The sequence below is a fragment of the Crinia signifera genome, chromosome 1 (genome assembly GCF_055691185.1).
Source record: "Crinia signifera chromosome 1, ASM5569118v1, whole genome shotgun sequence".
Taxonomy (NCBI): domain Eukaryota; kingdom Metazoa; phylum Chordata; class Amphibia; order Anura; family Myobatrachidae; genus Crinia; species Crinia signifera.
In genome coordinates, this window is record NC_139217.1 from 351,381,799 (window position 1) to 351,447,248 (window position 65,450).

A 65,450-nucleotide genomic window follows, 5' to 3' on the forward strand; every position below is an offset into this window, starting at 1 on the left:
AGCAAAATTTATAGTTACGCCACTGATTAGGCTGATGCATTGTGGTGCTGGTAGGGATTGGGTAATGGAATTCTAGGATCTACCCCAAATAAAAGATAACCCTTTAAATTGTTAATTTGGTATCAGCTATTCACTAATTATTCCAATGCACTGATCAAACATGAAGCAAATAGAGGACGATAATGGTGAGATGACAATGGATATATTGCATAGTTTACCATTGCTCATCAATGCATGTTGTATAGCAATTGACTAAATGGTCTTGTTGCTACATTACAAAATTAGAATATATCAGAAGCACACTTAAGACCATTCCAAATAGACTATGTAGCTGCTGAATTTTTCCATCAGCAGTCCCATTTATTATTCTGAGTAAAACTGCCTACACCTCAAACTAGTCAGGACATCAAGGTAGATGTTTTATTACTTAAAATAAATGTGAAAATAAATATTAGAGAGTTTATCTAGACAAAATCAGTTTTCCAGAGACCCTGTTTCTCGTACCATAAATGCCTTTTTCCAACTGTCCAATTCAGCACAAGAGCAGCAGCTACCCTTCCCCAGAATGGAGAGTCTCTTACACCAGACTCACCTGCCATATATGGCAATGTGGCAGCAGAGTCACAGGAAATGAACAGTAAGAGGCAAAACATACAGCACCATATTTGGAGGTTTTTGTTTAGTTTGTTCCCCACAGATGGGGTGGTCACATGAGAGGTTCAGAAATACAGCAGATAAATGAAAATACTAATACAAAAAAAATAGAAAAAGAAAATATGTATTTACAGGAAGGTAACATTATTAAGATGGAGGGAGCAATGAGCGCAGCAAATTTGACATGCAAGAGTCCGAAGGTACCGCTAAAAAGGCTGCGCAAAAAGTGAAAACGAAAAAGGTTTGGGAACATTTCATCTGCCCTAAAGTCACTACATTGATCAGAACCAAATACAGTCACTAAAACAGCCCATGAGTACGTCAGAACGAGCACACAATACACTGGATTGGAACAGAGGCTTCACTTTGCTGGGATGGATTAGTCCTATAAAGCCAAAGATGAAAGTGCAGGACATGCGACAGAATACGGCAGACCTGACCTGATCCGGCCTTATTCTGTGAATATTTAAACTATCCATAGAAAATATATATCTCAGACTTGCCCTCTGCAACGTGAAACGGGTGAAATGGAATTAAATACGACAGACTATGTATATACTGCGAGTAACTCACACACTGGCTGAGATCTAAAAAGTCACTTCACACCACAGAAGATAACTAAAAAACAAGAAGGAGGAGAGCTATGTACTCCCCGTTGGGTCTGGTCCCGCAGGTTTCCTGAAGCGGTAATAGTCTTTAGCTCCAAGCCTTTAAGAGTCATGTGGTATACAGAGCTTCAAGCAGGCCAGACCTTGAAAGATTGCAAGATTTACACTCCGAATGACCCCACCAACTCTCAGTTGATTATATTTTGTCCATAGTACAACTGGAATGGAGTTCACTGCTGAGATCATGTTCCAATGTTTAGGATCTCGAGCGGAGAGCTCACTATAAATGTTCTTATATTTTACACAAAATCAGTTCATATGAGGTCCTTCAGTTGTAGCTGTATCCGTAACACCATGTTTATCCAGAATACAGAAAGCCAAAAGAAGAATTCTGTCAGGTTTGGCCTTGTTTTTTCTGTTCCCATCATACCTCAAGGAAGCGGGAGCTGCTGGCCTTGGTGTGGAATGGTTCAGACCACATTCGGCGAAGGTCACCCTGAGAAAGAGAGAGAGTGTGAATACAGTCAGCGCTGTGTAGTGTCTGCTTTATTAGGATAGAGGAGAAGTCCTTCATGTTTGTTGAAAAGTCATAAAGCAATGTGACGTATAGCCACAAATTTGGTTTATTCATAGGACAGTTTTTGGTTTTATTGCTAGAATGTTAAATGTTATTGTGCACATTGGAGGATAAATGTACCGTATTTATCGGCGTATAACACGCACAGGCGTATAACACGCACCTTCATTTTAAGAGGGAAATTCCAGGAAAAAAATAAGAATAACTCAGATAAAGCAGAAGCCAGAGAAATTCACTCATCATTTCCCCCCCCCCCCGCCCCCCCAGCCCCCAGGTTTATTACAGTGTTATTACACTGTTTATTAGCATACAGCATTAATTTAAATACCGTACTGGATTTTACTTGCAGGGCAGCACAGTTATCCTTCTCCTCCTCCAGGCTACAGCCAGCGCTTGGAAAGGCTGATGACGCTGCTGTAGCCAGGGAGGAAGGAGTCACTGTGCAGGGAGGAGCTTTAACCCCTTGGGTGGTGGGTTGTGCTGGGGCAGGACAAACCTACCAGGGCAGGTTTATCCTGCCCCAGCAAAACCCACCACAGAAGGTTAAAAGCAGCCCGCCCCCCCCTCGCCTTCGCTCCGGCGTTAGTACGCCGGAGCTTCCCTGCTGCCTCTCTCCCCCTTCCTAGCCGCCTGTCACATTTAGCAGTGACGTCGGCGGCAGGCTGGGGGATGTTCGCGGCTCGGGAGGACTCGGGTGCCTGAGCGCTTCCGAGTCCCCCCGAGCCTGGCCGACATTACCCGAGCCTGCCGCCGACGTCACTGTAAAGTGACAGGCGCGCCGGGGTGGTCTGGGGAAGCTACGATCGCCGGAGGACAGGGGGACTGGGCCTGATCGGAGGTATGGGGTAGAGGTGCTGCGCCAGTGGTGCACACCTGGACACCACTGGCGCGCACCTATTATATACCAATACAGGTATATTTACCGCAATTTACCGCCGTATAGCACGCATATCGGCGTATAACACGCAGCCATCTTTTCCCCCTGTTTTCAGGGGGAAAAAAGTGCGTGTTATACGCCGATAAATACGGTATATATTTTTTTAACTCTGTATGCAGATTTCAGTAATAACAGGGGGTGATACAATTAGCCTCACAGAGAAGCCGCACCTGGGTTAAGTGCCCCGGACGGTACTTGTTTCCTAGCACGGTGTCAGTGATAAAAACTGTATCCATCGGGACCCCAAATATCGCATTGCATGCAACCAAATCGCATGCGATGGACGCGATTTTTACATTGGAATCAATGTAAAATGGTCCCTGAGACCCGATTTTACATTGGCCCCAATGTTAAATGACCCCCCCCCCCCCCCCCGATTAACGCCAACCCAAAGCGTGGCGAGCGCAGCGAGCCCGGGAGGGGCGGCGGTACGCGTCCTCCGAGCTTTTCATTCCCCCACTATCCACGTCGGCGTGGAGTTGATCTTATACAGTGTGGCGAGCGCAGCGAGCCACCGAGCCCGAAGCGTGGCAAGCGCAGCGAGCCCCGCGAGGGGCCGCACATTAATTCAGATATTACGCGTCCCCCTCTTGGGGCTCGCTGCGCTCGCCACGCTTCGTGCTCAGTTGCTCGCCACACTATATAAAAACAACTCCACGCCGACGTGGATAGTGGGGGTATGAAACGGTCCGAGGACGCGTACACGCTTCGGGTTGACGTTCATCGTGGGGTGGTGTTAATGGGGGGGGGGGGCGCTCATTTGTCATGTAAAATACCCATAAGGGTGGGTATACCATGAAAAAATCGTGTCCATTGGCCCATTTAACATTATTCCCTATGTAAAAACGGGTCCATAGCATCGGTCGCATCACATGCCTTAACTTAAGGCATGTGACGGACGCGATTTTTTCATTGTTGGGGAAAAGGCTAAAAATAGCCCTAAAATCGCGTCGGTCGCGTCCATCGCATACCTTAAGTTAAGGTATGCGATCACCTACGATGGGCGCCGTGCTAGTACCCCCCCGGACTATTCAACTGCATCACGTCCTGCACTTAATCCAGGAGGGGCACCCTATGGAGACTGCCCTAGGCATTAGTTGAGGTAACCTGCATCTCCCGGGGTAAATGCTGGGCTCAATGCAGTTACTACATGCATTACTTGCTAATCATGGGCTTAATGGATTAGCTCTGTGCATGTAAACTTTGAGCTACATTGTGCTACCAAAATTACATAAAGTACATATGCTCCATTGTGAAGTTAGCTAAACCAAAATCTGTTAAGATAAAGATGTGGGGGTGGAAAAAGGAGCACTATATTAAAAAAAACAGGAACATAGCATACCTTTAAGTAGGCCATAGTGAGAAGTGGTAATAAAGTGAAGGGAACCAAATACAGCAAAGCAGGCTGGGCAGCTCTGTGAATGCGTGAGGCCACTGTCGCTGTTAACAGTCCTGTTATATAATAAAAGTAATGTTAAAATACAATTTGTAGATAGCCCTCAAGGTGCCCATACACGTTACAATTATTGTATACAATATCGCATCTCATTGCATATCGGATTTGTGATGAGATCAGATGAGATAAAATCTAGTACAAAAAGTATGTGCTGCACATACTTTTTGTACTACATCTCATCTGATCTTATCGTAAAACCGAGATGCGATGAGATTCGATATTGTACACAATAATTGTAACATGTATGGGCACCTTCAGGCATAATTCAAGATGGACCAACAGAAAGAACACAACAATATTCAATATACAGAAAACAAACCTTCAGGATGTTGTTTATACAGAAAACAAACCTTCATAATATTGTTTAAAGGCAATATTTGTTACCAGATGATAGTTACTACATGGCCAAATGTTCTCAATCATGTCACACTTCCATATTCCTGCACTGTCCTCCAATGGATGTAAAATAGTTTTTCCAATTTAGTAATTATTTTAACCACCACCATTAAGGGTTGGGTTTCCATCCTCCCCTTCTTCTACGTCATGGATCCCATTTCACTCTGTCCCCCTTTTCTGCTCTGCCCCACTGTACCTACTGTCTGTTCTTCACCATCCCCTCACCAGGTCCCACACCTGCTTACCGACTTGGGCTTCTTAGTAACGTCCTTCTCGAGTCTCCACTATGGCAATAGCTCCCCTAAGGAGAGAGTTCAGGGTTGTGGCAGAGGACGGATTTGCTGATATGTCAATCACTGAATGTCAGGACTCACTGCGCACGTCGTAGACACACAGTTTTAAACAATTATATCGTAGATACAAACATACTTATGCCATTTTTAATTGGAGTAGTATCTCATTTGCATTAAGACTAATTTGTGTATCACACTTATGAGTGACAAGATCCTGTATGGTCACCAGAATTGCGAAAGTGCTGTATTTCATTACATACTAGCAATTAGCCTGTGCTGGTATATTACATGGACATGTGACATGATGCAGCATGGACATTACAAGTGTGCCACACTTTCTATTTATGCCTGCATCTAGTATGTTTGATAAAGGAAATGAATGTGGCTGTGGCTGCTGCCTGTGTTAATCTGAGTGACAATATGTTCATTATCTTTTGCTACACACACTTAAAGACTATTGGCCCCATACATTAACTCAATTGGGGCCAATTTCACCCGTTCAGAAATCGTCCCGAATCGGGTCATTGTGATGTCGCCTCAGGTCCGGTGCACATCAGACCAGAGTCGGAGGTAGGACCTGCATACAGGTCTGACCTCCCTCGCAGCTGAGGGCCGGGCAGGGAACATAGGTCGCATGCAAATTATCACAAGTATAAAGGACCATGGGGCAGATGTATTAAGCCTGGCGAAGAGATAAACTTGAGATAAAGTGGAGATAAATTGGAAGGAGATAACGCACCAGCCAATCAGCTGTGTTTGAAATATGACAGTTGGAAGTTGATTGGCTGGTGCGTTATCTCTTTCCAATTTATCTCCACTTTATCTCAAGTTTATCTCTTCGCAAAGCTTAATACATCTGCCCCCATATGTGATGGATCACATGCGACCTTGCCGCCCAGGAAGGTCCCGGGCGACTCGCAGGTGATCGGCTGTGCATACAATGCTGCAAGAGATTGCACTAGTGTATGCCCAACTCATATCCTGGTCTTCACAATCCTTTTTATTTCAAGTCATTTCCTACATATTCTTCTGATCTTTCACCACGATATAGATCACTTTCCTGGAGACATTTTACACATATAGAGGTTGAATCACTTTTGTGTGACCTCTGTTCATTGACATTTTAAATTGCCATAATTACATTTTCTAAAAAATGTAATTTAATTCACTTCAATTGTCTGTATAAACACATTTACAAACCGTATATTGAGATAAAGCACAATACTATAGTCTTATGTTCAAATTATTTTAGCTTCCCTCCTAATCCAACTTGGGCCAGGTGAGTACTGAAGACACGGGTTATCTAACTTGGTGCTCATAGAACAAACTCTGCGTATTTTTAAAGGTATCCTCCGGAACACTTCCTACCACCTGTAGATCTCTCGTTTTAGGACACCTGTGCTCCAGATAGATGATCTGGAAAAAAATGCACTCTTAGGTCTCAATACCTGGATTGATTCTTTACGGTTCCAAAATAACTGGGTTTGAGAAACACTGTTTGTGAGTACTTGCTTTTAAAAAAGAGTGGGCAGGTAAATGCAGTGAATAGCACAGAAATGTATTTGTAATCCATCTTAAAATTACCATGTTACTAAAAATGTGTGCTTCATTTTAAAAACAGCCACAGTAGCTTGCGGCCAATGACCTGCGGTAAGTAGGTTATAGTTCATAGGGAGCACTTCCAGGACAAATGGGGATTAAGTTTAAGTCTGTGCATCTGTTTAACTGTAGCTTGTATTTGGTTTTTTAAAGTGTTTAATTTGATTACATTGTTTTGTGATATAACAAATATTGTGCCCTGTGTGTGTAGACACTAGTGTGGAAAAAGCCCAGTTCTTCATATGCAATTTAATTTCTGTGTAAATCCAAATAGTTCATTTGATTGTGGCAAGTATTGAGGATAAACTCAATTGACACATTACCGTCCGTTGCTAAATTGTAAAGACCATATTTGCGAACTTAAGTTAATTGGTACCCTGCTATTAAGTGGGCTTGTGCATTACTACAGCAAATAAGCATCTTCATGCTTTAAAGATGCCTACATATCCTTATATCCAATTGTAATAGGCTCATCAATTCTCAGTTGGCCTCAAGGTCAAACCCAGAGATTAGAACAGATAGAATAGTGTATGTTGAAATTAAAACTATTTTCTTGGACCCATGTTTGTGCAGAAACATTTGCGGGGTCAATGTGTAGACACTGGAACCCTCCCACATGGTACAATCACATCCTGGAATAGCACACTGTGGTACGCAGATCCATGGGGCCATGAACAAATATCTGCGACTAGACCTACTGAAAGACAAAGCTGCACTTAAACTCACTGAATAAGCTGCTTACAGTACAGTGGAATACATGACAATACATTTCACGGTTTAAAAAAAAAAAAACACACCTGAACAAACCAAACTCTATACACAAAAAAACAAACATACTGCAAACCAAGAATAGCACATGTTTGCATACTCACCCACAAAGTACCCAATAAGTGTACAATGAAAGTAGGAGACCTTCTGCATTCGTCCAGAAATATTGGCAGCCCCTTGTGCGCCACATGAATCCGTGGTCGCTTGCTTTTTGTAATTATCATAACGTAGGACGAAGCACAGCAGCAGACCCGGCATCACAATATCCCCTATGCCAAGCATGGAGAAATGACTGCCTGTAGAACTGCATATAAGCCAGAATTAACTCAATTTGCAGACCATAAAACATATACATATACACATACTCTATCAAACACAGATTAGCTATCACGCACCTATGATGTCTACATAATGTATGAGTACCCACTTTCCCCAGGATCATCTGAGGATTGGCTCTCAGTCTAGAAGGGTTTTTTCATCTGTAGTGGTGAATACCGGATCTCTGGAATCTAATTCCTAACTATATGTGTATATCGTCAGTCTCTCTACCTCAAAGTCCTGGAGGTAAGCGTGGTTGTAGTAGGGACGTGTAGGTAAATTCAATGGGACAGGATTTCTATATTTGACTGAGTGAATGTGAATGCAATTAACATTTGTTCCCATATCAGTAGCGTAACTAACAAAAGGTACTGTGTATTATCAGGGCGCCCAATTTGACTACGTACACCGGCGTAGAGATCGCATCGTATGCAATCACAAGCGATGCGTTGGTACTTGTTAAATTCGCAGCACCCCCTGGCCGTGGACTGTATCGTATGCGATATCGCGTGTGATGCCATGCGATTTAGCAGACCCGCACTATCACATCAACCCTAGGCGTGGTGAGCGGAACAGAACGCGTCCACACAGACTTGGATAGTGGGGGTATGAAAAGGTCGGGAGGACGCGTTCCGCGTCTGCTCGTCACGCTCCGGGGTGACGTGGATAGAGGGGGTGTGCTAAAATCGCATTGCATAGACCTGGATAGAGGGGGTGTCCTAAATCGCATGCGATTTGTGTGCGATGCGATCCGTGGCCAGGGGTACAGTGAAAATTAACTAGTACCATTGCATTGCATGCAAATTGCATGCGATCTCACTATGCAGAATAGGGCACTAAGCTATTTGCTTAGTGGGCACCCTAGATAATACACAAGTACCCTAACAAATTACAGCTAACACTTTAATCCACCTCCTGGTTGTGCATTATTTATGAGAAACGTAAGCTCTGTGCTACAGATGACACTTGCACACAGTGCCTGCAGAAACCAATTTTGATCACCATGAAATAATTGCAAATAGAAGAAAATTTAATTCTGCAACATAATGGGAGAAAAAATTTATTTGGTAAGTGGGTTGCATACGGTCAGAGAATCAAGACACTGCTTACCTGGGGAACACTAACTTCCCTGGCAGTGACAGCCTTGGCACATCTCTACCAACATTCGGCCCAAGGTGAAGCTTCCTAGATAAAACGTCCAGAGGATTGTCAGCAGGCTGCGTTGCCACTTTCACCATAACGTTACTATTAAATATGTAGGCAGAAAAGAAGACCTGGAGAAAGAGCAGAAGTCTGAGCAGAAAAACAAAGCATTGGGACCACTTGTTTTATATGATTGTCATACTTAATTCAGCCACAGGAATTAGTTTAATAGTTGAAAGTTTTCCTATAAATTTACATACATCATATCTACGTTATCCGTGTATATCAGTCTCCCTTATTATCTATGGTTGTCTCAAAGTTTTTCCTTTCTTGCAGGGGGGAACTTACAATCAGGAAAATTAAATCCATCCATCCATCTAGTTAGTTAGATTCTACACAATTTGTGTGTTGCACAGTAACCTGAATGAGTTGTAGTTTTTAAAATGCTCCATTTCTATGCATAACATTGCACTTTAGGGCTCATTACCCATTATTAAGCTACACAATAGGCAAAAGGAGCATTTCTGAAATGACCAAGTTCTAAGTCCACAGAACACCATGTGATGAGGCTACTGAGCTTACTGAAAGCTAATGTTCCACTTCAGTTGTTGAATATGCTGACAGTCCCTTTGTTAAGGTAAGTCCTCTTAACCCTTTGAGTGCCAACAGTGCTGTGAGCGATCTTCAAAATAATCTAAAAATGCCAGCACCACTCACAGGGACTTTTCTTTTAGTATAAATAAATACAAATACAGCTAAGACCATTAAAGTTTAATTAAATATTGCATCCAAAAAAAAGAACAGTCACTGAGATTTTGAATGGATATTTTGAGGATCTTTTAAAGCAATGTTGCCACTCAAAGGGTTAATAAAAAATAAATTTAAAAAAAAAAGTGGTTTGCTTGGCAATTTTCACACCTATTTTGACAAAATCCCTTGGCACTCATTGGGTTAACAGATGCATAAGAAGCCTACACAAATGCCCGTTACACGGCTACTTACCCAGAATACATCATATATAAGCAGACCTGAAAGCAGGAGACAGGATACCTTCAGGCTAGGTAGACGCACAAAGGCAATCATCGCTACACAGAGTCCCATGGCAAGTGCTGGAAAAGAACAAACCATGCTTAAATCAAGTTTTGTCTCCCCGTACTGTAATATTGTTTGACCTTTGTACGGCGATGTGAAACACTAATAGCGCCATATAAATAAAAAAAATATAATAATAATAATAATACCCCAAATCTACAAAACTGTCACCACTAAGATCAAATGGACTGCTTAAATATAAAACATACGTATCACACCTTAAACAAAACCGCAATTATCATGTTACTATGTGCAGTACATAATAGATATATAAGCTTATGTATTATATAAGGAATAGGAGAACTCCATTTACATTGTACAAAACACCTGGGAGTTCTTTGACCCGTACATATTTGCTGGATTACTCTTAATGCCACAATACTCCTTGCTGACTTGTAATTTCTGTTAACAGGCAAGGCTCTAAATGCTAACTCACCATCCATTAGCAGCCAATGGCCAGTGAGCACCCAGATTAGGACTAGCATTAGAGAGAGAGAAAAAGACAGCAGCTCTGCAAGTGTAAAACGACCACAGCATCCAAAGGAGATCCTGCCAAACAGCAAATAACAGCATTAACAAAATCACCAGGCCACCTCTGACACTATTCGCTGTGTACATCAGAATTTATTTGAGGGAAAGAGTCATACAGGGGGAAAAAAAAAGTCTCTCTAAACAAGCAAATCTAAATCAGAACAACAACAATGTGATACATACAGGCATGGGCAGAAAATGACAGAAGTGCAATAAAATAAGACTTCTGCTTGTTTGTATTTCACACCTTAATGTCTTGCGTAGAATAGACATTGACAAGGCATATGAGTTATTGCTTTTTGTATTAAAAAAAAAAAAAAAAAGGAAAAAAACCACGTTTTACGGTGGCCATACACTGTGCGATGAACTCCGTGCTTTTAGTACTAGATTGCATTGTATTTAGTACAAAAAGCATACAATGTGCTACAGCCCTGTGCTTTTTGTACCAGATATGATGCAATCTAGTACTAAAGGCACAGGCTGCAAAGACTTTCTGTGCGCGGTAGCGCGCATTGCACCTGAAAAACGCACCATGTATGGACACCTTCAGCACTTATTCATAAAGCAAAATACTATGAATCTAAATAGATGCAGGGCTCTGTGATTCAGTAGCAGGGCACAGTCCTAGTATATACAAATGAAGAGCGTATACTCACTTGTTCTGAGGGGAGCAGGGTCTGGTTAAATACTGGCACATAGGAAGCAAGAGAAATGCAAATGCTATTGTTGCAAGAACTGAAAGAGAAAAGGACCATTAGTTTCATACAAGAGCAGTCTCAGGAGTTACTGCAGGGACAGAACACCACTAACCTGCAGTGCAAATCGTGAACACCACCTGAACAGAGTCAAAGAAGAAGAACATGACCAGGAGAGACACTGAGGCTCCAATGGGAAGGAACAAAGCCTGAGTGGAATCAATAGTCTGGATACCTGCAGAGAACAGACTGTCTGTAAAGAAAGGAATTTATTCAGGGGCACTAGAAAGTCATTAGGGCTCATTTACGAACATGGCATTTCGGTCCAAAATTTACACAGAACCACAGTAAGAAATCAGTATCACTCTAGTTTACAGCACAAGTTAACCAATAAAAGAAATAATGGGCTATTATGTACTTTGCACCTAACAACAATGTTAGTAAATGAGCCCTACTATGTACATGCCACTATTACTATGCTTAGCCCATTCCAGTGATGACCCCAATCTAAATATAAAGGAACTGCAAGACTTTAAAAGGTACCCCACCAGCACATTACTGTATGCAATACCAGTATACCTCCACTGACAGAAGCAACCTACACAGTGGCTGTTTTGGATGGTTTCTCTGTGGACAGGATGTACTATATGTGGAGCTTTTCATACAGGGTATGTCCTACTATTACACACCCCACTTTTCCCATATGTGTCTCGGGTCCACGTATGACATAGCCCACAGCATGACCTTCGTAGCTTGCCCAATATGGCTGCCTCACCTGAAACACACATTTTGTGACATCTCTTCTGGCCATAACCTATTCTACCCAGAATAATCCTACGTAGTGCACCAGGAGAGGTGCCTCACCTGGTACTTTTCATTGGTGTAATATATAACACAAAATGTTATTACCCAAATATCTGTACAAAGCCTGCAGTAAACCGTGTGCTCTCTAGGTTTAGATGCATCTAAATCATATTGAAGAAAAAAGCATACAAAAGTAATTGCAATACCTCCTTTTTGTACAATGTACCCTATTTTTTAAATAGATCAGGGATGGGGAACCTTTGGGCAAGCCATCTGTTGTTGAACTACTCATCCCAAGCTGCCCTACAGCAGTTTTAAAATGGGCAAATAGCAACTGCTGGAAAGCGGAAAGATTCCCAATCCTTGATCTAGGCAAAGTGACTTGAGTCCTGCAGGATAAAAGAACGATGTAAATATTTTGTATTATTTGTACAAAGAGTTGCAGAGGACCTGGCAGCTCACTCACACCAGGCATCTTGTGCTTGGTGGCGTATTGATGCTAGATTTATGGGAACATCTGTATATAGCGAAATAGGTTAGCTGGCTTCGGAGATGTCCAGAATTTTAAAAAATACACATAATTTAGTACTATATAGGTGTGGGAGGATCAAGCCATTCCCAGGCCAAAGCTAAAATTACCAAGATAATCATGACAACTTGCAACAATTCTATGCTTTCATCAGCGATTGTCAGCCCTGGCACTCCCAACAAAGTACATGTATTTATAATTCTGCAGGCGGTCACGCCAGTAAAATATCCAATAAAACTTGTTCTATTTAATGGTAAAAGTAAAAAAAAACATTTCTACCTTTACTCTCCCTTAAAATGAAATAAATGACCGATTATACAGGTCTATATATACACAGTATCTTTCTTTAAAAACCCAATTAAACCCCATACGGAGCTCTCTCTCTAAGCTGGATGAATAGCCAAAGTAGCTTCTCCTGTGCATGCCCAGCAGCTCCACTGAAATGTCATCTGCTGTCAGCCTCCGGCATTCGGTCTCCATCACTCCTTGTTTTATTCATTTATCTAGCGCACATATTTTGCAGCACTTTACAGAGAACATTTAACATTCACATCAGTCCCTGCCCCAGTGGAGCTTACAATCTATATTGCCTACCACATGTACATGCACACACAGACATTCTAGGGTTAGTATTTTTCTTTTAATGTATCTATATTTTCTCGATTTTTAACGGTTTTCTTTTACAGGTAGTGACATTACGGACAATGGCAATAACACAAACAGAACTCGTAGAGATGGTCTTACTATTCTGTAGAAAGAGGCACACTATTCAGCTAACCCATTACACATGAGTGGCAAATAGGACACCAGTTCCTATAATATTTAAAGAAACTGGATCAGCTGCAGAGTCTAGCCAAAAAGTGTACAACTAAAACCGTCTACAGATAAAGGAACAGCACCATTTTCAGAGAGCCCACAGCATAGCAATTGTGAGCTTACTCTGACAGAAATTTTGCCTACACGCAAATGCCACCCCTATAAGATTCGGGTGTTGCAAAAATGGACTGAGATGAGTGAAACAGTCAGGTGGATGTTCTAAACTGGGTAACTCATCAACTTCAAATAGGCCCCTCACTTTCTACACCGGGTATTGTTTAGTAATCAAGAACATTTGTCTATGGTGAGGTAAACAAACAAAACCACAAATACTGTTCAAGCAAAACAGTTGGTATAGCGTTTGTGGAGTACCCATATTGTGGGACCATTCTTTATTCATTTAATGTAAGTTGTTAGATGAAAAGATTTTCCCTCATTGTTATCATGGAATAGGTCATATCCTTTAGCAAGATGACACCCCACCTCATTATGTACTCATTGCCAGGAAATGAGAATGAATACAGATACATTATAACCAAGAACACCATTGTTTTCTTAAGAAATTACGAAGGTTTGATATGACACTAAGGGTGTGGATCTTAATGTCGACAGCACTTAGGTCGACAGTCATTAGGTCGACACCGTTGGTATCTAGGTTGACATGGGTGAAAGTCGACCGGAAGCAAGGTCGACATGGGTTTAGGTCGACACTGTTAGGTCGACATGTTTTTTTTGCCAAAATTTCGACACATCGACATGGACACAGTTGGAAGTCAACCGCAGCCTCTCGCACCGCTTGCTGCGCTTGGCACACTATTTTTTCCTCCCACCACTCCGTAGTGGATGGTAGGGCATGAAATACCGGCTTTCGGCACATGTCGGCTCATAAAACAATTAAAAAAGGCATGTCATCCTTCCGACCTTGCCCCTGTCAACCCAACTGGTGTTGACAATACGACCATATCCCGACCCTTCCCAATTGAAAAAATAACAACTTTTCAAATTATGATATAAAGTTCTTCATCCCATTAACAAAGAACCCTAAAAAGTAGACCAGGCGATGCCTCACATGTACTGCATCCTGCATCTCCAATTGTTCAAATCTCAATACAACTAGAATTGTTCTTCTATATATTGTGTCAAACCCCCGCATTACTTAGCATTGTAAAAACATTTGAAATCATTAACTGAATGGTGACCAAACTCTGAAGTCTCAGCTTGGCTGTATAACAAATATAAAAAAGGAGCCTCCCTGGAATTATCTTACACCTGTCCGCTACCCTCCCTCTCATGGTTGTATGAAGTCATAATGTACTGTATACTACTAAAGTGCAATGTATGCTTCTATTTTCCCCAATATAGTTTATGTACCTCTACACTGTAACCGTAACACCAAACATGCTTTCCTCCTTAAGTTTCCTTTTATTCTTCCCCTCTATATGATCTGACAGAGTTTCAATAAAACTTGATTCCATTTATAAAAAAAAAAAAAAAAGAAGGGGGATCAGTAGTGAGAGAAAAGTAGAAATGGGCAGCCCTGGCTGCGTTCCACAACAGATTTTTACTATGGATGATACTGTTAGTGTATCCATAACTGCAAAATAATGGGTTTGATACGAAATCCCGGCGTTCGGAATCCTGGCGTTCAAATTCCTGATGCCAGAATCCCGACAAGGGGGGTGACGGGGACACTTGTATCGCCCCCCTTGCGGGCTCGCTCTGCTTGGCACACTAATTTATTTTCCCTCTATGGGTGTCGGGGTCACCCATAGAGGGAAAAAGAGTCGGGATTTCGGCGGTCGGGATTCCGACTGCCGAGATTATAACTGCATCCCCAAAATAACACAAGTGTAAAGGCCCCCATAAATTAGTCCGATTTGTCCTAAGGACAAGTCGGACCTGATTTTGCATGTGATAAATCACATGCGATTTATCACACAACTCCCGGGGAGCTGTCCCCCCTGGTAGGTCCCCCGGCAGCTGCAGTCCCCCGCACGGCTCCGGGCAGCACATAAGATTAAGCAAATCTTATGTGCAGCCCGTCCGACCTCCCGACTCCGATCTGATGCGTACAGGACCGCGCATCGGGTCAGAGGGGATGTCAACATATGCTATTTGGGCCGATTTCATGGCCCGATTCATACGAATTGGGTGAAATTGTGCCCAAATCGCACAGTGTATGGGGGGGGTCCTTAACTTTACTATAGCAGCTGTGGAGACAAGTACAGACTTTTGCCTTGCAATATCAGCTGAAAATACACAAAACTAAAGTAATCTACATTGGTATAGGTACAAAAAAAGAGGTTGGTAACAGGCATGTATTTCTTACTATTATTAGTGCTGTTCCCGTTAAATGTTCCTGGAGAGCTACTGCCGTCCTTCTCCTTGTCTTGATTTTCAAAGTCCATATTAAGAGACCTATAAAAGAAATAACTATGGTTACAGATATTCTGAGAGACATGTAAAATGAACCACAAAAACAGTTCTAGCCCTGCTACAACGCTTGGCAAGTGATATCACAATGTTAATAGCAGCACAGTGTAGCAGGGCTGGGGCCACAATGACATTATCAAGCCAAATTCTGACCCGTCAGTGACAGCATGCTCCCGGATGCGGCTGACAAACAATATTCAGTGTGTATGCACTCCCTCATTTCTTCACGAGTACAGGAAAATCAAGGAGAAAATAACTAACAATATCGCATAATGTGTACGCACCCATACACAGTTCACCAATAGCATTAAACAGGCCAGTACCCAAGGCATTTTATCACTGCACACAGGTTTTACACTTTTGCATTAAGGTAATACTTTAGTATGGGTGCACGAATTGTATTACAGACAGAATCTGTTACATAAAAATAACCTGCCCCATGGGAAATCATTTTAGTTCATAGTTTTCTTAATGTATTTCTCATACTGCCTTCTAAAGTAGATTAGAAGACTGTATACAAGTGTGTTCTCTGGCCTGAAAATACTTTTGAGTACTGTAAATGTAATCTGTAAACGTTTGCTGGTATTAATTAGAACATTAACTTGTAATTGTTTCATTTTAGTAATAACCTGGAGTTATTGCCTTGGTAAACACAACCTTAAGGGCTGTTCACACAGTGCAAATTTGCTTGCCATTCGATTGGGATGGAATGGCAAGCACAACGCATTTGATTTGGACTACAGAGTACAGATCTGTTCTATATAGTCTTGTCTGCACAATTTATTTTTCTATTCAATTTCGACTCCACGGGGCCGTGCTTCGGGATTGAATCGGCATCGAATTCGGCTGAAACGTTTTAATGTCCATTCGATTTTGCTAACATAATCAAAACTGATTAGAAAAATAGACTAAATAGAACCCTGTGTATGGGGCATACCAGTAAATCACATAGAAATAAATGTAATATCTTTAAGCACTTACCTGAAGCTGCCATAGACTATGAGGAGGATTGAGATCAGAAACGTGGAAACTTGACTGGAATCCACCAAAGAATACGCCCTGTAGAATGCAGGATCCACAGTTCAGTATAGCCAAACATTACAGATCACTTGAATGACATGGGTTTTGGTTTTAATATGAGGGAAACACAAGTAATGCACAACCTCCATGGTAGCAGGCTGAAGCCACACACATTAACATGGCTTATTTTCACTACCTGATAATATACAGAAAATGGGGAAGGCGGGGGGGGGGGGGGGGGGGGGGGGGGGGAATCAAACTGTTCTTTGAATAGTGATAATTAATGGAAAGCATGATGGAACAATTCAATACCTTTTGTTACCAAATGTGCCATTCAAATTAGGTCATTTGGCTCAGCAGAAGTGCTGATGCCGGCGACACATAAGGGCCCTTAACATAGAGCGAGCATTCTGAGCAAAGCTACTTCGCTCAGAACGCTCAATCTCTCTCGGCACACAGCGCTACAGAGTGCTGTGTCAGGGTCAGCGTTCTCCTTTGAGAACACTCACCACGACTGATACCCTAACACCGGATTCAGACTGGCAGGGCCGCGCATCTAAAGCACTGTGTGGTCCGTGTACACACAGCAATTTACATACGTTTTCAGGCATTTTCTGAGTAATTTAGTCAAAATGCCTGAATGTTGCTCCATGTGTAAGGCCCATTACACCTGGAGAAATCTAACTATATCATTGGGCAAATAAAGAAAATGTAATCTCTCCCCCCAAGGGGTGATTTAATGGTTATGATTAACGGTAACCGACAGAGGAATTCAGTTGTTCCAGGCACTTATCACTTGTACCCAATTAGACCAGATAAACCAGTATAAACCGCTGGTTAGGGTGCCTAAAACACGGATTGTGCAAATTTCTTCTCACCACCTCAGAATGTTGTGAAGAGAAGTGTCCACCCGTAGCCCTCAAGCCCAAACAAAGCAACAATTGAATTGCTCCTTCAGGCACCAACTAGTAGCAGCTGCAGGGAAAATCATACTGAAGATCCACATACAGGGACATAAATGTGCATCTGATAGAACTACAGTGAAACCGATATAACATTCTCACACACACAGGTCATTTGCATACTTACAACTATTTCTAAGGAGACCAGACAGCATTTGTATACATAAACTACTTTCTGCAAGTCTTTGAACGGTCACAAATTGTTCCCATGATAAAGGTTTAACAATTGCTAGATTCAAATGGTATACCCAAAAATTTATAGGGAAGCATTGAATAGCGGGGAAAAGGACAAGCACACTACAAATAGATATATAATGCAATACACAAACGAACACCTAAAACCAACCAATGACTACTGCTTAAAATATCCATGTTTCTCTAACAATTGATTTTCAATAAATGTTGAGCATTTTAAAAGCATAAAAAATAATTGTGCCCATATGTTTCAGCGTAGAAAAGCTGTCCAGTACATTCAATTATGGCTGACTATATTCACAGCATCACCATTACTATATTATTAAACACTTATTTATAAAGAGCACACATATTCCGCACCGCTTCACAGAGAATAGTTTAACATACACATCAGTCCCTGCACCATTGGAGCTTACAATCTATATTCCCTACCACATATACAAGTGCACACATTCATTCCAGGGTTAATTTTGTTAGGAGTCAATTGACCTAACAGTATATTTTTAGATTGTGGGAAGAAACCCACGCAAGTTGTTATGAGAATATACCAACTCCACACAGTTAGGGCCATGGTGGGAATTGAACCCATGGCCCCAGTATGCGAGGCAGTAATGCTAACCTTTACACACTACGTGATGCCAATACTATAGTGTAGCAAATCATGCCACAACTGTTCCAATGCCATCCTTGACAAGAAAATACAGGTCCCTCCAATAGACCTTAGAACCAGTAAAACCACATCTGTCATACTACACTGCATAACAAAGATGTACCTGTTCCAACCACCCAGAAGCTATAAAGCTTTCCAAAAATTATTCTAAGAACTAGCCAGAGTAGTTTAGAGCAACTGAGTCCAAAAAAGAGGATTTTGGTACTTACCGATAAATCCATTTCTCTAAATCAGCAGGTGACACTGGAACTCACATTGGGTTTAGAGCTGGGACAGCTGGGAGCTAGGCACTACTAATTTGATTAGGGAAGGCTGGCTCCTCCCCTCTAAGCCCCATCAGTCCCCAGTTAGGAAATTGTCCTACTAGAGGAGATGGTAACAGTAAATAGTTCATTGAGACAACAACATTCATCAAATCATACTATAAAAGTAACCGAACTTGCACAAAAGAACACAAAAGGCAGGAAAAACTCCAGAGCTGGGAGGGCGTCCAGTGTCACCTGCTGATTCAGAGAAATGGATTTATCGGTAAGTACCAAAATCCTCTTTTCTCTATCATGCAGCAGGTGACACTGGAACTCACATTGGGGAGGTTCCAAAGACCATGCCCCGGGTGGGAGAGCTCTGTGGATCCTGCAACACCAGACGACCAAAAGTCGTAGAGGAAGAAGCAAACGTATCAAACTGGTAAAAGCGAACAAAAGTGTTCACTGATGACCACGTGGCTCCCATCTGAGCGGCCCAAGATGTACTCACAGATCTAGTGGAATGCGCCTTCAAAGTTGAAGGCGGCGACTTCCCCGCCTGCACATACGCCTGTGCAATGGTCAGACGTATGCACCTAGCCAAAGTCTGTTTCGACGCCGGCCATCCACTGCGGAAAGCGTCATAGAGAACAAAGAGACAATCAGACTTTCTGATAGATGATGTCCTTGCCACATAAATCCTAAGAGCCCGAACAACATCTAAATGTAGACTGAGTAGAGGAATCACTCTGAAAAGTGATTCACGTGGTATTTTGACACCACTTTCGGAAGAAAAGACGGATGTGTATGCAACTCCGCTCTATCCTCATGGAAGATAAGATACGGAGCCTTACAAGATAAGGCGCTGAGCTCAGACACTCGGCAAGCTGAAGCTAAAGCCAGCAGTAGTACTGTCTTCCAGATGAGGAACTTTAAAGGTACCTCCTCTAGAGGCTCAAATGTCCTGGACTGGAGAAAAGAAAGGACCAAGGCTAAGTCCCAAGGAGGTGTCGGTGGGACAAACGGAGACTGGACCCCTATTACTCCTTGTAGGAAAGTCTGGATCTCAGGAATGAGGGCTACCTTCTTCTGAAAAAGAATGGATAGTGCCGAGATCTACACCTTCAGAGATCCCAAACGCAGACCAGCGTCCAAGCCCCTCTGGTGGAACAACAACATCCTGGACAACTTAAAAGTTCTGAAAGGCCATCCCTGAGATCTGCACCAGTCTGCATTGGCACGCCAAATGCGATGATAGTGAGCCGCCGAGGATGGTTTACGAGCCCTCAACATAGTCGGAATGACTGAACCTGGAATTCCCCTTGCCCTTAACACTTCGGTCTCAAGAGCCACGCCGTCAAATGGAGGGACGACAACTTCTGATGGTGGAACGGACCCTGTTGAAGAAGGTCGTGTCCCTGGGGAAGAGGAAATGGTTCGTCCGCCAGAAGTTGCTGAATGTCGGAGAACCAACTTCTGCGCGGCCAAAATGGGGCAATGAGGATTGCCTGGATGGATTCTCTTTTCAATCTTTTTAGAACTTGACCCAGAAGTGGAAGAGGAGGAAACAGGTACACGAAGCTGAATGTCCATGGAATTGCTAGGGCGTCGGTCCCTATGGTGTGTGGATCCCTTGTCCTTGCCACATATCTTGGAAGCTGATGATTTTTTCGAGATGCCATCAGATCTACCTGGGGAGTCCCCCAGCGATCCGTGAGCTCCCGAAACACCTCGGGATGTAGGGTCTACTCTCCTGGATGGAGATCCTCTCTGCTGAGAAAGTCTGCCTCCACGTTCTCGACTCCCGGAATGAACACGGCGGTAAAAATCACCTGCCTGCTCTCTGCCCATTGTAGAATCTTGGATACCTCTGCCATGGCCATCCTGCTTCTCGTGCCCCCCTGTCGGTTCACATAGGCAACCGCTGTGGCGTTGTCCGCTTGAATCTTTATTGGTCTTCCCTGAGGATAATCCTGTGCTGCTAGCAAGGCGTTGTAAATTGCCCTTAGCTCCAACACGTTGATGGATAACCGACTCTCTCTGAAGTCCCATCTCCCCTGAAGATGAAGACCGAGCACCACTGCTCCCCAACCTCTCAGACTTGCGTCTGAGGTTAGGAGAATCCAGTCCCAGATGGCAAATCTTCACCCCTGTCTGAGGTGCTCCGAGTGAAGCCACCAGAGTAAGGCCTGACGAGCCAGGGCTGAAAGCCGAATCAGTCTGTGTAGAGACAGATGCGACCCCGCTCCCTTCCTTAGGAAAACCAGCTGGAAAGGGCTGGAATGGAATCTTCCCCAAGTTATCGCTGGGAAGGAAGCCACCATCTTTCCCAAGAGCTGAACACATAAGTGAAGCTGAACATGACGCGGTTGCAGAACCCTGCGGGTCAACGCTGTTATGAAACTGATCTTGTCCTCCGGTAGGAACACTCTCTGAACTGAAGTGTCCAACCAGAGTCCCAAAAAAAGAATCCTTTTGGAAGGAGTCAGAGTGAACGAATTGAAATTTAGAAACCAATGTTGACAAGGGTCTGAACCGTCAGATGCGCGTGTTCCTCCAGTAATTCCACCGACGACGCCTTGATGAGCAGATCATCCTGGTATGGTATTATAGTCACCCCCTGATGTCGTAGTGAGGCGATAATGACTGACAGTCTTTGTAAAAACTCTGGGCGCCGACGATAACCCAAAAGGCAGGGCCCTAAATTGGAAGTGGTCCTTCCCTATGGAAAACCTTAGGTAAGCCTGGTGAGGCTTCCAAATGGGAACATGAAGGTAGGCATCCTTGATGTCCAACGAGAGCATGAACTCGTTCGGTTCCAAGTATGCAATGACAGAGTGAATCGACTCCATCTTGAAAGGTTGGTATGATACCAATAGATTCAGGGATTTGAGATTTAGGATGGTTCTGACTGACCCGTCTGGCTTGGGCACTACAAAAATATTTGAGTAGTACCCCTTGCCTCTGTGTCGTCGGAACCGGGATGATAACTTGGGACTTTAGTAAGATATCTACCCCCTGAAGAGCCGATCTCTTGTCCTGAGACACTGAGAGAGCCGTGGTGAAAAAACGTGTGGGGGAGGAAGGTCGAACTGGATTCGATATCCGTCCGAAATGAGCCTGCGAACCCTAGGGTCCTCCGAAAGGGAGAACCACTGGGTTCTAAAGTCCAACAGGCGAGCTCCCACCTGTGGATCCCCCACAAAAGCTGGCAAACTGTCATGCCACCGGCTTCTGAGGTGGCTTAGGCTCCTGTGGTCGAGCGTTCGAGTGAGAACGGGCTCTAGCCCGAGTGCCTCTGGAGGCCTGAAATCCACGTCCTATACCACGAAAGGACTGAAAGACGGTCCCGTATAGTGACGCCATGCAGGTGGAGCTTCTGAGGGAAGGAATGCTGACTTCCCCCCCCCCCCCCCCCCCCCCCCCCCCCTGTAGCTTGCGAAATCCACTTATCAAGCTCCGGTCCAAACAGGATGTCTCCTGTGAACGGAAGTCCTTCTACTTCTCTCTTGTACTCAGCATCTGCCTGCCATGAACGCAGCCACAATGCTCTTCTTGCGGATATGGCGTTGGCCGAAATACGAGCAGATATAAGCGAGATATCCTTAGCCGCGTCACCCAAAAAGGCTGCAGACTCCTTTATGTGCTCTGCTAATTGACCAATCTCATCCCGAGACATACCTGAGTCCAAACCCTCTAGAATCATTTCCGCCCATTTAGCATTGGCCTTGTTTACCCAGGCCGATACTATGGAAGGTCTAAGTTGGGCACCCGCCGCCATGTAAATGGTCTTTAGGGTGGCCTCTAGCTTGCGGTCCGATGGATCCTTCAAAGAAGATGCTCCCGGGACCGGCAATGTCGTCTTCTTGGATAATCTGGACACGGAAGCGTCCACTGGAGGCGGAGTCTCCCATTTGCCTAAAGCAGCTGGGTCAAAGGGATATAAAGATGGAAAGCGTCTAGGTATCTGAAAACGCTTATCTGGGTGCCTCCAGGCTGCTAAAAGTTGATCCTGGTTTGGACAAGAAATAACAGTAGCAGACCTCTTTGTCTGACCAAACAGGTCCTCAGGTAAATTAAGAACCTGCTTAACCGCAATAATAAGGGCTTCAATGCCCCCAGGGGTAGGATCTGGTTCAACAGGATCATCCTGCACCTCCTCCCACTCTCCTTCCTCCATTTCTTTAAACGGAGGCTCCTCGTCAGAATCATCCAAATGAAACATAGCCTGCAAAGGCTGCTTCTGGCTAACGGAAGCCATTGAAGAAGCTAAAGACTCCACAGACTTAGCCAGGGTTGAAGCCCACGCTGGTTCAGCCCTGCGTGACTGCCAATTCTGCTGATAATTTGGACATATTCCCTGCTAGCAGGGAAGCCCAGTTAGGAGCAGTGGGCTCGTTCATCAGAGACCCCGTAGGGGAAGCAGAACAGACCTGACAAAGCGTTGGTTTGCCATCTGCAGAGTATTGAGAAAATGTAATATTACAAGAAGTGCAAATAAATGCCTTCTGGGAAGCCTTGGTGCTCGACCTGTCCGTCATGCTCCCCGCACAAGTCCGGTCCACACAAACCTCTTGTGTCTTCCTCACACTTAAGTCACCAGGGGCTGCGGGACCTGGAGGGAAACAAGCCCTGATACCCACAAACACCCCTGAATTCACCCCTAAGTATATACCCACAAGGGGTTAACAAGAGCCGCTGGCTGCAGTAGTCCTATGAAATAGGAAAAGAGCAGACCTTACATATAGAAACAATCGTGTGTGTGTGTGTGTGTGTGTAGAGCGCATAGCAATGGGCCGTGCCATGCCCGCCTCAGGCTTTAAAGCCTATACATTACACTCACTCTCTCTCCCCAGCAGCGTCCTGTAATAAAGCCGCAGCGCGCACCTCTCACCTCGCGCCCAGCGCTCCGCCGACCGCCCGCTCCACTCCCGCACCCCTCTGCCCCTATATACAACTAGGACAGGGGGAACCTAGAGCTGGCAGAAACAGCGCTGAAGCGGCGAGTGCGAATCCAAGATGGCTGCGCGTGAAACGGCAGCAGTTAGGAGGGGGATTGTAAGGAAAAGTACTTACCCGAGGCTGCTACCGCTTGAGTGGCTGGCAGGAGCACAAACGTCTGGGCAGGCACCTTTTGGGAGGCCCTGACCGACAACCTGGTCCCAGAACCAGGGGCGCAGGAGACCCGGACCCAAGCTTTTAAATAAGCAGGGAAGGGCTCTGTATCCTTAAGTAGAAAGTATTCTGCAAAGGCAGACTCTTTAGAAAATGAACAACCTGCAGGAGCAGGTAGAATGGCGACCAGCTCCCTGGGCACAATTTTCTAACTGGGGGCTGATGGGGCTTAGAGGGGAGGAGCCAGAATTCCCTAATCAAATTAGTAGTGCCTAGCTCCCAGCTCTAAACCCAATGTGAGTTCCAGTGTCACCTGCTGCATGATAGAGCAAATATACTGCAATTTCCAGAACAACCAACCTATGCTTGAACACAGATATAGATATTTTAAATATTCCAGTTCTCCATCTAAACGGGACTTTACATATTTGTGGCCTAATGATTATAGGAGAATGTGCAACAATATTGAGGCAAAATGCACCCCTTGCGTCATTAATCTATGCATTCCCATGAATACGGCTTTATGGCCACAAAATGTCAGGCTCCAGTAAGCAGGCAATTAAAATCATGGTAAATGTATGTAGACATGTTGATTTCACAAAGGAAAGCATGTACATACTTATCACTTCATAGAAAGCGGATTTGCCCACATGAGCCATCAACAAATACCCATAAATTATCAATAGTGAGAAGACAGGCTGCTGCTCGCACCCACATATACTCAGGCTTACAGTCTGCAATTCACAGACAAAGGCACCACCCAATCCTGTCCCTAAACTCACAACACAGGCCAAAAGGATTTTAATAACTGGTTTGCAGTCTCAGTGCTATTTGTGTACTATACAGGCATGGGTTTCCACTACTGAGAGGTTGTAGAAATGCCAGACTGAGACACAGAGCACTCTGTCAGGGCTGGACAATGAGGACATTCTCCTCCGTTCCTCACAACAGCCAGTGCTCACACTGCAGCACCTTCTACAGAAATACCAAGAGCAACCAGAGTTTATCGCCCCAGAGCACGCAGTGCATATCTCACCATTCACAGCTGTCAGTTAACACTTGTGTCCAAAAAATAGGATGGCGAAGGTTGTGCAAACTAAGTTTGGCGGATATGAAAGAACTAAAGGTGTGGAAACTGGTACAGGTACATGAGGTAGATAGACCCCTGCTGGCAAGTAGCAATGAAACAGCCCGAGTAAGATTTCCCACAGACAGGAAAGCAGGGAACACTAACGGTGATTCAGTAGAGCAGCATAGATGCACTCTCTTCTACACTAATAGAACGTGGATGGGAAAACAACATTTAAAAAAAAAAAAATAGCAACAGAACAGTCTATAGAGTACCATACAGTTAGCAATACTACCTTGCAGAACAGAGGTTATGGGCAGTATTCAACTGTTCTATCACACCCGATCTCCAATCTAAAGTGACAAGAGATTGGGGTTTGATGTCCAATTTATTTAAATTTACTTTTTGGCCAAAAAAGTTTGGTTTAGCGGTGTAAACCCATCCAAAATAATGGATGCAACCTTAATAGTCCCATTTGTTAAAAGGTAAAACGCAGACACTGGCAGCTGACCGCACCCAAATGGACAATGAAATAGCTCAGCACGAGTTCAACCCACGTTCATAAATGATTGGGGGAGTAATGGTATGTTAATTGACTGCTGAATAAAAAAATTAACCAGAGTATATAATGTGTGTACATGTGATGGGGTATATGGGGGGCAGCTAAATCAGACCATAATAAAAGCTATCAAAATCAAATGATTTCCCCCTGTGAACTCCTGTCACTTTAAGACAGCAGGTTGGGGAGTGATAAACAGCTGAATTCTCACCATAGGAAGCTCCACTATAACAGGAAGAGATGTGAATGTTTGAGTTGGTATGGGCTGCTCTAAATAATTGCTGATAGAGTAAACAGCTGGTAAGGTGGGGTAAATATTGTTTTAATAAAATGAAAATAAAGCAAATACATTTTTACACTGTGCATTATATAGGGTATATTAATAAGTATGAATGAATTCTTCAGAACATACTATCTACTTCAAGTTGTACTCAGAGAGTGCAGCTGAGCTTACAATGATCTACATAGGGCATTGGTTCTCAGACTCTGTCCTATGTACCCCAAAAGCGTGTTTTCCAGGTCTCACAGAATAAAGTAGCTTCAGCTGTGATCTTTCAAAACATGTCTGTTAGTTAGGAACATGCCTGTGTACATGAAGAGTGACCTAGAAAACATGAGCTGTATGGGGACCAGAGGGCCACAGCTTCAGAATTATGACCTAAAATACACGGTTATGTGCATGCCTCTGAATGGGATACGGTCGGTAGGTGTCTAGGTCGACATGGGGTTTTCCGGTCGACAGGCAGTATTTCATGCCCTACCATCCACTAGGGCATGGTGGGAGAACAAAAGTGTGCTGAGCGCAGTGAGACACCGACACATGTGTCGACCTTATCCCGTGTCGACCTAGTGACTATCTTATGGTCGACCCAATGATCCCAACCCCTCTGAACACAAAGTTAGGATTTAAAAAACACAACAAAACTGGATAATGGCATGGTGCATTCTAAAAATGTTTAATTCAATAGTTTACAGTAACCAGATGGTTCTAGTACCAGGACAATCTGGCACTTGGGGTTCTACAAGTGCTGGAAGGCCCTGGCAACTGAGTTATGCCAATACCTTTCACTTGCCAAAGAACATGCTTGCTCTTTTAGCTACACATTAATAATAGCAGTGCCCTGTGCTACTGGCAACATGATTAATGGGTATACACGCATTGCAATATGAAGTACCGTATGGGCTATAGTGGTACAAAACAGTACCTATCCCTTGTCTAATGGTGTGTACACACGGTGAGATGTGCCTTGAGATGCAATCCCCGATATGATCAGATCGGGATCGGATCGCAAGGCACATCCGATTTGCATACAATCTTGACTATATAGTGCAGATCTGCACTATATACTCAAGGCAGCCAAGACTTTCTGGCTTGCGATACGTGAACGCGCATTCGGGATCGGATAGGGATCGCAAGGGTTAAAACCCTTGCGATCTGCATCCGATGTTGACTATATCGTCAACATCGGAAGGCAAATTGTACCATGTGTACACACTATTACCCTCCACTTCCTATTATTTTTTATTGTATTGTCAATATTTTGGTCTTTGAAACTACAGAAATTTTCCGGTTTTATATTTGACTTGTGAGAAACAAATAGTAATATGGTTTAACGTTTTACATTTGAGATTTACTACTTTGTACTTTTGTCTTTTTTTCTGTTTGAAAAATGTAAAATAAAGAATCTATAAAACAAACCCAAAAAAGTACATATCGCACAGTGTGTAGACAGCTTGCAATGCAGTTTTGCAACACAGCGGGTCAGTACAAGAAAAAAAAAAAAAAAAGACTGCGCAAGCAACTCAAATTTGACTACAAACTAGTCTGAGCTATTTCTACTTTAATCAAAATCATCCATAGCCAAAATCGCACACAATGGGGTCGATCCTATTAGCACTGAAGGGTGCAAGATGCTGTTTGGGTGCGGTCTAAATGCTGAAAACGGCGCCCGAACTATCACACCCTTCACTGGGCCGCATTCACTTTAAACTCTTAAGCAAATTCAGTCCGCTGTAAAGTGTGCCCGGAGCCGTGATTATTTGCGAGTGCGAATCATCCGCACCTAATAGGATGGACCCCAGTTTGTTCATTCAATATCGGTGGTTCTGGGCTCCGGGGAGTTCAAGGGAAATCGCAGAGCCAATAATGCACCTTTACTTATACCTTTTGTGGACCTCAATGGTAAACTAAATTGACTTCAAAATCTACTGTATAGAACAGCTGAGGGGACAATCTAACAAAAAACATGTTAGCTGTTTGGGAATAGAAGGGCAAAAAGAGGGGTTGGTGGAGCAATGTAATGTAGGACGGGAGATAAGGTATTGGAAAATAGGTGCTGCATTGTAAACTAGTTAAACTATTATGTAAATGGTGCTCTGCTAAAGAAAATAACTGTGGGTGGTATATTATGTATGCAAGAATGAGAGGGGTGGTGAAAAGTAGTGGAGTATAAAAAGGGGGATAACACCTAGGTATTGCAGCACATTTGTAAATATTCCAACCAAGTCTTCCCATGTAAATTGCCTTCTGGCTGTAGCCACAATGAAACATTTTCCAGAGAATCATTATACCGATTCAATACCGTATGTAAACAATTACAGCACAAACACAAAGCCAAACCAGAGCTCCTGAAATCAGGTAATGAGAGATCATTGAACACCCCCCTTACACTTCCTGCCATTAGAGCTAAAATGTTTATTTCAAGACGCTGCAACTTTCACTTCACAAAAAAAACACAAAAATGAAGTGTCCAGACCTGACATGTGCAGTGCCCAGGCAGAGATTACAAACATGCACACAGGAACAGAAAAATCAAACCTCCGCCATGCTCATGACTGTCTGAATGCCAATGTTCCAGTGAAAAGTGTGCATTGTATGGTTGTAACTAATGCTGGGTACACACCAAAACGATTTGGGCACAATACCATCAATCTGGATCCAATTCAGACCGAGTGGATGCAGATTGGGTCAAAATAGTTTGGTTGGATCCGAATTGGATCAGATTCCGATCCTACCTGCTTGCATGTAGGATCTGTATAAGATCCATTCATCTGAATACAGATGGGATGGAAATCGGAGTGCACGATTTGCATCCAATCCAAATAGTTTTGGTGTGTACCCAGCATTAACACTTGTACCACTTTCTCACCAGGTCAATATGGTGATATAAAAAAAAAATTCTAGGATCCTATAGAAAAATAATAATAATTGAAAGCCATAACACATTTTAACCAAAACATGATGCTGCAGAGATAATTTTATTGATGATCTGTGGAAATAGATCACTTCCTATAGCCGACTTTAATGCTCACCATTGTCTGCAATAGAAATGAGTCAGCATGTATCACATTAATTTGTAAGAGATACTGGTTTTACTTTCACATTTTCTTTGCCTGATTAATTACAAAAGACCAGGCAAACTGCCAGCTTTTAGAACACCACTGGCAAGCTATTGTTACATTCAGGAATAATATTAACCATTAAGTCACATTGGTTGACCCTACCTTCCAGCACTGACATTGAGGCGACACAAATTGATCATCCAGAAATATTCAAATCAGTTCTGGCATAATTGGGTCTTAAAACTGGGATTAAAGTAGGTGCAAAATAGCCTGCAAAGGTCAATAGTGAGCATAATTAGCATTGCCGTCTCCCAGAGACTATGGTACCTATATCAACCTGGGCACTAGCTGTACGTTCTCCATTTAAGTGGGCATCCAAATGGTACTCCTTTTCACCAAAGTCAAAAACATAGGTGGGGGGGATTCAACTGTCCCCCACAACGTGCCATCAACGCACATCACAAGCTACAAAAAGTATATGCAGCTCATACTTTTTGTACTAGATCGCATCTAGTTCAAAACGCATACTGTTGTAGCATATCGCATATGCAATGTGGTACAGACCGCACAGAGCACATTAAGGTGCCCAATTGAGGGAATACAATTGAATAGCTTTGATGGGCATCTATTACATTGGAACACCCACACTTCAATTCACAACATAAAAGTATAAAAAAAAAATACTGGGAGTGGTAGAGCATTTACAATGTAAGCTCTACTGTGGTACACTGATGTAACTGATCAAAAATCACCTGTAAAGCACTGCATATTGTTGACCCAATACAAAAGGTTACTAATACCTTACAAACATACCTAATAACTGCCCTGTCAATACAATATTGGGTACTTGTTTCCTAGCAGGGCGCCCACTGAGCTATTTGCTTAGTGGGCTATTCTGCGTAGTGAAATCGCATCGCATGGCCTTTTTGTGCCTTGCGATGGGATCTCAGTAGTTACATTTATTTAGTGCACCAGGAGTGAAATCGCACATCGCATGGCCCTTTTTTGTGGTGAGATGCGATCTCAGTAGCTCATATGGTAAAACACCACCACTCTCCACGTCAGACCGAAGCGTGGCGAGCGGCGGCAGAATGCGTCCTCAGACCTTTTCATACCCCCACTATCCACGCCGGCGTGGAGTTTATTTTATATAGTGCGGCGAGCCCCGCTGATTACTTTACATGTATTCCGCGTCCCCTCGCCACACTATATAAAATAAACTCCACGCCGACGTGGATAGTGGGGGTATGAAAAGGTCGGAGGACGTGTTCCGCTGCGCTCACCACGCTTCAGGGTGATATGGAGAGTGGTGGTGTTTTACCATATGAACTACTGAGATCGCATCTCACATGATGCGATTTCACTACGTTAGCGTACGTAGGAAATCTGGGCGCCCTGCTAGGAAACAAGTACCCAACATTGTGTGTGGCCAGCAATAGAAATCTACAGTGATGGTCTCCACTGATTATGTCACCACTTTACATTGATGGCAGGAGATACTCACTGGGGAAACTTGGATGTAGCATATGGCTGTATTCAATTTCTTATTGCACCCAATCTCCCTAGAAACCGAGGGAGATTTCAGGCGTGCTCATTAAGGTCGGGTTTAGCCACCCACGCATACCCCTGGAGCGCTAAAACATTTGAATATAGCCCCTAGAAAGTGGATAGGGCTAAGTAGTAGATTGAAAGCAAAAGGAAAAAAAGAGTCTTATCAAACCTTTGCCATTGGTGGTACGCCCCTAGAGCAGGCATGTCCAAACTGTGACCATCCAGCTGTTGTGAAACTACACATCCCAGCATGCCTTGCCATAGTTTTAGCACTTCCTAATAGCAGAACTGTGGCAAGGCATGATGGGACTTGTAGTTTCACAACAGCTGTAGAGACATAGTTTGGACATACCTGCCTTAGATATTGGGGCACGCACACAAACAATTGTTAAAGTAGACAGAAAAATTATCATTTTTCTTAGCCTATTTTTAGAACCCTGAATTTATATATGTAATGTTATAGAAACTAATTAAATTAAATAAATATCCACCCACTTTGTAAATTATGAGTCACAGCATTTTATTTTTTTTGAGGCACATCCTGCATACCATTGTTGATTCTGTTTACTACACTATGTCAGCACTCAATCACAGTAAGCACGTCAAGGCCAATTAATGGCAAGGTTACCGATAGAACTCTGCATGCCATTAGCAGCAGCAGGTGGATTGTTAGCATCATAAGGGTGTGTGTGGGGGAGTTAATGCGATGACAACGCAACATAAGAGTTTTATGACATAGGCTGGCACTAGACTGGTAATCCACACCTGCTAAAAAGTGAAACTGCCTACCACTGTGTGTGGCCTAAATACTTTTGTACCAGTTACTGACAGCAGTAGTAACAAAGGTTACACCACTGTGTACCCACAAACAATTGAATGACTACATCATGCACCGGTTAGTTAAAACCACAACACTACTGAATTCCACTGAATAGGTTTTGCGGCTGATGCACTTTTAAATTGGCGATAAGACATTGTTAGCAGCTAATGAACAAGCTATCTCCACACTGGCTGAAAGCTTTAGACAGAAAAACTATGTGCACTGTGAACAGTTTAGCTGCAGGATACCACTGTACACTTGGGTAATCAGTTACAGCATCAGAAGGGTTCTATCACTTTCTTACAACGCTTGTTGCATCTCCTCCTTTGTTAAAGTAATCTTTAACAAAGGAAAGGCATGTTAATTTAAGAAAGCTATTGCATAATGCAGTGGATGGAGGTTTCTCCAGTCGGGATACAGCAGGGCTGGGCAACACCGGCCCTCCAGATGTTGATGAACTACACATCCCAGGATGCTTTGCATTAGTTTTGCTATGTGGCCATGCTGAAACTGATGCAAGGCATGCTGGGATGTGTAGTTCATCAACATCTGGAGGGCCGGTTTTGCCCAGCCCTGGGATACAGTCATTAGGTCGACAAGCACTGGGTGGACATGGGTCTGGGGCGACAGGTCATTAGGTCCACATGGGCAAGGCTGATAGCCAAAAGGTCAACATGGGGGTTTTTTATTATGTTTTTGAGCCGACATGTGTCTACAGGCGGTATTTCATGCACTACCATCCACTAGGACGTGGGAGAATAAAATAGTATGTCGAGCTCAAAACCATGGCAAGCGCAACAAGCCAACGCGAGGGGATGCAGTGCTATGTTTCATTGTCCATGTCGACATTCAGGGAAAAAAAAATGGAAAATCCCATGTCGACTTACCCCCTTTCGATCATCATCTTGTAGACAATGATCCATACCCCTCCAGTCTATGTACATTCATGGATTCAATAAGTCACCCTCTATTTAAACCATCAAGTAAAGTCAGAATGCAGAGCATTAGGGCACACATACCTATACAGTAAATAAACCAATTCAAATGTAAGGAAGATGCTAATTAACCAATAACTTTTCCTACTCATCAAAAACTACACCCCCAAAAAATATAGTGTTGCCGCTAGGCTGTTTAAACGGTGAGCTGCGCCCTGCACAATTTTTAAAGGGTAAAATGCGCCCTGCCCCTCTGACAGCGCCCCGCTAAAACAGACTGCCTCTGTCCCCTCTGCTGTGACCAGGGAAGCCCGGTCCGCCCCCCTTACGCTGCACCCATGCAGCGGCGCCCTGCCTGCCCTAGTTATTAGAAGGAACATATATATATTTATTTTATTTATAACTGCCTTGAATATGACATTATTACGCTTAGAGTATAATGGGATGCAGCAGGTCAAAATGCGGACACCAGAGTCCTGACATTGCTAGAGGGGGTAGAGTGAGAGGGTAAGTATAACAACATCTGGCATCCCAACAACAAGTCATGCATTCGTATTCCACGAAAACTAAAACGGTGCCCAAGAAGTATGTTGCATTAAACATGGATATAGTGAACGATTAACAAAGGACACATATTACTTTCAGACAGAATGGTACCTAAATCCCAGCTTTTAACTGGCATTTGAGTTTGTTTTGCTGGCCCCAGCAAATCACAGGGTCAAGCATTTCTACCGATAATTTTCTTAACATGGGTATTTCTTCTGCGTGAAAGTCAACCCAGGTTAAATTGTTAAAACCAGGGTTGAAAACCGAGGAATTTTTTAACTCTTCTACACAAGAAAAGGACCAGTGTTCACCGGCAAATTAGCAGGTAGAAATTATTGACATCATTAACATTGCATGCTCCAACACATCCGCTGTCTGAATATATAAATTTTGGCTATGTAGTTATCAAGTTGCATATTCAGCAGGGTCCCAGTGACTTTACCATAGGAGTCCTCATACCCACTGTTCAACATGAAAAACTAAGGACAGCAGGCGCACTGCCGGGAATTTCATCAGGGCCCAGTTGCCTGTGGCTGGCAATCAGAACTAGTCAGTGCAGGCCATGTTATTACTGAATTAGCCTGTAAACTATATATCAGGACTCAAAACATTTTTGTAAAATCTAGGAGCCAGGATGAAAGTGTAGGACCCACACAATCTAAAAATAGGGGAAGCGCACCAAAAATGTACACCGTAATGCCTTCTACATGTCACACACCCATTACATATTATTCCACATGCAATAATGCCCATTACGCCACACTGTTATGCCCATTTCACATTATGCCACACGCCGCAATACCTATTATACCACACAGCATAATGCTGTATGTTTGTAGGGATCCTGTGTGGTATGTATGTACATACACAAAAAAAAAAAATATATATATATATATCTGGGGGGGGGGGGGGTGTGTATATGAATACTGATCTACATTTGGTGTACAGGCAGCCCAGTGTTTAATGTTTTCTATAGTCTGTTGCTGTCACTGGAGCCCACCTGTCATCAGCCTGGACTTGTATGATCCAGGGCTTGTAAAGTCACAGGGATCTGTCACATGTATGATCCAGGGCTGTGACTGTAGGTGTGGCTGCAGGGTCCATGTAGCGTCTGTCAGCAGGAGCGGCGGCTCTGCAGGGACTTGGCATCTGTCAGGATGACGCAGCCAATGAAGGAAGTGCAGAGGACTCAGGCAGCGTATGGATAAAGCTGCTGCCTGCAGTGATCGGGTAGTGTGGCGCTGAGGATTTGTATTGGCTGCTGAAGGACCTGCTCTATTTTAAAAACCGGGGGAGGGGTGTGTGGGGCGTTGGTGTCAGGCATCGCGGACTGCGCTGCCATGGGTTACCTGACAGGAGGGGTATACAGGTGGTCGGGTGACTCTGATCTGCCAAGACCAGATTCTGCTTCATCCCTCCATGCAAAAAATCTGGTCCCCAGGAGGCAGAATCTGGTCGCCGTGGCGACCTGGCCCTTGGTTTTTGTTGAGCCCTGATATCTATCTATATATCTATCAATATCTATATAGATATCTATCTATAGATATACATAGCAATGACAATGTTATTACTACACTGCAAGCACTGGCTCTCCCTGCGGACAATAGCGGTGCGTGGAACTGCACATCGGTATAGGACATACATACAAGCAATAGTTGCACCATTTCTAAGCAATCTAGTCATATGGCTTAGAAATGGTGCTGAAATCGCCCAGTGTGTATGCCCCTTAACAGAAGAATTTCCTTGCAATGCTCAGCAAATACATAAGTATAGAAATAAATAAAAATGACAACTTGTCAACAACCACATCAGGTTTAAATACAACAGGAAATGGTTTCCCACCACATAAGTGCATTGAGGCTTGTGGAAGGAAGCACAGTGCCACATGAGGACCTACGAACCAGATTACTTTGTAGTGTTCTTGAGTACAGCGTAGCAACATTATGTAACCGGCTAGTTAATGTTTGCATCTTAACAGTAAAATAGCTATTTGGTCATATTCGACTGTCGACCTAGACGACTGTCGGCCATCATGCTGTAGACCAAATGATCCCAACCCAATTAAAGTTGCCTAAACATGATGGGAAAATGCACCCACGCAGTACTCGTTATTCATAGGACTCATTTTGCGCATATGCAATACTGAACCTGTGATTGCACCACAGTTTAGTAAACGACTGCTTGATTGACAGGCAAAGGTGTTCTGGGGGAAGTACGGGGCAGCCAGTGTTCGGGCAAACGGGGACCCCGTGCCCCAATTATCCAGGCATGGTGAGGCCAAGTACGGTGCCTGCTGTTGCAAGGTTTCCTTGGTTTTCCTTGCAATGGCCCCCTGAGTAAGGACTAGACAGAACGCTTAGAAAGAAAGCTGTAACGCCCCCATGTGAATGGCCCATAAGTCCTGTACATGATCTGCAGTACCACCGATATAGCTAACTATATAGGCTGTGCTGGTGGACAACAAATATAGCACACATACAAACAATATTGTTTAATGAGATTGTTCAGAGACTTCATGGGGTCCCCCCGCTGTGTATGCCAGACCAAGCAATTTTCACAGGGGTGGACGGCTTTCCATAGCAGGATACTATGGAAAGCAGCTCACTCCGTCGCTCATATGCTGGTAATACCAGCAGATGAGCAGCAGCATGTGGGAGCGTGCATTAGTGCCCAGCCATACACACCGGTGGATTTCTAGCTGAAAGCTGCTCAAGCGGCAAAACGGAGCCGCTTTCAGCTCAAAATCTCCTAGTGTGTATTATTTATTTAGTCTCATATAGCGCAGCAGATTCCGTTGCGCTTTACAATAGTAGCAAGTGATAAAACAAACTGGGTAACAACAGACAGACTTGGAGGTAGGAGGGCCCTGCTGCAAGCTTACAATATATATAGACCTTTAGTGTGCATGGACCTTTACTCAGATGTCATTCTTGAGCTCCTCCTGAATGGAAGTGAGCTCATTGTGCCAGACAGAATGTAGATAATATGTCACTAAGATTTTGGTGACAGGATTTTAGCCATTACTATTCAGGCAATGTTGGGGGGAAAAAAAAGTTTAATAAAAAAACCCTGGCTTACATCAGATTTTGGTTATAACCATTTTTATGCATGAATGTTTTAATGGAAAAATGAATCCTACTTCTATTAATACGGTGAAATATTGCAAACCTTTATCAACCATGTTAATGCTTTCTAACATTAAGGGACCGATTCAAATGTTATTGCACCAGCAGCCACTAGATGGCGCCCAATGGAGCTATCCAATTTAACTTCAGTCAGGCATATATGGCTGCCAGTGCAGTCATTTCAGCTCACCACCCCATGGCGACCGAGCTTAAATACGTGTACAAAAAAAAAAAAGTCAACTGCAATTTGTGTCACACCCATTAATTTTGTCAGGTTGAGGCGTTGTGTCTACCTAACCCCCAACCTTAATGGATACAATAAAAATGTAATTTGAATATTGCCCTGTAATCTCCTGTCACTTTAAGCCAGCTATCCACTACTGCGATTTGTACGAAGGCAGAAGTCCCAGCTGATACCCCTTGAGCCGCCCGGGAAGGTCCAAGGTGACAGGATCGCATTTGGTCCTTTTGCATGTGATATAATCACATGCTATTACATTCCCAGCAGCGGGAAGCGATGGATCCTTGGTGCAGCAGTAATGATCTCTGGCTCCCACCTGATGCACACAGGACCATGCGTAGGATTGGATGGAAGTCCTGGCGGCAGAGTAAATTCGCTGCCAGATATCTACCCCTTTGCTGAAAACCGCAGAGAAATTGGAAGTGTAAGCCACCTACTACTTCAGGATCAGCCGAACTTTGCTCATAGAGGCCCGACTTTTGGTTCCTCCTGGCAATTTATTTAAGCGACTGCCATCGCGTTGTCCAACTGAATCCTGACTCGTCAACCCCTGAGGAGATTTTGTGCTTGGAGTTACACTAATCTGACAGCTCGTAATTCCAGGATGTTTATTGGAAGTTTCGATTCTGGTGTGATCGAAGGTCACCGCCCCCCAACCTCGAAAACTGGCATCTGTCGTGACAATGGTCCAGGTGCAGGGCTTGAAGCTGCGACAGTCTAGAAGATTGGGCACACTGAGCCACAATTGCAGGGACATGCAAGCTTCCCTGGACAAGACGATCATCTTGTGCATCTGAAGGAGAGAGTTTGACCACTGGGACAACAGGTACCCCTGGAAGGCTCGAGAGTGAAACCGACCAAACCAGAGAGCCTCAAAGGAAGCTACCATCATGCCTAACAGACAGGTAACAAAGGTGAACCGAAACCCTGCGTGGTTGTAGGACTTCACAGACTTTCTTCTATAAAGCCAAAACTTTGTCCAATGGAAGAAAAAGATTTTCCTTGACCGTGTCAAAAATGAGGCCTGAAAACAGCAATCCCTGAGTCGGTAGTAAATTAGATTTCTGGAAATTCAGGATCCAACCGTTTTGTACAAAATACTGGCACGGTGCCTTGGGAAGATCGTCGAGGTATAATTATTATCCCTTGAAGTCGAAGTGCTGCAATCATGCAAGCCATTATTTTGGTTAACACTCCGGGGGCGCAGATGACAGGCCAAAGGGAAGAGCCCTGAACTAATAATGATGATCTTGAATCTCAAACTTCAAAAAATTCTGGTGCGGCTCCCATATGGGATTGTGTAAATATGCATCCTTGATGTCTAGGGAAAGCAGGAATTCCCCTGATTCCAAGTCGTCACCACAGAACAAATGGATTTCATCTTGAATTTGTGGTAACATATATAGTTGTTCAGAGGTTTTAAATTCAGGATAGGGTGATCCGAGCCATCTGACTTTGGCACAACAAAAAGACTGGAGTAGTAACCTTGGCCTTTTTTGTGTGTCGGGACTGGAACAATCACTCCTGAAGTCAGAAGTTCCTGAATGGACATGCCGGGACTCGGCCATTGCGAAAATACCTGGGTGGTGTGAGAAGGGTGAACTCCAGACTTTAACCTGGAAAGATAATTTGAAGCACCCAAGAGTCCCTATAGTGAGTTTTCCAAATCTCGAAAAAAAAAAAAGACATCAGCCTGGCACCCACTCTGGGAACCCCAAAGCGAACAGGAAGACATGCCACTGGTTTGTCAGTGGTCTTGGGTCCTGTCTATGGGCAGTGGCCGGGGTAGCAGGTGCTGTTCTGTCTCTTCTGTGACCCCCTAAAGGCGGAAAACCCTCCTCTGGATCTACCTCGAGTCTAGACTGATGAGCCACCAAAGGAAGGAACCACAAATTGCCACTTAGGAGCTTGAGTGGAAGAAAAGACTTCCACCTGTAGCTTGTGAAATGAGCTTGTCCAGTTCGGGACCGAACAGCATGTCACCTGTATAAGGTAGAGCTTCAACTGCCTTTTTTTTTTTTATCTTCCCTTCCGCCTGCAATGCAACCATACAGTGCTTCTGGCAAAGACTGCAGAAGCCAAAACTTTTGCTCAAAAGACAGAGACATCTGATGCAGCTTCCCCTACATAGGAGGCCGCATCCTTAATACATTGAAATAAAAGGTAAAAGCTCCATTCTGTGTTTTTTTTGTTGCAGACCTGAGACAAGTCCTGCCGCCCATTTTTTCATAGCTCTGCTGACCCAAGCAGAAGCCAGAGCCAGACATAAAAGCACACCCACTGTGGTATAAATCGACTGAATAGTAGTATCCAGGCGACGGTCTGGAGCTTCCTTTAGTGACACTGCCCCCGGTACTGGGAGAGTAGTTCGCTTAGATAAACAATAAAAAAGGGAAACGTCAGGTGGAGGGGGAGTTTCCCACTTTGCCCTTGACTCTGGGGAAAAAGGGGTATAGTATTTTTAGCCATCGAGACATTTAAACTTTGGTACTTGTTTCCTAGCACGGCGCCCATCGCATCGCATACCATAAGGCATACGATGGTATGCGATGTAATACAATTTTAAATTGTATACCATCGAATTGTATGCCATATACAATGGTATACAATTTTAAATTGTATAAGCACCCTAATGGGTGTTTTCAATGTGAAACGTGCCCCCTATAAGATAAATAATTGTATAAGCACCGTAATAGGTGCTTACAATATTAAAAGCACCCCCACGCCACCTGTTTCATTTAGCAGGACCTAGTGAGGGCATCCTGGTCTAAGAAGTAGCAGAAACAGATTGTGTCAAAGAATCCACCGACTGAATGAGGAATTTAGCCCACACAGGCTAAGAAGATGCCATCTTTGCCAACCAAGATGGAAAAACGTCTATCTTTCCGGGACGCTGCTAATTCAGCCTCTAAATTTGACAGAACTGCCTGAAACAAGTCCCCAGTAGGTTGATACCACTTTTACATCGCTGACCCGTTTTAAAAACCGGTATTTTAAAACGGTAATTAAAACGGGTCAGAGCCTTAATAGTGGCCAGATTACCGTTTTAAATGCAGGTTAAGTGTCATTCACATTGCAGTTGAAACGTTTCATTCTGAACACGTTTCAAGGCAGAGTGTGACCATTGCCTGTCATTATGTGACCTACGGATACCTGTGCTGGGACAAAGGTGAGCCGCGTCTGGGACACCAGCAGTCCTTGTATGGAGATCTGATGGAAGATGTGGATGAAGTCCGGGGAGTGGGGCACCAGCCTCACATTATATTCATACTGGCTGAAGATCAGGGATACCGTGACATTGGGTACCACGGATCTGAGATCAGGACCCCGACACTGGATAGATTAGCTGCGCAGGGAGTAAAGCTGGAGAACTACTATGTGCAGCCGATCTGCTCCCCCTCCAGGAGTCAGTTCATCACTGGGAAGTAAGTGCCGAGTGAGTGAGTGTTATCACACAGGATATCAGTGCTTGTGCTTGTGTTGTTTGCCTGAAATACCGTTTCAGACAAACTGTACACATTCACATTGCACAAAAAACGGCAAGGAACCGTGTAGGACTCTGCTTTTTACACGGTTCGAAATGCCAGTTAACTTAAAACGGTAAATCGGCTGTGGTGCATTCACAGTGCAGCCTTAAACGTTTTAAAAAGGGAAAAAAACGGCAATATACCGTTTTAAAAGTGCGATGTGAAAGGGGTATAAGTCGGGTCTGCTTGTGAAGCTGGAGGTGCATAGCATGTCCCACATAGGGAAAAAACCCAGAGTGTATTGTTTCTTGACATTTTAGAGCTGCCTTACAGGAAGTAGCCCTTCCTGCCATAGTGCTAAAGATATATGTATATATAAATACAGAAACACCCACGTAGGCTAACACGGGGGAAAAAAAACCACATCACAATGAGTTAAAACCAGGGCCTGGGTGACAGTAGGTAGAGGAGCCACAACACCCTCCCAATTGTATGTGTGTCAAGTGCAGTAACCCTCCATGACTGTGACTTGCAGTGTGCCTGTAGTCTGTAGAGGGAGCACTTATGGCTGAACAGGGACCAGGTCTGCAGCCAAACTTGGAGACCAGCATTTAGAGATGGCTGAGACCTCTGAGAGAAGGCACCAGGCGCTGCAGGGGAAAGTTTAACCCACCAGTATGAGCACTCTGCGTAATGGAGCCGAATTAAAAATCTAATGGCGTCCTTCACAGCATAGCATGTCTATTATTATTATTATTATTTTATTTATAAGGCGCCACAAGTGTTTCGCAGCGCCAGTGGCAGAGTGGAGAACACAGCAGTGATTCCGCTCAGCTTACATTGAGCCACAGTGTCAGTGCTGCCAGCACGCTGTGTGCAGCAGCTGTCATGAGTTTCTCCCTCCTGCACCGGCCAACACGCTACATGGCTGCCCCCTGTGTGGTGCACAGCAACCTTAGCTTTTGTAACTAAAACATGCCGACATAAGAACAATATTGTATATATTAAAATAAATGGTAGAACTTCTTCACTAATACTGCAAACATATCTTCATCCTCTCTCTAAATGTTATTCTACAGTACCTTCATAGACACTATGGGATCGATTCTATTCTAATCAGTGCACTGCTAAGTCAGGGAATGTCAGTACTTGCGGGTGCATCATAGTGAGTACCGGCATTTTTCAACTGATGTGCCCCACGGCAGTACTGTTTGTGCTGTATTAGGGTACAAAACCGCATTGTCACACTACTTTTGTCTGATTTTTGCTGCACCGCAGCTTAGGGCAACCAGAATTTCACTAGTCAGCACTAGGAGCACTCTGTTTAGAATAGCACCGGAAGCTTAAAATTTTACACTTCGACATCACTCCTACTTTACTGAACCTATTTAACATGCAAATATAATTTACTTATTACCAGATATTTATATAGCGCACACATATTCCGCAGTGCTGTACAGAGAATAGTTGAAAACTCACATCAGTCCCTGCCCCCATTGGAGCTTACAATCTATATTCCCTACCACATGTACACAGACACACCGACATTCTAGGGTTAATTTTGTTGGGAGCCAATTAGCCTACCAGTATATTTCTTGATTGTGGGAGGAAACCGGAGTACCCAGAGGAAACCCACACAATGATGGGGAGAATATACAAACTCCACACAGTTAGGGTCATGGTGGGAATCAAACCCATTACCTTAGTACTGTGAGGCAGTAATTCTAGCCATTACAACGTCTGAACTGCCCAAATAGAAAGAGTCCATCCTATCAAACGTTCAATGGAGATTTCAAGACACTAATCCTCAAACCGAGAGATGATCCCACTCATCTGAAATCCAATCGCCCAACTACTCTTCTGAATATAGATTTTAAGATAATCTCGAAGGTGATGGTCAATCAATTACAATCATGTTTTTCTTATCATTTATCCACAGCAGTTAGGCTCTAAGTGGATATCACTCAGTTAAGGGCATACATACAGCAATTGCCCTGTAAAAGCAACAAATCCCTGTATGCTTTTGCATTTGGGTACCCACAAGGCCATTGGACACAGTATCCTGGCCCTTTAATTTGAAGTGTTATCTTCAAGCATTTGACACAGATTTTTTATTTGAGGAGGTTCTTTTACGCATCACCTTCCACCTCTTCTGATAAACACTAGACATTATCCCATAATTATGATTCGAGGAAATCATCAGGGCTATATCTTATCCCCTCTTCTGTTTAATATTTCCTTATAGCCTATGCTCAAAATAACTGACTTTTGTCCTACCCTGGTGGGCATTAAAATTGGCCATGATGAGGACATCAGAATTACAGGGGTTTTTTTGCTGATTTACTCATCAAATCTTTTAAATACTGAAGTATCCTTACGTACACTCCAAAACTCAATGAGAAATTTGGAATTGGTTTCAGTTTACCTTGTAAAATTTAAGCTTTGGATTAAAAAAATACATATATATATACAGTTGGGCAAAAAAGTATTTAGTCAGCCACCAATTGTGCAAGTTCTCCCACTTAAAAAGATGAGAGAGGCCTGTAATTTTCATCATAGGTATACCTCAACTATGAGAGACAAAATGAGGAAAAAAAATCCAGAAAATGACATTGTCTGATTTTTAAAGAATTTATTTGCAAATTATGGTGGAAAATAAGTATTTGGTCAAAAACAAACAAGCAAGATTTCTTGCTCTCACAGACCTGTAACTTCTTCTGTAAGAGGCTCCTCTGTCCTCCACTCGTTACCTGTATTAATGACACCTGTTTGAACTCTTTATCTATATAAAAGACACCTGTCCAACACTTCAAACAGTCACACTCCAAACTCCACTATGGCCAAGAGCAAAGAGCTGTCAAAGGACACCAGAAACAAAATTGTAGACCTGCACCAGGCTGGGAAGACTGAATCTGCAATAGGTAAGCAGCTTGGTGTGAAGAAATCAACTGTGGGAGCAATTATTAGGAAATGGAAGGCATACAAGACCACTGATAGTCTCCCTCGATCTGGGGCTCCCCGCAAGATCTCACCCCGTGGGGTCAAAATGATCACAAGAACGGTGATCAAAAATCCCAGAACCACACGGGGGGACCTAGTGAATGACCTGCTGAGAGCTGGGACCAAAGTAACAAAGGCTACCATCAGTAACACACTACGCCGCCAGGGACTCAAATCCTGCAGTGCCAGACGTGTCCCCCTGCTAAAGGCAGTACATGTGCAGGCCCGTCTGAAGTTTGCTAGAGAGCATTTGGATGATCCAGAAGAGGATTGGGAGAATGTCATATGGTCAGATGAAACCAAAATAGAACTTTTTGGTAACAACTCTACTCGTCGTGTTTGGAGGAGAAAGAATGCTGAGTTGCATCCAAAGAACACCATACCTACTGTAAAGCATGGGGGTGGAAACATCATGCTTTGGCGCTGTTTTTCTGCAAAGGGACCAGGACGACTGCTCCGTGTAAAGGAAAGAATGAATGGGGCCATGTATCGTCAGATTTTGAGTGAAAACCTCCTTCCATCAGCAAGGGCATTGAAGATGAAACGTGGCTGGGTCTTTCAGCATGACAACGATCCCAAACACACTGCCCGGGTAACAAAGGAGTGGCTTCGTAAGAAGCATTTCAAGGTCCTGGAGTGGCCGAGCCAGTCTCCAGATCTCAACCCCATAGAAAATCTTTGGAGGGAGTTGAAAGTCCGTGTTGCCCAGCGACAGCCCCAAAACATCACTGCTCTAGAGGAGATCTGCATGGAGGAATGGGCCAAAATACCAGCAACAGTTTGTGAAAACCTTGTGAAGACTTACAGAAAACGTTTGACCTCTGTCATTGCCAACAAAGGGTATATAACAAAGTACTGAGATGAACTTTTGTTATTGACCAAATACTTATTTTCCACCATAATTTGCAAATAAATTCTTTAAAAATCAGACAATGTCATTTTCTGGATTTTTTTTCCTCATTTTGTCTCTCATAGTTGAGGTATACCTATGATGAAAATTACAGGCCTCTCTCATCTTTTTAAGTGGGAGAACTTGCACAATTGGTGGCTGACTAAATACTTTTTTGCCCCACTGTATATATACTTGGACAAAATGGGCAGCACATCTACCTCTCATGTGGGACAAAGGTTGAATACGGTATTTGGGAATAATTCTCCCTAACAAACATTGATTACAAACATAACATTGAAGCTGTGTACACACGGGGGCTGAAATCGCTGGGAATATGATCGCAGGCGACCATATTGACAGTGATGGGAGTGTGCCCCGGCGATAAATCGCCGGATGCGCGCTCCCGTTTTCAGCCCTGTTCTAATCGCTGGTCGCAGCAGCTTGCTCCTGCGACCAGCTGATTACCTCAGCGGCACTGCCGGCAGAGGTTCCCTTTCATCAGCGACCATCTCTGGTCGCTGATGAAAAGGAGAAACTGAGCAATATATTGCTCAGCCATATATGGCTGAGCAATATATCTCCCCCGTGTGTACGGGGCTTAAGGAAACTATAGCTAAACTCTGACCCGAGGGATTTCAGTCATTTCAGCTATACTATTTGGGTAGAATGGTGTATTTCCCAGAACTTTGTACCCTCTTCAGGGTTTCAATATCAATCTTGTTATCTAAACAAAAATAAAAACATTTATATTACACAATTCTTTCAGAAAATTATTTGGAAATGAGCAAGAATTGGGATGATGAAACTATGTTAACCGAAATGGAAATGTGGCATCCTACCATACTAATATCTCACTAAACTATAAACTGTTACATAGGACTTTATTAATACCTTTTTGCATATGGCGGATTGAGAAATACCGGGTGACGTATTAGATAACCCTCTTCTTAGGACCACTAGAAAACATTGGTTGTTATTAAGACACAAAATATAAATTAAGTCCACACTATTCTATGAGCCTACACTTGTTTTAAATCCAATTTTCAGAATGGAGGTTTCAAAGATTTTTTCAAGTTAGAAATTAGAATGATTATGTAGAGGGAGTCATCTTATTCATCAAATGCATAAACCTTTGTCTCATTGGGAAGCCGTTACCAATTTTTCAATTACTGGAGCCTTAAATGTTTCATTTTTTTCCAAGCTCACCATTATGCAAGCATTCGCTCTAAGCTCATTCCAGCTGGGGAATTGGACAGATCTCTGGATAAATGGTTATTGGTAATTCCGCCACTCAAGGGCTTTTTGAAACAGGAATATAGTACAATGGTTCAAACACTTTCCCTGAAAGTGTTACTCCTGAAGACCTCCTTAAGATTAGGTACTGCTAATCCCAAATTGGGCGATATTTAATTTGTTACCCACTGATATCCAAATACTCTGCAAAGTTAGGATATTATTATTAGCAGTTTCATCGGCAGCATGCAAATCTATATTACAATTATAGATAAAAAAAAAACACCTCCAATCCTCTAATTATTTAAGGAGAAACTAATATCTTTAATCAAAGGTGTCCAAACCAATAAGTATATTACCATTGCTATTCTGGCATTGAAAAGCAACTCCCAAAAGGTGGGAACCAATAGATCTTGGATTTTGGCCATCAACTGTGAAACAAGCGCCTGTAAACTAGACTAGGTGCAGCATATCAGGACTTGATGCACACAGCAAATATGCCTTAGACACGCTCCTCATTCGCCAAAATGCTTCACTCCTATGAAAATGAACAGGTTAGCGAAAACCTGGAAAATGTCGCTTGAAGGGTACCAGGTTAATGGGCAAGTACCCAGGAGGATTGGACTGAAGGCAGAACATCTTCGGCTCTAGTAAAAAGGTACTCACTAACTTAACTCTCCTCTATCAAATTGTGCACACTGGCGTTCCACAGTGTTAACTGCTAACACATTCTACCTCAAACACATAAGAATAGGTTTTGTGCAAGAAACAAACTAGTATTTTATATTTTATAAGATAAATCCATGAAAAAGGGCACCCTTGGACCTTACTTCTTGCCATCAGTAACGGAATAGACTTGGGCTCTTAAATCAATAACTAAAATACTGCTGTAATTGCCCCATTTGTACTGCTAGATCAGGGGTGGGCAACTATTTTGGCTGGAGGGCCACTAAACAAAACCAGAAAATATTCGAGGGCCGCACACATAATATCTTGTATATACAATACAAGTCACGAAAAATGCTTTAAGATGTTTATCAAGAATATTTGTAATGAACATGTTACAAGACATACAGAATAAATATATATATATATATATATATATATATATATATATATATATATATATATATATATATATATATATATATATATATATATATATATATATATATATATATATATATATATATATATAGAAACTCCGTGAACCCGGCACTCGGACCCTCCAAGGGTTAACTTGCTCTGGTGCCTTCAGTATAGACCAACAGCCCAATGCATAACACTCCAATAAGCAGCGGCACTCAGAGACTTGTAGACGGTGAAAAAACGTGGATTTATTGTCTACATGTTTCGGGGTACTTCCCCGTCTTCAGGACAAAAGCAAAGTGTACACACAGTGAAATATATACCCCACACAAAACTTACCCCTCCCGCTGTCTTCCCGCGCTTCCAGAGACGCCTCCCTCCGTCACCGTCCGTTCACCCTCTGTGCGGCAGCCGGAAGTCGTCGCGTCGCATTCAGTGGTTGCCAAGGCGCCCAGAGGACTCTCACTCCCCCAGAACGCCCAGCCCCATCCTGCAACTTCGCGTCTCCTTCCTGCCTTCACTGGATACTTCCGGGGACGCCAGGGTGCGTTGTCATGGAGACGCAGGAGACCCTGTAAAATACGTAATAACAGACACAGAAAATCAAGAAACAATATACAAAATATATATACATATATTACAAAATTTTAAAAAACATTTAGTGCGGGCTATTATTGCCGTGGTACAATATGCAAAGTCTAACCGTGTTTTACAGGGTGTACTAGTGACATACACGCTAGATGTAAACAAAGAGCTCCCATAAAAAACAACATGTTAACGTTGCACTCTTGTCTAATGTAAGGGGAGCAGCTGGATATTTGTGCACTGTTAATGTATATTTGTTCAATTTAAAGTGCAAGTGCAACACAATAACACAATATAAAATGATTTGAAGTGCACATTAAAAACGAGAGTACCGAAGGGTATCAAATGATACGCACATTATCGACTACATTTATTATGACAAAATGTGGGACTGCACCCACCTATGCCATAAACCTCAAACAGACGTTACAAGCGGCCTAATGGACAGTTAAGCTAGGGGGGGCCAGGACCAATGATCTATATTGCTATGACAGAACTTGTTACCTCACTCTAACGTCTTATATAAAGTTAATGAGGCCCAGGGAATCATTAAGACCTTTAGGTTTAAGTGTTTGCAATCTAAAGATTGCAAACACTTAAACCTAAAGGTCTTAATGATTCCCTGGGCCTCATTAACTTTATATAAAAAGTTCGAGTGAGGTAACAAGTTCTGTCATAGCAATATAGATCATTGGTCCTGGCCCCCCCTAGCTTAACTGTCCATTAGGCCGCTTGTAACGTCTGTTTGAGGTTTATGGCATAGGTGGGTGCAGTCCCACATTTTGTCATAATAAATGTAGTCGATAATGTGCGTATCATTTGATACCCTTCGGTACTCTCGTTTTTAATGTGCACTTCAAATCATTTTATATTGTGTTATTGTGTTGCACTTGCACTTTAAATTGAACAAATATACATTAACAGTGCACAAATATCCAGCTGCTCCCCTTACATTAGACAAGAGTGCAACGTTAACATGTTGTTTTTTATGGGAGCTCTTTGTTTACATCTAGCGTGTATGTCACTAGTACACCCTGTAAAACACGGTTAGACTTTGCATATTGTACCACGGCAATAATAGCCCGCACTAAATGTTTTTTAAAATTTTGTAATATATGTATATATATTTTGTATATTGTTTCTTGATTTTCTGTGTCTGTTATTACGTATTTTACAGGGTCTCCTGCGTCTCCATGACAACGCACCCTGGCGTCCCCGGAAGTATCCAGTGAAGGCAGGAAGGAGACGCGAAGTTGCAGGATGGGGCTGGGCGTTCTGGGGGAGTGAAAGTCCTCTGGGCGCCTTGGCAACCACTGAATGCGACGCGACGACTTCCGGCTGCCGCACAGAGGGTGAACGGACGGTGACGGAGGGAGGCGTCTCTGGAAGCGCGGGAAGACAGCGGGAGGGGTAAGTTTTGTGTGGGGTATATATTTCACTGTGTGTACACTTTGCTTTTGTCCTGAAGACGGGGAAGTACCCCGAAACATGTAGACAATAAATCCACGTTTTTTCACCGTCTACAAGTCTCTGAGTGCCGCTGCTTATTGGAGTGTTATATATATATATATATATACATATATATATATACATATACATACATACATACATATACATACACATACACACACACATACATATATATATACACACACATACATATATACATATACACACACACATTTATACATTATAGATTAAACAAAAGAAAAGGAAATAATATAGGCCCAACAGGCACCAGCTTACTTTAATTTTTAAGGGCCGTGGACACAGGACATAATAATAAAAAAATGAAATGATATATAGTGCAGGTTTGTACGGCGGCACTCACAGGATTTAATTCTTTAAAAGTATGGTCTGCATTTTCTTTTAAAGAATTAAGTACTGTGAATGCCGCCGCAGTACTTCGTACAAACCTGCAATACAGTATATCTCGGGAAGGCGTCAGAAGTCATTTTCAAATGCTGTGGAGTGCCGGCTCGTGCAATCATTATAATAATAATAATAATTAATGCCAGTGGCAAACCAAAAGCAACAGCAAAAGATAACCGGTACTTTGACATTTCAACAATTGGTGGACTAACAAAAAGGAGTACAGCAAAGAGACTGACATAACTTAAGTAAAAAATAAAATAAAATAAGAGTTAAAGATTCACAGCATTCTGGTACAGGAACAAGTGAAGGCGATATATGCACCATCATTATGGAAACTTCTTTTCACCCTGGAGGAAGAAGCCATAACCCAATCCCAGAGATGCCATATCCTGGGGGGCAGATGGCAGAGGCAAAACCGGAGAGTGGATCCAGTAAGTAAATAAAAAAAAATTTCCCCCATCCTATGTTCTTCAAGTAAAGTGGTAGATTCAAACCGGCTTGCAAAGGTCCAAATTCGGTCCCTGTGCGATGGTGGGCGGCTGCACATGCACATTTTCTGGGAGCGTCTTCAGCAAATGTTACCATTGAGAAGTCACTTGCAGCCTGATTGACAGGTTGTGGGCGTGCCGGGATGGGCTCTTGGCATTTCATGGGTGTACCCACAGAACAGTTGGTGCAACCATATAAACACGGAGTGCCCGACAACATAGGCATTCCTTTGCCGGTTAGGGGCTGGTGCAGGATGTTGGCGCCCTCCCGGAATCTGCTAAAATCCTTGCAGCCTCCGAGTCACTCCTGGATTACACAGAAACTGTGGGTGCTAGGGACAGAGGGAGAAATCATTTGAACGAATAATCCTGCACAGGGATGGGTAAGGCCTGGGGCGGTGTTAACCTGCTCGCTGGGCTCTGAAAACATGCAGCCCAGCAAGCAGATTTGAATCAGGTCCAAAGTATATTACATGTGCTTATTTTTTTCGAACTCCAAATCCCCGTGCACCATCAAAAAGCAGAAGAGTAGCAGCGTCGAGTGCTACAGCTGATACACCTTGTTAAAATGAGCTTTGAGGAACGAAAAGGAATTCAAAAGTACCTGCACAAATTAGCATTTTTGGAATGCAAGTGGCTGCCGAAATGTCATCAGAACAAGCACTTTGGTTCAAGGAAGTGGTATGTACTGCTGCAATAATGGGACAAAAAAATCAATTGCCTGGGAGCCCGACTGTAGTGACATCTACCACTTCTCAGCTTCCTTCCCAACTATTCACCTGTGTACCTATTCACCTCCCACAACAGCCACCTCCTCAGCACAGCATAGTCATCCTCCAGTGGAATTAAAGGCCCCCATACACTATCCGATTTTGGGACGATTTCATCCGATTTCGGCACTTTGTGCGGATAATCGGGTGAAATCGGCCCAAAATCGCAGGTGTGTGATATCTGATCCGATCCGCGGTCCCGTGCGCATCGGACCGGATCAGGGAGGTCGGACGGTCAGTACATACAATCACGTCCGACCTCCCTGTATGCATAGGCCTGCCCACCTGACAGGCATATGCATGCAGACACCGGGGGAGCAGTGGGGCGGGCAGCGGGTCCCTGAGCTCCGGGGAGTGCTGACCTGGCCGGGCGGTGATGTTCATATATATCAGCAGCGCTGCAGGATTCGGGAGGGGACATGGTGCCGGGTGCGGCGAGTGCTGCTGGCTGACCTGGCCGGGCATGTGATAACAAATAGCAGCAGCGGGGATGGGACGCGCAGTGGCGGCTATTCGATTTTTAAAATACCTGTCAAATGACCGTCCGTTCTCTGATTGGCTGAGAGAGCTCTCAGTCCGAAACGCGTCGGAAGGCGTGCGGATTGGAGGGGTCTTGGAGGACTGATACCTACTGCAGCGTCTTGATCCTGGTTGCGCCCGGGCCACTTGGTGACTATACGCATGCGCTTACTGAACTGTATTACATATGGTTCACACTACATCTGGTAATTTCCTTCATGTACCTTGCCACTCTGCACTTGCCACTTTAACCATTTGGATTTTACATTGCGTGCATACATTGATTTTATTGTTTGATAGATGTTTTTTGCTTATGTACTTATGTTTTGTGTGATGTATTAAAAAACCGGTATACACTATGTGGATTTTGTATTCTCTCCACATGTACACATGATTGTGAGCTGAAGGAAACAGCTGTGATACCGGTGTCCCGCAAAGAGGAGGTTATCACACATTAAGGGAAGTAAATTCTCTATTCTCTAACGTTGGTGGAGGTTGACCCCATCCCTTTTTCTACACTATTGTCTTCTTTTTGGGTGCCAGAGAAACACCCTAGGGGTACAACCACCCTTGCAGCTGGTGCGCACCTTATATACTTACTCTTTTTCCTATTGTAACACATATCTATGGGTGCGCCCACCGTTTTTGTGAGCACACAGATGAAAACGGTTAACTGTGCAATATGTCGCTGAGTGATATTAAGCAAAATTCTCACAGCAAAGTGCACCGTGAGTACACACCTTGCATGATAATAGAATTCAGAGATATTTGTTACATATTCTTGTGCAAATGTATGATCAAGCACCCAAGCCATCATCAAGGCTCCTCTACGCATTTGCACAAGTATAAATAACCAATATCTAAAGTCTATTATCAAGTGTTCAAGACTGGTTGCCATTTAGTGAGCTGGAAGGAAACATTGTATTATTCTCCAACACTGAGATATAACCAAGGTGTTTGAGGCAGCTTAAAAATGGGTTGAAATTTTAAATTTATTTATTTATTAACAGTTTCTTATATAGCGTACACAGATTCCGCAGCGCCTTACAAAGCATAATTAGGAGCAAAAACACATATCAAATTACAGTACAAGACAGTTTAGGACAAGTACATGGTAAAAATGGATAGTTGCACCAGGGGACAGGACACTGAAGCAATCATCAGGGTGGCAGAGGTTTATATATTCTAAGAAAGGCACAAGAGGAGAGAGGGCCCTGCTCGTGAGAGCTTACATTCTAAAAGGGGAGGGTTAGACAGACATGGGTGACAGAAGGGAAAGAAGTGAGCATAAACAGTAGTTTAGGATGAGAGATGGTCAGGTTTTATGCTGGAGGATGGGAAGGGGTCAGCTTAGTCTTTGATATTTTAAGTCTAAAAAAGTGCTGGGTCATCCAAGAGTAGACAGCAGAGAGACAGTTGGAGATATGAGTGAGGATAGAGGGCGAGAGATCAGGAAAGGAGCAGTAGATATTAGTATTATCAGCATAGAGGTGATAGTGGAAGATAAGTGAGCAAATAAGCTCACCTAGAGAGGACATATAGAGATAGAGAAGAAGAGGACCAAGAATAAAATGATGGGGGACACCTACTATCAATGGAAGAGCAGAAGTGGTGAAGTCATTAGAGGTACAGCTGTGCATTTTCAAAACAGACAGTTAAAGATGTATAGTAATTTGCATTGGTTCACCTAGTGTTCCCGCTAGGCCAGTGGTCTCCAACCTTTTTTGGGTCGGGAGCTACTCGCGACAAAATAAACCGCCCGAAGAGCTACTAAAGTAAAAAATGTTAAAAAATCTGCATAATATAAAAAAAAACACAATGCAATGCCCCAGCCATAATATGGCACACACTGCAATGTCCAATATGTCACAAACATACCTCCCAACACTGTAGGTAGAGGAGAAGAGACATCTGCGCGTGCCGAAGGCACGCGCCAAAAATTAGAGGGTTCAGCTACTACCGTGGAACTCCTGCGAGGCTACATCCCCCATTTTTTCCACTATGGGGGCATGGTCAGCTCTCTAAGAGCTGTAGCCACATGGGGTGCGGCCATGGAAAATGGGGGTGTAATACACATATGCCCTCAATAGTGCAGTGCCAGATACACATGACCCCAATAGTGCAGTCCGTGATACCCATTATAAATATGCCCCGCACGTGATGCTCCACATTTTTTCCACTATAGGGACATGGCCAGCGCTCTGAGAGCTGCTGGCTATGCCCCCAGCCTCTCTGAATAGACACTGTGCCATATAAACCATGCCACCAGCAGTGCCAGTTACACAATGCCACCAATAACTGCAGTTATGCCATAAACACAATGCCCCCAGCAGTGCCAGATAAAAAATGCCTGCCCGATTGTGGTGCTGTGTGCGTGCACCATAGGCATGTGCTAAAAAATAGGTGTACACTGTAGCCACATGGAATGCGGCCAATGAAAATGGGGGTGTGATACACATGCCCCCAATAGTGCAGTGCCAGATACACATATGCCCCCAATAGTGCAGTGCCAGGTACACATATGCCCCCAATAATACACATATGCCCCCAATAGTGCAGTCCCAGATACACATATGTCCCCAATAGTGCAGTGCCAGATACACATATGCCCCCAATAATACACATATGCCCCCAATAGTGCAGTGCCAGATACACATATGCCCCCAATAATACACATATGCCCCCAATAGTGCAGTGCCAGATACACATATGCCCCCAATAATACACATATGCCCCCAATAGTGCAGTGCCAGGTACACATATGCCCCCAATAATACACATATGCCCCCAATAGTGCAGTCCCAGATACACATATGCCCCCAATAGTGCAGTGCCAGATACACATATGCCCCCAATAATACACATATGCCCCCAATAGTGCAGTGCCAGATACACATATGCCCCCAATAACACATATGCCCCCAATAGTGCAGTGCCAGATACACATATGCCCCCAATAATACACATATGCCCCCAATAGTGCCAGAAACACATATGCTCTCACGCTGCCAGTTATGCCCCCACTGTGCCAGGTATGCTGCCCCCACTGTGCCAGGTATACCCCCACTGCCCCAGATATGCCCCCACCTTTGTTGTTGATCCTGCGGAGGGAGGAGAGTCTGGTGTCCCCCTGCTGCCCGGCTAGTGTTCCCCTGCTGCCCCCACCCCAGCTGATCTCTTCCCCCACCATCCCATGGGGAATGTATGGGGACAGTAGTCACACACATTTCCCACCGCAGCGCCTGAGCACAAACAACATTGCTGAGCTTGCTGGCTGGCTACACACGCTGCCTGCTACACTAAGAAAAAGTACTCACACGGCGCAGCTAGACTCCGGAGTCCGGGCGGTGCAGAGCTGGTCCGGCTCACTGTCAGTGTCACTCAGGTGACGTTCTGAGGGCAGGAGAGCACAGCTCGCGCGGCGCGCATCTCCTTCCCCTCACTTTCCTCTCTGTGACTGACTGGGCGTAAGCAAGTCAAAGCTCGCGGGCCGGCTCCTGATTGGCTGCCGGCCCGCTAGCTCTGATTGGCTGACGGCCAATCAGTCACAGGGATACACGGTGAGGGGAAGGAGAAGCACAAGATACGCTCTCCTGAGTCTCCTCACCTCAGAAGGGAAGCGGGCAGCAGCGGCGGGCAATGAATGAGGGAGGGAGGGAGGAACGGTTGGGTGGATGGGCAGCAGTGTGGTCGAGCCACCCGCATCGCTGCCGCGAGCTACTGGTAGCTCGCGAGCGACGGGTTGGCGACCACTGCGCTAGGCTGTTTTAGCGGGGCGCTGCGCCCTGACCGCTTAAACAGCGTGCTGCCTGCCCGCCGGAGTGCACCGGTGAAGCCCAGCGCTGCCATAGATTGCGGTGCACGGCGCTTTCCCGGCAGCTCGGGGACGTAGTTACGGCTGGGCACGCCCCCCTTCAATGATTTGCGGCCCGGGCACGCCCCCATTTGTGACGCGCCGGCCCCGGCACGCCCCCATTTGTGACGCGCCGGCCCCGGCACGCCCCCATTTGTGACGCGCCGGCCCCGGCACGCCCCCATTTGTGACGCGCCGGCACGCCCCCATTTGTGACGCGCCGGCCCCGGCACGCCCCCATTTGTGACGCGCCGGCCCCTAAACGCCCCCATTTGTGACGCGCCGGCCCCGGCACGCCCCCATTTGTGACGCGCCGGCCCGGGCACGCCCCCTTTAGTGATGTTAGCGTGCCCGGGCACGCCCCCTTTAGTGACGTTGGCGTGCCCGGGCACACCCCTCCAGCGCCTTGCCCCGTTTGGTTCCTAGAAGGAACACTATCATCTAATCTCTAAAAAGCACAAAAGGGCTCTAGATATTAATAATCAGTGTCTACTTACAGCAAAAGTTTGTATACTCTTCATATCATACGACCAATCTAATAATGCCAGAGCAAACTTACATTTGTCTGCATGACTGCCTACACTACGGATCAGTGAGCAATGATGGCTACGGAAGTGGATAGACTATGCTGATCACAATGCTGAGAAAGCTGTCAGAAAATAAAATGGTGCAAAATGTGTACCCAAACTCCTGGGTCAGGAGACTTGCAGTTCAGAGGCCAGTATTTTACCCATTCTTATCCAGGTCCACGCAGTTAAGCGGCATACACACACGGGATATTTTTGCCTATTTTCTAAACAATCTGTCTAGATCGCTTAGAAATTAAGCACAAATCACTCCATATGTACACCCATAGCGATGTGCGATCCCTTGCAACGCTATCACCAACTCAGAGAACGCAGAATGAATTGCGATTTCTCTTGAACTCCCCCTGGACTTTCATGGAAGTGATTTCATTCATTTCATTTTTTTTTTAAATAAGATATTGCACGCAATCAAGCCATGATAAATCGGATGCACCAAAAAAAAAATATATATATATTTTCCATCCTAATTTCAATAAATCAACAGTGCAGTACTAGCAATCTAGGGGCTCCAAACAGACACTCATGGGACTGCGCATCGGATAGAAAACACGATTTGCCACTACAAACAATAGATCAGCCAACAGGTCGGAATCGAATAAATTGTGCAAAACCGTTGTTAATATATGGTGCGCCAGCGAATCAGTTCTTGTTATTTTTCAAACACATAACGGGGGACGATTGGTTGGAGCATCATCATCACTCATACTGAATACCACTGTTAAATGTGCTCCATTATCATTTGGTGGCTCTCCACATACACTATTTTCATCTTGATTTTCTATAGTAGGGAAGAACACTATGAAGACCCTGCCAATATCAAAGGCATGAACGCTACAGGATAGATGCTCAAGATGAGCCGTGATCCGACAAGCTAAGCACATCCACCACAGACAACACACCAAACCAGGGGGGAAATTTCAACTGCTCATGTGCCCTTTAGATGCAAAACATTAATCACGCTACGCCAACTCAATGTTTGACCAGGTTTCTGCCTATCTCACCATCTTAAAACCTATTTTGGGACAGTATGACTGGCGAGGCAGAGGCTAATGGCCGCGAGGTGAAGCAGTGGTCTAATTGCGCCGGCCTAGCAGGAAATTAGAAAAAAAAAAAAAAAATCAAGAACATTACATGCTCAAGAGGTTTCACCTTACTTATTAATGCGATGAAAAGTTAGGTAACTAATAATATGAACATTTACAACAATTTTATAATCATTATAAAATATTCATTGCTTAGATACAAGATGTTTACCTATTTGACTCGCCCTTGATACAGGACCCACCTCTGCTACACAACTACTTTATGAAAAGGTGAGTAATGAATGCTTTACGATTACCTGATCAACTAATGATGACAAAACAATTAGACCCAGTGCAGATTAGCATGTCACATCAAAGCGTATAAGGCTTGATCATTCATCTTTCCCTTTAGAAAATGACACCCAATGAGACACAAAGGCTAGGACTGATATTTTCAAATTGATGTTTTTAAAGGTAATGAGCTTAATGTAGGTGTATTCACATATGTGCAAGACTTTTTTTCTATGCAAAAGGAACTATGGTTACCATTTTTCACAGCTACAAGAATAAAATGATCAAGCTTTAATATATTTTTGACATAGAGGTGTATTCAAATGTTAAATTGCACTTAAACTCCCGTCTAAAGTGACAGGAGATTATAGGGCGATACTTAAATGAGAGTTTTTATCACGCATATCAGCTAAACCAACCAAACTGATGGGTGCAAAGCGAAAAGTTATGTTTGGGCGCTGAAATGTGTGACTTCAAGCATTTCAGCTTGCCATCCTTGGAAGCAGCGAACTGAAATTATGGCGCACCCACCAGCAGAAACAATTGAATGGGTGCCGGGACAATCGGTAACAAACACGCCCCAATACTGACACTTTTGCAAGTGCTAAGTGGAGCATAAGTGTTCCTTGTTATAGTATTAGTAAATCAAGCACTTGCAAAAGAGTCATCTGGACACCAGTGTCCAATGCAATCTCACCAACAGGTAACGATATAGAGTGTAAGCTTGCGAGCAGGGACCCAGTTTGTTTATCACAATTTACTATTGTAAAGCGCAACAGAATTTGCTGCGCTATACAAGAACCTGTAAATACACTTACCAATCAGGAGCTCAGTATGTCAGGCCACACATCACAACAGGGTGGACAATTCAAATTGCCCGCCAAGTTGTGATGTCCGTCCCCTGAAAAAAAATTTTAATAGCTCCATTGGGTGCAATCTAGTGGTTGCCAGTGGCGCAAATAATTGAATCTGGTCCAATGTCAGACATATTGAATGTACTACACACTCATTGATTGTTGGTCCCTCAAACAAATGACATACGATTGTAGTGTGTATAAAGAGATAGGTATCTTTAACCTGGGCTCCTATTGATTCCAGCATTAAAACTGATGGTATTACCTATAATTATTTTTTAATATCAGATAACAAATACACTTTAAGAAATTGTCACTGTGCATTGGCATGGAATGGTGGGCAAGTACTAGAAACCCTGTCCATATACCTTTAAGATACAGAACTCTTTGACATCAGCTTTTTCTTTTGGTAGCAGATACAAAAAATTCTAAATTAAAAAAAATATATATATATGAGCAACCAAGTGGTCAACAAATCTTTTAAACGCAAGTGGTTCCTGTCATCTTCAACGGAGCCCCTTACACAATTCAGGTCAGCTGTTCTGATTTTCCCCCATGTTTGAACATTACTATCTGTTGCCAAAAGAAAAGGCAGAGTGATGTAAAAGAAGAGTGCTGTACACCAGAGTGCACAATAACTTGTTTGTGTATATTAAGTCATTTCTCAGAATGTATTTATCAAAACAAGGTGAACATTTTAAGCTTTTTATAATTGAATTGTTCGCATCTTTTTACCATATCATTTTTTAAATGTACTACCACAGTGTGTTTACACAATAGTGATGAATAAAGGCCCATAAATATTAATGCATGATGCACTAATTTCCCAGTAAACTGATGCATCCCGGAAGAGAAGAACCACAGTGTCATCACTAGTGGGTATGCTCCCTTAAAGTTTCTAAGCGCACAGGAGGCCTTTGTTCTTCATTGTTGATGTTGTATTATGTATGAGATAATGAGCAGGACTCCTGTGACTCTACTAAAGCCTTTCAAAGTATCCAGTGCTATAAAGTTAACATATGTTGCTCTATTTATTAAATGAAACGACCATTGACTAAGCCAGTGGTTCACAACCTTGGTTCTCAAGTACCCCCCACAACAGTGGACATTTTTCAGGTCACCTGGAGCACTCATTCATGGACACACTTTAAAAGATCCACAGGCGAGCTAATTATTTCACTTGTGATTCTGTGTGGGGACTTCGTAAAATGTGTACGGTTCCGGGGTACTTGAGGACCGAGGTTGAGAACCACTGGACTAAGCTATATACACATGAACCTTAAGTGCAAAAACAACAATGCACTAAAACGTTATCAATGTGGACTGGTAACCCCTTGCTATTAACAATCTGAATTAAACAAGGACAACACAAGGAAATTAAGCAGACATCTTTTCACCATAACAGCGTACATGTTTTTCCAATGGGTAAGAGACAAAAGGCCCATACACACTAGAAGATTATTTTTCCAATCTGGCTGGTTGGAAAGCAAATCTGGATTTTTGGGGAACAAATTACAATAATCCATTTGCTCTCAAAAGCTGGAAATGGGCAAAAGCAGTCATCTGCATACATGGATTTAAACAATTTGTCTGAATTACCATTTTTGTCTGTTTTTCCATGTTTAGGAGCAAATGGTCAATTGTCACTTACACCCAAAAATGTCCAGATTTTCAATCCAACCAACCAGATTGGAAAGAATCTTTGTGTGTATAGACCTTGAGACCATACAAGAAAAAAAAAAAAAGAAAAAAAAATGAATGACATTACAGTCAGTAAATGAATGAAAAACTCCATATCAAAAAATTGGGAAAAAAAAAAATCAAGAATATTAATATTGGGTTCTTTCCCAATTTTTGATTATGGGGTTTCTAATTTTTTCATTTCATTCGAACACTCTCCACCAAACTACCCAAGTAAGCACAATGTAAATTTTTTAGTGACTCAATCAGCCATGAAAGGCAATGGAGGTAGTACAGGGGGAAGACGACAATAGGTACTGATGAGCTAGTCACAATGAGTATGAAGAAAAAATAAAAGCACAATGCCACAAGCAAACTAGTAGAAAAATTGAGCTACAGTATATGACCTATACAAAACACAAGTTATGTAAAATGCAGAAAATTCTATATTTTGTCAATGCTGGTGGGAAAAGAGGAAGTAATCTGCTTCGCAAATATCTTCATTTAAAATACATATTGCTGTGAAAAAAATACTATAATTTTTTTTTTAAATTACAAATCAAAAGATGAGACGTTCCAAACTAGCAAGTTTTCAGAATGATTTTTTTCTTCTTCTTAAATGTACGCACAATACTTGCTAAACTGCCCCAATGCTATACAAATAACATGAGAGGCAGACTAGAAATATCACATGAGCCAGCAGAAGTGATCTCCTGCCCTACAGAAAAATAAGACCGAATATCGTGAACATACTGTTTATTTGCAGTATATAGGTCACAAAAGTTGTAATGGGGTCTTCCTTTCAACACACCATTACATCTACATCCAGGGGTGAGGATGAAGCAGGCACCTGGAGACCTGGCACCGAGGCCCGGCATTGCTCGACACCAAGGTGCAGACGTCCTTACCTATGCAGCACACGGGCCCCTGCTGTGTCTCATCCCTGTGTTCGGCCCACGGGGACAATCTCTACTGTACACTGAGCCTCCGCCGTCCTCCTCACCCCACACACCGGCCTGGCCGATGCATTCACACACACCAGCCACCGAGGTACCCGCGGCCCGTACCGTCCAGACAACGACCGCTGTGTACTCCCATTGCGATCCTGCCCATCATCCCCGGCCATTGCCTACCGGGCCCAGACAAAGCCGGGCATCCAGACTCCCAACCACCCACCCTCTTTGCTCAGACTACGGCCCGCCACCATTACACAAATCCCCCCATCAGCATCTCACCACGAATAGGTCTGCTCGGCCATGGCGGCGGCGGCGGCGTCTCCACCAGGGGGTCAGGGCTCCGGCCCAGTGTTTGTCAGCGACGGTTCTGCGGCTTCGCGCACAACATGGCGGCACGGGTTTAGTGCGCGGTGGTGCAGGGATACCGAGGGCATGGGCCCATGGCCGACGGTAAGACGGAGGCAGCGAGCACCGGACTACCACTGACGGAGAGACCGCGGCTGCGCGCTCGGGACTTGCTGCAAGCACGACGCGCGACCCCGCTACGCTCTCTGTGAGTATGCGCGCACACGCGGAACGCAGCTCGAGTCACGTGATCGGCCTGGGCGTGTCTTCGGTGTAAAATTCCCTCCCCATTACGTCACTGAGAGGTGCGCGCTGCACGCTCCATGTAAAGATATATTTAGTTACCGTGGTGAAATATAGGGAATATCATAGTATATCTAGTAGTAACAATTACTGTAAAATGATTGCGGATACAGAGAACTATAATAGATGTCCATTAAATGCATAAGCATTAATGTAGGTGATTTATGTAATCACTGACATAGACAAAAGTTCAACACAAGCAAAAGGTCGATATATATAAGGGCGATGGTCGATATATATATATAAAAAGATATGAGTTTTTCACCATTTTTGGGGGGGGGACTATGTAAAAACCGGACCCGGACTAAACCCCCGACCGCCGGACAGGACATCAAAATCTGCAGTCCAGAGCTTGTAGGGTCCGGTCTGGGGGTTTCTTGTCCGGGGGTGTCTTGTCCGGGGGGGTCCCTGTGATAGCTATCACCAGGGACATGGGGGAGGGGAGATTACAGCCTCCCCCGGTGGTCCGGACGGTCCCTTTTTTGTTACATGCCCGGACGATACAGGGAGGCTTTATTCTACCCCTCCTCCTCTACCTGGTGACAGGTGTGACAGGCAGCCCACTCGGACAGGACACCCCCGGACAGGACACCCCCTGGACCGGAGGCTACAAAATGCAGAGTTTGATGTCCAGTCCGGCGGTCCGGGGGTTTTGTCCTGGTCCGGTTTTCACCCATACCCTTTTTGGGGGACTTTTTCAGACTTTGCTATCTTATGCTGCTTTCAGACCGCATAACTGGCTTTGACCCTGTATTTGGAAACGTTTCCAAAAACGGGTCTGCCAGATAAAACCCCTTTCACACCGCAGCACTTAAACGGTATATTACCGTTTAAGTGCCGATTTTTTGACACTGGCAGACCCGTTTTTGGAAACTTTCCAAATACAGGGTCAAAGCCAGTGCAGCCTTCAGCCCTCCCCTCCGTGCAGCTCCCCCCCCCCCCTCACGTGTCGACCGAGAGCATGTCGACGCCCCCCCCCGCGCATGTCGACGCCCCCCCACCCCACCCCGCGTGTCGGCGCCCCCCCCCCCCCCGTGTCGACTTACCCCGTGCCGGTACCTCCGTTGTGGACTGCAGCTCAGTATGCTCGGAAAGCACTTATGAAAAAAGTGTCTTCCAGAAAATGGCTGCCCCATAGGAAACCCTGTTTAAAAAAACTGTCTTCCGTATGGGGGGCAGCCATTTTCTGAAAGACACTTTTTTCATAAGTGCTTTCCGAGCATACTGAGCTGCAGTGCCGGGAACCACAACGGAGATACCGGCATGGGGTAAGTCGACACGGGGGGGCGCCGACACGCGCGGGGGGGGTCGACACGCGGGGGGCGTCGACACGCGCGGGGGGCGTCGACACGCGCGGGGGGGGCTCCAGTGCTGTGAATACTTAATGAACGCTCATTAAGTATTCACTGTGCTGAATTTAGGACCCAGCTCATTGGCTGGGTCCTAAATACCGTTTCTGAGCCGATTTTTGCGCTAAAATACCGGTTCAGAAACGGGTAGGACCCTGCATTTTAACCGGTTAGAAAAAACGGCATTTTCTAACCGGTTAAGTGGGACTGGACCTTTCAGACCGCACACATTACCGTTTTAAAACGGTAAAAAAACTGCAATTTACCGTTTTAAAAGTGCGGTCTGAAAGGGGCATAATTGGTCTATGATCGGGAATGTGAAAAACTCACGTCAACCTTTTCATGGGTTGACCTTTTTCTTGTCAACCTTTTCCAACCTTTATCGACCTTGTGCATGTCAACCTGTATGTCAATGTCATTTCTTTAGATTCCATGATCCACAACTTAGCTAGAGCCTCCCCAATATTTATGCTGTCACTCCCAGAGCCGTACTTCGCATTAGACACGTGCCTAGGGGCAGCACATGTTTGGGGGTGGCATTTGGATGCTTGTGATAGTACTGTCAGCCTGAAATGTACCAGTAACTGCAAAATATCCACTGTACTGTACCATATTCCATCTTGAATACAGTGTAAATGGATCGGACATGCAGATACTGCCCTGTGAACTGTCCTACTTAGTAAATATGTATGCATAATAACAAAATAAAAAGTGTCACAGTTAGGTCGGTATGTATTAAAATACATCCCCGCCCGACCGCAGTGTTGCTAGCACATATGTATTAACATATGTGCCTAGCATCGCAGTGCAGTGACGGGGGCCCCCGTGATACCTGTGATGTGGTGTGCGGTCTCCGTCACATCCGCCTCAGCGCGGCTGTCCACGGCGCCTCCTCCTCCCTCCTGCAGCCGTAACGACATCCGGCTGTGACATATGCTAGGGGGAGGAGGAATTTCACGGACGGGGAGGGGGGTAGGAGTCTGTGGCAGGCGGCGATGGAAGCCCATAGGCTTCTATAGGGTATCACCACCCAAAGGTGGCAATACCCTGTCCTGCGATGACACAGCGGTCAGTGGCTTTTTTATTAATCCATTAAAATGGCTATTATCAAATAAGGGCCATAATTGTTGTGTCTAGGGGTGCACTCACCACTAATTCTGCCCCTAGTCACTCCTAGTAACAAATTATATGTATGGCATTTCTCAGTCATACTGTATTTGGAGAACAATGTGATGACAGGTGGTTTGTAGGGTGCTTGGATCAGCACCCTGTTACCTATAGGGATACTGTAGCTCCACTTAGAGCTCTACTTCCCGAAAGCTGGTGGTTCCGCACCCTAGGCATGACATCATGATGTTATGGGTTTAGGAGACACACTGCCGCCCTGTTATGATATGGAATCGAAACACATGTTCAAGGAGTCTTTTCATGAACCAATACATAATAATGATATCATAATAACTTTAATATTATTATTTTTTACTTTGATACTATGAAGTTTGTAGTGTTTTAGTGACTGTTAATCAGTTCCTCTAGTTGAGGGGTATTCAACTATTATCTTAAGTGGGACACTATTAAAAGTTATGGAGATCCCATCTTAAACATTTTAAGATCGATTTTGTATTTCTGCAGGAGACACATTGGGTGTCTTCTGGAAAGATATGCATATCGGCCCCCTTTAAGAGGAAGGCACGAGGAGTAGCAAAACTTTTTGGGAAATATCTCACACTCTGGGGATTTGTAGGGACTGGCAAATGGGGAGTAACCTTAGAGGTGATGGGAGTTGGATGGTGGAAGCTTGGTGGACAGATGTAGTGCTTTTTCATGTACCGGAGTACAGGATAAACGGAGGAGAAGTTAAGTAAGGTTTAGAAGATTTAATAATAAAGTCTTACAATACAGCCAATTAATAAACTTCAATGAAAACAAGCAATAGATATTGGCAATGCAAAGAATCAGGCAACAGTGATAACAGTAGCAGTTCGTATATCAATGGATAGACTGTTGCACAGAACTTGGATACAACTGTAAAGAGGTTGGAGATGACTGGAGGATTTGGAGACCACTGTAAAGAAGTTGTAGATGATTGTGAAGACCTGTTTAAACAAACCAAGGCTTTGAGAACTGCCAATTTGTTAACCAACACATTTCAATACCAATCCCTCCCTTTCTGGAGAGACTCTATCGCCCAATGAGTTTTCATTTCTATTAAATACCTCTCCGGAGCTGGTTATAACAGATTAACATCATCTTTTTTTTTTCAAAGTAGATATTGAGGAGCTGTTTTTTATTTGTTTTTTTATTTGTTATGTTATGTATGCATGTTTAAGTCTGTATACAGTGATGTTTTATAAATCATATTTTCTATTGATTGCATCAAGTAAATAAATATATATATATATTCTAACTATAATATATGTACACTTGATTAAATTGCTCTGTAACAGTAAAATATTTAACAGTGATGACAGTCGCAGTTCGTATATCAATGGATAGACTGTTGCACAGAATTTGGATACAACTGTAAAGAGGTTGGAGATGACTGGAGGATTTGGAGACCACTGTAAAGAAGTTGTAGATGATTGTGAAGACCTTGGAGATAACTGTAAAGACTTAGAGATGACTGAAGGATTTTGGAAACCACTGTAAAGAAGTTTTAGATGATGGTGTAGACCTTGGAGATGACTGTAAAGAACTTAGAGATGACTGTGATCAACTTGGAAATAACTGAAGAAATTGGAGACGACTGTGAGCAACTTTGAAATAACTGAGAAATTGGAGACGACTGTGAGCAAAAGAACTTGAAAATGACTGTGAACAACTTGGAAACACTTGGAGATGACTGTGGATAACTATGAAGCCTTGGAGACAATTGTGAACAACTGTGAAGCACTTGGAGACGACTGTGGATAACTATGAAGCCTTGGAGACAACTGTGAATTGCAGGGAAGAACTTGGAGACAACTGTGAAGCACAGAGAAGCTATCCCAGCAGGAGAGTGGTAGGTCTCCTGCAGAACACTGGTGGATCACTGAGGCACTGGTTACCTTTAAGGAACACCGGGACAAGAGCAACAGTTGGACAGGAAGAACTGTGGAGCGCAAAGGGAACAATGTTACATAGGGAACAATGTTAAATGGCCCAATTGACCCGATTTTACATAGGGAACAATGTTAAATGGCCCACAGACCCCAAATAGCCACCCTGAAGTGTGAAATGGCCCCCCCAATTGTTAACGCCACCCCACGATCAACGTCAACCCGAAGCGTGGCGAGCGCAGCGAGCCCACGAGGGGCGGCGGTACGCGTCCTCCGACCTTTTCATACCCCCACTATCCACGTCGGCGTGGGGTTGAGAATAGAAAGTGTGGCGAGCGCAGCGAGCCACCGAGCCCGAAGCATGGCGAGCGCAGCGAGCTCCGCGAGGGGACGCGGATACCTGTGAAGCCCGCGAGTAGACGCGGATACCTGTGAAGCCCGCGAGGGGACGCGGATACCTGTGAAGGTATCCGCGTCCGCTCGCCACGCTTCGGGCTCGGTGGCACGCTGCGCTCGCCACACTTTCTATTCTCAACTCCACGCCGATGTGGATAGTGGGGGTATGAAAAGGTCGGAGGACGCGTACCGCCGCCCCTTGCGGGCTCGCTGCGCTCGCCATGCTTCGGGTTGACGTTGATCGTGGGGTGGCGTTAACAATTGGGGGGACCATTTCACACTTCAGGGTGGCTATTTGGGGTCTGTGGGCCATTTAACATTGTTCCCTATGTAAAATCGGGTCAATTGGGCCATTTAACATTGTTTCCTATGTAAAATCGCGGTAATCGCGTCGGTCGCATCGCATGCGATTTTTTGGTCGCATGCGATGCGACCAACGCGATTTTTTACCTTGCGATGCCTAAGATCAAAATCGTGGGCGCCGTTCTAGGTAAAGAGTACCAATACATCTGATAAAGAAAGCAGAAGCATACCAGTAGTAGTGTTGATGAAAATGCAGGCGTGTCAAGTAGGGTAGGGTTTGTGGCATCAGCTCAGCCCGGATGTGCCTGTTTTTCATCGCAATGTAAGTAAGTCTCAGGCCATGCAGTGCCTGTGATGACTTGTTTCCCTATGTAAAAATCATTAGATAGTGTGCTTCACCGCTGGCACACACCTACGGATCGGACCAACACATCGTGGATGCTAAAAAGCACCCGCGATGTGCTGCTGATGAGTCCAGTCCAATGGATTTAACCTGCAGCATGTTCAATCT

The 65,450-nt window shown here is 44.1% G+C and overlaps 1 protein-coding gene across 2 annotated transcripts; it reads right to left on the reverse strand.

Annotated features, from left to right (window-relative positions):
• Positions 1 to 662: 662 nt before the first annotated feature.
• On the reverse strand, positions 663 to 59,775 carry SPPL3 (signal peptide peptidase like 3). 2 transcript variants are annotated; one of them, XM_083147545.1, is made up of 11 exons: positions 59,485 to 59,775; positions 16,631 to 16,708; positions 15,546 to 15,634; positions 11,183 to 11,302; positions 11,029 to 11,107; positions 10,278 to 10,390; positions 9,752 to 9,858; positions 8,717 to 8,880; positions 7,393 to 7,592; positions 4,119 to 4,228; positions 663 to 1,758 (listed from the first exon to the last, which is right to left on the reverse strand). In XM_083147545.1, exons 1-11 carry the CDS (start codon positions 59,505 to 59,507, stop codon positions 1,687 to 1,689), a joined length of 1,155 nt encoding a protein of 384 aa, XP_083003671.1. In that variant the 5' UTR covers positions 59,508 to 59,775; the 3' UTR covers positions 663 to 1,686. The 2 variants fall into 2 exon arrangements, with proteins under 2 accessions (XP_083003671.1, XP_083003661.1); XM_083147535.1 differs by having other exon boundaries at positions 11,183 to 11,320; positions 59,485 to 59,774.
• Between the last annotated feature and the right edge of the window lie 5,675 nt (positions 59,776 to 65,450).

Excerpts from the sequence above, each read along its gene's own strand:
- SPPL3 (XM_083147535.1), bottom strand. The coding sequence starts at position 59,507 with ATGGCCGAGCAGACCTATTCGTG. Across the intron at positions 15,635-16,630 it reads ATAGTCTATGGCAGCTTCAG|GTCTCTTAATATGGACTTTG; the intron begins GTAAGTGCTTAA and ends TTTCTTTTATAG. Across the intron at positions 4,229-7,392 it reads ACTTATTGGGTACTTTGTGG|GACTGTTAACAGCGACAGTG; the intron begins GTGAGTATGCAA and ends ATTATATAACAG.